We start from the raw sequence: 60,948 nt of genomic DNA on the forward strand, positions 1-60,948 counted from the left end.
AATGACATTAAAAGTAAGGAAGGTGCCCATGTTTATCAAGTCATGGACATTATTATTCAGATGAGAAATAATTGGGAAATGTTGCCAATTGTGAATAAACGGGCTAAATCCAGTTTACCCAGTGTTTTTCTTTTGGACCAGTAAGAATTGATGGTGCAGCTTCATCAAGGTATAAATCTATAGGCAAGGAAATAATCTGGTTTTGATAGTACTAATAGGAAAATTGTGTCACTTCTTTTAATGTTGTCCAATTTTTCATCACTTACCACAACAGATTCTTTGGTTGGATGATTAACTTTTCTTTTCTAAGAAGACAAAAAAGAATTATTACAAAAAAAGAAATGAGCAAATAGGAAAACTATAATTATATAAATGATATAAATCCAACTTCCCTTAGTTAATAGAAAACACATAAATGTATTTGATTGTAATAAAAGCACATATTAAATACAATTTCAGTTTTTGGATTTGGTGAAGCTGAATTCAAATCACAAGATATTGGGAGTTATCAGCAATCTAAATATGGTAATAAGGATTTGATTATTGGGTCAGTAATCTGTAGTGACTGATTTGGTATTAAATGACTAGGGATGGGCGAATTTGACCCGTTTAGTTTCGCCAAAAATTTGCCTCCGGCGAAATGTCACGACTCCCATTACAGTCTATGGGCGTCATTTGTTTTTTTCCCACCATGCAAGTCTATGGGCATAATTTCCGTGGCGAAACAAGGCGAAAAAATTCGCCCATCCCTGTAAATGACATAGTTGGTGCAAACACAAGTATAACGTATTGTATCCCCTATACTAAAGCCAAATCATATAACAAAAATGAATGGAAACAGCACTAGTGACTGTAGCACAATACAGATATATTGAGGAGCAGTCAGTCTGTCTCTATCTCATCATCATGTTATTAGTAGTGATGGGCGAATTTATTTGCCAGGCACGAATTTGAGGCGAATTTGCGCTATTCGCCGCCAGTGAATAATTGAAAAATGCAAAACGCCCGCAAAAATTCGCCGGCGTCAAAAAAAAAAGTTCGCAGCGTCGGGAAAAAACGGAGGCCAGCGTCAAAAAGACGCCGGTGCCGTTTCGCCAATTTTCCGGCGAAGCGAAACGGCGCAAATTCGCTCATCACTAGTTATAGTATTAGCAACTGTCACAAACAGAACAATGTTCAGAGATAATCCAGTAACAGAGTTTGAGGACAAGTTTCTCCCCCATGAAGTTATTCACTAAATGAAATATGTCATGTTATAGTAGAAAAAACAACGTCCTTACCTTGCGAAAACAAAAACATTTGAAAATAGTTTTCCACATTTTGATGTTAGTTGTTTTTTTGTTAGATGTTAGATTTTTTTTTGTTGTTTTGATACGATAAAATATTCTTCTGTGGAGAGAAAAAAAGAAAACCATTTAGTAAAGAAACAGTTTAGTAATCCCAATACTTTGTTCTATGTAATATCCATATATATATATATATATATATATATATATATATATATATGAGGCCCAAACAGCCCCCACCTCCACACTAGTGGTATATATAATCAAATGCCCTTGTGGTTTATTGTACTGTGGCAAGAAGGTGAGGCAGCTAAAGGAAAGGATAGGCATCGAGCGAGTATTAGGGCAGCGTTAGACCCAGAGAGAGTCAAAAATAAGAATAAAGACGACCTGAAACAGGACAAAGCCCAACAGCCGGTGGCCAAGCATTGGGCGGAGGCCAAACATAGTGCCTCCTCCTTTAGATACCTGCCGATAGAGCAGATACAAATGCATCCAGGAGGTGGTGATGTAGGAAAAGCGCTTTTGAAAAGGGAAGCCTTTTGGATTTATGAACTCAATTGCGTCTCACCAAAAGGTATGAATGGGCAGATCAAGTTGTAAGTTGTAGAGTTGATCTAAATGGATAAATAGAGTTTGGTAGTTCTTTTACAAACTTTCTATTTATTCTGTGGCTTTTACAGTGAAAGGAAATGTTTTATAAATTATGGATACAATTTAGCTACAACTTTGTTTCTCTTTTCCTTTTAGGACACTTTAGTAACATATGGATTTTAATTGAGCACTGTAACACGAGCTTATCAAACACACCGGTGACATCTTGTGGACAAAATGAATTTTACAAGTACACAAAATTATACACTGTTTGATATCACAAAATGTTTTGTAAATTTTTTTACACGTTTTTATACACTAATTTATGGTATTTATGATGTATATGCGATGAGTGTTCATGATGATAACACTATCTGGGTAAAAATTATTTTTATGTCACATATATGAAGATGGTCACAAGGGTTAAATCACTTCATTAACAGGTTTGGATAACAAGCACCCATTGGAGAATTTGAATGTGTTAGACTATTTAAGATTGGTCAATGTATTTTTGTATCATCCTTGAGAAAGGTCCTAACAAGGACGTTGGATAATGGTACAACGGAATAAATGATTGAGAATTTTTACATGGGAGTGCCGGTTTTCTTGAATTGAAGGTTATATATATTTTAACCATGCACCCCGGCTATATAGGCCACAATAGAGTTTGCCTTGGAATGAGGATACACACTGGACTGTGATATATATATATATATATATATATATATATATATATATATATATATATATACTGTATATATGTCTGTGAGTGTGTGCGTATATATACATTTACAGCTATGGGATCCATTACCCAGAAACCTGTTTTTGAGAATGCTCCATAATACAGCAAGGCTATCACCCACAGACTCCATTTTAGTCAATTAATTAAAATTCTACCATATTCATGATACCACTAGTAGTCTGAAAGCTCCCACTGTACCAGTAAAACGGTTATTTTTAATAAAGTTTTCTCCCAAATATACAGAGATCTACTCACCTCAGTCTCCTGATCAAGAATGAGAAATCTCTGGGCTGCAGCTGTACACCTTGACTTTGTCCATTATGACATCATAATGACAACTGTTTGTTTGAACAGCTGTGAGATTCAGAGCATTGTGACATCACGCATGCAGCCCAGGCAGGGCAGTTATAACAGCAAGTTAAATCATGGTTGCTGAGTTCAGTTAAATTCAATTAAGTTGAAGAATAAAGTGCAGTGGGTTTTGTTGCCATGATGAGAGCCTGTTTATTCAGTAGCCATTCTCAATATAGGGAATGATACCATTACAACATGTATATTATTGTGTATTATTTGTATAAGAAATGGTACAATTAATATATTACAAAGACTGCCCCATTATTATATATAATGTATATGAGCATAGGGAACGCAGTGTTGTCTTGTACCTGAAATTGCAAAACAGTCCTGTCATTTTTTAGTGTTTAAATGTATTTTATTGAACTGGGGCAGCATAGCGCATCTTGACACAACTGGATATCAGTGCAAAGAGCTTTTTGGCCTTAGATTTAATCATGTTAATAAATTCATGTTATGTATTTAGCAAACAAAAGTCTAAATTTTATTTTTCATACTATGCTTTCATTTAAATGCACTTCTTTCATTTAAATGCACATCACAAGGTTGTTCCTTTTATGTATTTTGCCACACTACCATAACTACAACCTTATTGTAACAGTGTAAGCTGGATTGGTATTCAAATACAGGGTCTGACGGTTTCTTTTTATGCACATGAGCAGGTTTTTTAATGTGCATTTTTTTTTGGTTGCTGATGATCCAGAGAGCGGGTCTGGGCCGACGGGGCCCACAAGAACCGGGGTCCGTCGGGTTTTTTCTCTGTGTCCCAGGCCGACCCTGTTCAATTATTAATTGTGTTTTTTAAATGATTCAAAATATTTAAATATTTATTTATAAAAAATATTAATTTCTGTCTACTATGGAAACATTAGGGATGCACCAAATCTAGGTATCGGCCTCTTTCAGCAGGATTCGGATTCAGCCGAATCCTTCTGCCAGGCCAAACCGAATCTTAATTTGCATATGCAAATTAGGGAATGGGAAGGAAATCGAGTGACTTTTTGTCCCATTCCTAATTTGTAGATGTAAATTAGGATTCGGTTCAGTATTCTGCCAAAGCTTTCTTGAAGGATTCGGGGGTTCAAAATAGTGGATTCGGTGCATCCCTAATTTAAAGCAGTTCATCGAATTACGAATTTTACCTTGATCATTGTCACTAGTCGATCTAGTGCAAAGTGCTCAATTAAAGCTGCGAGTTTCTGAAAGGAAAATAACACAAAAAATGGTGCTTTATTATGAAATAATATTTGTATGTATTATAAATAAAAACAACATTTCAATTCCCTGACATTCATTTTTGCAGTATGAGACAGATCTGCTGTCGTGTGCCAAAAATACAGGAAGAGTCCCCGAAATTATGCCTCAGCCGACCGAGTGGTTTTATACTGGTCATGAAACTTTTGAGCTGTCTTTTAAAAGAAGGTGCCTTGGTGGTGATACATTGTTTATATAGGGAATCATCTACTCCCCTATAGTAAAACGGGATATTTATAAGTCACCAAGGAGTTCAATGACCATATAACGGCACAGGGCTGAAGGCCGATGTCCTTTTGTGCTGGGTGCCATTGGCATGCTGTAGGTGACACAGGTGACAAAATGCAGGGTCACCTACATTACAATAGGTACTGGGCTTTATATATTTATAAGCAGAAACACAAGACAGTAACTGCTTGGGAGTATTTAATGAATTCCTATCCCACAACAATTGAGTGAAGTCTGGCCTTGAATACATACAGAAATAGCACACTATATTTATGGTTTTAATTTCATCAAATGCACATTGACAAAATTTTTTCCTTTTAATTCAGAGGCAAATTTTTCCAGTTGCTCTTGAATTTAGCACATATGGCTGATAGTTGACCATGGAAAAAAATAACAAATTTCTAGGTTAATGCTGCAAAGTGCCTCTCTATAAAACCATCATGAAGCCAGAAAAGCTCATCAAAGGAGTAGTTCACCTTTAAGGTAACTTTTTTTATGTTATAGAACGGCCAATTCGAATTAACTTTTTAATTGGTTTTCATTATTTTTTTTATAGTTATTTGCCTTTTTCTTTAGACACTTTGCAGCTTTCAAATGGGCGTCGCTGACCCCTTCTAAAAAGCAAATGGTCTGTAAGGCTACAAATGTATTGTTATTGCTACTTTTTATTACTAATTCTTCTACTCAGGCCCCTCCTATTCATATTCTAGCCTATTCAAATCAATGCATGGTTGCTAGGGTATTTTGAACCCTAGCAACCAGATTGCTTAAAATGCAAATTGAAGAGCTGTAGAATAAAAAGCTAAATAACTCAAAAACCACAAATAATAAAAAATTAAAACAAATGGCAAATTATCTCAGAATATCACTCTCTACATCATACTAAAAGTTCTCAGAAGGTGAACAACCCCTTTAATTACATTCTCCTTTTTGTGTTTTTCTTTTTCAAATATCTAAAATGAATCTACCCGTGGATTTTTTGCAACATGGTATAGATCTTTGCCCGTTACATATATGCTGTTAGTGATATTTTACGTATAACTACTGTACCAGAAGCTGTGCCAGGAGGAGCCCGCAGAGCCCTGTACTTACCGCTTGCCTCAGAGCAGGCAGTAGGCTCCTCCTCCTCGCGCTTCTTAATTTTCACGTCTGAATGACACACAAGTTAGGAGGTGAGTGTAAGCCTACATGCCACCCCTGCCCTTCCATCTTATATAAAGTGCTGCCCAATGCAGGCAACCCTATATCAAAGGGGAAAGCCATCGGTTTCTGGACTTGGAAATGCAAAGCGCAGTAAGCATAGTCCACAACCGAGGCTTATCACTTCGAAACAAGCAGACTTTTGAATCTGCTCTGAATACAGCAGACCTATCAGTTAAAGGAGAAGGAAAGGTAAAAACTAAATAAGCTTTATCAGACAGGTCTATATAAATACACTAGCAAACCCTTAAATTAATGCTGCTCTGAGTCCTCTGTCAAAAGAAACACTGCATTTCTTTCCTTATATCGTGTTTACATGGGCTTCTGTATCAGACTTCCTGTTTTCAACTTTAAACCTCCAGGGCTTGGGCTTGAGCATGCTCAGTTTGCTCCTCTCCCCCTCCCTCCCTGCTGTAATCTGAACTCAGAGCAAGCAGGGAGAGACTCAGGCAGGAATTGATGTCACACCAAGCTAATATGGCAGCTGCTATCCTAGAGAACCTGAATGAATGTTTTAAAGTTGGTTACATTCAGAATTTGATTATGAGCCAAGTATTAAAATAACGTAACAAACATGTACAGAACAATCAATATTTATTTTGGTCACAAAGCGTGTTGTCAACATAAATTACATGTGCCCTTTGGGCCTCTACAAGAAATGAAATGTACTATAATATTATTATAGTATAATATTTATACTTCTGGTTTCCCCCGGACACACACATTCAAGCTTGGCTCTGCAGAATCCTAGAACAGAAAAAGAAAATGATCATTTTAATTGCATTAATATGTTTGACGTGTGGTTTAACACAATTTCACAAGCACTTTCACACCAATTAAGTTAACCAGGCATTAGATGATTTGCTTTGATTGGTTAGGTTGCCAAACAAGTGGGTGTTTGTGTTGGATCAACCTAATTTGGCCTACTACTTGGGAAGCCAAATCAGTCAAACATCTTACCTCTGGGCCAACAGTCAGATCACAATAAGGGTCCTGGGCAGACCGGTTATGGCTCATACATAGGCCAATAAGCTACCGACTCAATCTGGAGTTGGCAGGTCGGCAGCTAATGGGCAGCTTGATTTCATATCTGGTGAATACATCTGGTACATACAAAGTACAGTAATGCTGCCTTTCTTGCTACAGGCCAGCAAATCAAGACTGGGATTCAGAACATGCCCTGGAATTCCCAGTACAGAGAAGCTCATACAGCTTTCCACCTGCCCAAGAAACAATGACTGTCTCCAGCATCTTACAGCAGCCTGCCAGAACTCACAGATTGGAAGTCTGGCCCTGCAGTCCAGTATATACATCAATTAAATCTCAGCTCAAGCCCCAAGGTAGGTGAACAAGAATAGCCCACCTGCTTCCCCTGTCCTGCTCAAATTAATATATGCAAATCCAATAAAAAAAAAAAGGTACTTCATGTATTCATATGACTTATAAAAAGAACCTGTTCTTTTTAAGTGCTATGAATACATTTTGACTTTTTTAAGGAGTGTTTTTTTGGATTTATTTATAGCAAGTATGGAGGCTTTCAAGTAGCCCCCTGCAGCAAGGACCCCCCTCCTTTTGAACTACGTGCTTTGTGTGTCATCCTAACACATGTGTACTGCAAATTAATACTGTATATGTATCAGGGGCAGTGTTTTTCACATCTTTGTTTGTGACCTATAAATAAAAATGTGTGGCCCAATGCACCACTGTGATCACGTCAAATGCTCTGGACCCCTGCAGTCACTTTCCACTCATTTCAGGTGTGTTTCAGGTTGATCCCAACCAACACACCAGTGGCAGCTATAGGAAACACCTATCCCATTTACATGAATAAGAAGTGCCTGCAGTGCCAGCTGCCCAACAAAAATATGTAACAAAACCCATACCTTATTTAAATATTTCCTTCATTAACCAAGCCGTCAGCATAGTCATCATCATCTTCCTCCTCTTCCTTTGCTCTAAAATGCAGGTTTCTGAACTCTCTTCTGCTCATCGAAGCACAACAAGGCACAGCAGGTGGCAGGTCCTAACAGAAACCACAAACATTTTAATCATATGAATGTGCATGAAATGTGGAAAGAAATAGTGACTACTGGGAAAAATATTAAAAAAATATATATAATAATATATTATTGCATTTAAATGGATATGGAATCCAAAGTAGCCCTTAGTATGTGTACGGATTTTAAAACTTCGCAGGACATGGCAAAAATGGATCCAGTCATGCAGTGTTCTTTCAAGTCCATTTTGGCCAGGCTCATCTTCTAGCTTTTTTTTTTTTGGCTCTGTGCCAACCCCAACTTCACTTGCCATCATAGAACAGAATTTACAGAAGCCGCTAGGACTGCATGCTTTTTTTTTTTTTTTTAATTTAAACAAGGAGTCTTATTGGTTTGCTATTACAGCAACTCATTCATTAACATTATACCTGGTTTTATTGTCAAAAGTGGCAGAACACCAATTATGAGGAATATAGCCTGGCTTGTGTAACAATAAACCAATACATTTGAGCCACCAGTTTCGGGGGATTTTCCAACTTTAAAGGGGTTGTTCATTTTTGAATAGAGAGAGTGATATTCTGAGACAATTTGCATTTGGTTTTGATTTTTTATTATTTGTGGTTTTTGAGTTTTTAGCTTTTTATTCAGCAGCTTTCCAGTTTTCTCTTCCCGGAATCTGGTTGCTAGGGTTTTACTAGGGTCCAAATAACCTTAGCAACCATGCATTGATTTGAATAAGAGACTGGAATATGAACAGGAGAGGCCTGAATAGATAGATGAATAATAAAAATCCATATACAAAAATAGCAATAACAATACAATTGTAGCCTTGCAGAGCATATGTTTTTAGATGTGGTCAGTGACCCCCTTTTGAAAGCTGGAAAGAGTCAGAAGAAAAAGGCAAATAATGAATAAACTATTAAAAATAAATAATGAAGACCAATTGGCCATTCTAGAACATACTAGAACCAGCCCCAGATACAAGGGACAATGACATTTTGTGTTTACTTTCATGTTGGTTCTACAGAAATACCTTTTTAGGTCGGAGATAAAATCTTATTTGGACCTCATTTAAAGTTGGAAAATAATTTACTCTTACTAAAAACGTCCTTCTGTGTTACTTCTAACACCCAACTTTCCTAAGCCACTTCAAACTAAGCCCCTAAACAACTTACACTTAAGGTGTGCATCAAGTCTAAATTCAGGATTAGGACCAAGAGGAGGACTACTCAGAAGTCTCTATCTTATATACCATGGGGCTGTTGGCTGTGGGAAGAACAGCAGCACAATTCGAATGCCTTCCGTTAGCACAGCTTGCAGGAGAACATTAAACACTAATCTAAAATAACTATCGGGAAAGGCAGTGCCCTATGTTATTTAAATAAATTATATAATAACACTTCTCTACATATATTAAAACTGAGTCAGTACATGCATTATGTATGGCTTAGCACACAATGATAGAGCAGATTAGAATCCTCCATAGAGGGTTAGTGTGCATGTGTTCCACCATTATTTGCATGAGCATTGGGATATGTGTACAAGGCTGTTGCTAAGTTACACAAGTGCCTCAGGGCACAGGCCCACATCCATATACATTGCAGGTGTATATAAAATGTGAAGTGCAAAATACTTCTAACCTCTTTTTGTTCCATGCTCTCTGCTTTTGTTTTCTTGTTTCCTTATGTCTTATTTGCTTTTCTCCACTATCCCTTAAGCAGTGAAGTCACAGGACCCATCCGAGTTTTGCAATATAAAAAGCCTTTATTGGAATCCTGGCTCAGATCTCAGATAAAACAGTTTAGTCTGAGATCTGAGCTAGGATTCCAATAAATAGTTTTTATATTACAAAACTCGGATGGTTCTGTGATTTCACTACTTAAAGAGATACGGACATCAGAAAATAACCATTTTTATTATCTATCATAACATTGTCTTTAAATACTATTTATAAATTTGCCCTAAAAGTATTTGCCTGGTGCTTTTACATTACCTTCTTACTACCCTGTTCCTCTATGAGGGGGCTGCTATATTTGTGCCGTAGGAGTCCGTTAGCATTAGAAACTGACAGGTTAAGAAGGGACAGTCAGGTTGGCAAAACAGTCAGGTTTAGAAACTTCAAGTGACAATTAAGCAGAACTATCAGCAAAAAATGATCAACGTGACCTATAGGTAACTATTAATGTAGAACATTTTTAGTGTCAGTATCATTTAAGTATTCAAGCCAGTTGGAGTGGACAACTTTGCACGTGCACCTGCTACTTGAGAGTTCTAAAGGTCTGGGTGAGTACCGACCAATTGTCCTACACTCCACTATCCCTTTGCAATTCCAGCATTTCTATTATGTGCTTCTCTTACATCATTTTTCATCCCAGATATCCTTTCCTTCATGCATGTTTACATTTTCCCCCCATATTTCTATACCTCTTACCTCTTCCTGTGGTTCACCTTGTGGTTCTCTAAATCTCCAGCTTCTGCAGCCTCCTTTTGTTTTAATCATTTTGCTTTTCTTCCCATTTATACATTCTGCTACTCACCATAGTCTCACTTCTGTCACTATATACTTCTTATTACTATCTTCTGGTTTCTTTTTGCAGTGCCACTGATTATCTTGTTCTTCACCTTGAAGTTAACTTTTAGTATGCTATAGGATGGACAATTGGACAACACAATTTATTTCTTATAGTTTTTTTAATTATTTGCCTTTTTCTTCTGACTCTTTCCAGCTTTCAAATGGGGGGGGGGTCACTGACTCCATCCCATCTAAAACAAATGCTCCATAAGGCTACACATTTATTGTTATTGATACTTTTTATTCCTCATCTTTCTATTCAGACCTCCATTCATATTGCAGTCTCTTATTCAAATCAATGCACGGTTGCTAGGGAAATTTGGCCAATAGCAACCAGATTGCTGAAATTGCAAACAGGAGAGCTGCTAAATAAAAAGCTAAATAACTCCAAAGAAACCCACAAATAATAAAACAAGAATACCAATTGCAAATTGTCACAGAATATCACTCTCTACATCATGCTAAAAGTTAAAGGGGAAGGAAACCTAGTCGGCACAAACACCCCACCCCCCCTCCCGTTTGTTGCCCACCCTGACTCCTCCCCCCTGGCCTACCCGTCCCGCTGGGCAAATGCCCCTAACTTGTTACTTACCCTTCTGCGCAGGTCCAGTCCAGGGAGTTCACCGACGACATCTTCTTCCACGCGATCTTCTTCCTGCTGTGAACTGCGTTTTGGCGCATGCGCAGTAGGAGCATTTCGCCGGTACGGATCTACTGCGCATGCGCCAAAAGTCACGCGCATGCGCAGTAGATCGTGCCGGCGAACTGATCCTACTACGCATGCGCTGTTCACAGCAGGAAGAAGATTGGGTGGAAGAACATGTCGTCGGTGAACTCCCTGGACTGGACCTGCGCAGAAGGGTAAGTAACAAGTTAGGGGCATTTGCCCAGCGGGATGGGTAGGCCAGGGAGGGAGGAGGGAGCAACAAACGGGAGGGGGGGTGGGGGGTTTGCGCGACTAGGTTTTCTTCCCCTTTAACTCAAAGGTGAACGACCCCTTTAAAGCATCAGTACTACGCCATACTTGCAGGTGAGCTTCTTTCGGGATAAGATGTGCAAGTGCGTGCGTTTATCAAGTGTGTCAATCTGTGTGTTTATGTAGAACTGCACACGTATGACCCTGTCAATTAGCTTGGTGGTTCATATGACATTTGATAATGCTCAGAACCTCCACAGATAACTACACAAGTGTGCTAATGCAATATTAATATATATTAGGATGGATGATAAAATTAAGTTTGATAGACATCAAGGAAAACTCACCTGCATTAGATCTGCATTTTCAAAAAAGAGCCCCAGAGGCATCAGTTGATTGCTGTCTTCATCTACAAATGGACTGCCATTCAGATAAACCTCTCTTACTTTAGAGGGCTCAGGGGACGTTTTGTGACTAAACCCTACTCCATCCTCACTGTCATCTGTTAAGCCATTACGTGAAACCTCATTCAAATCAGAAAAGGGGGATGCAGAAGGACATGTATTAACGTTTCCAGCATTGCTTTCATTAGACGCTGTGTTGTCGGTTTTGTTTATGAGTTCCTGTTCATCAGATTCCATCAGACCCTTTTCATCATTTTTCCAACTTCTTTGGAGACTTTTTGTCTGTGTTTTTGCTAGAAACTGCCTGCAAATAAAAAGGGTGGAAATTTAGAGTTAGTCATATGCATATGTGTAGGTACATACACACACACAGTTTAAGAGAATGGAGGTCATTTACACAGGTGCAAAATTGTATACATTTACATGTTATTCACAAAGTTACTTGCACTAATACATGTTTCAGTTCAACCTGCAATCAAGTGCATGCAAATCTAACATACCAGGTAATTAATTAAACATAATCTGTTTGTAATACCACTCCATTTGATAACTGCCCTGCAACCAATATTCACAATTACATCTGGCCTTTTCTACTGTAAGGATCAGATGATATTCATTTTTTTATAGAACCAACTTTAGTGAATGGAGGAAATAATTAATCATGTTCAAACCTGAGGCAAGACCAGGAGGTTAAGAACTTTGCAATCCCCACAGCACCCAGTGTATCCATTGTAAATTAGGGGCGGGTAGGGAAATGCACCGAATCCACTTTTTTGGATTCAGCCGAACCCCCGAATCCTTTGTGAAAGATTTGGCCGAATACCGAACCCTAATTTGCATATGCAAATTAGGGGTGGGAAGGGGAAGTTTTTTACTTCCTTGTTTTGTGACAAAAAGTCACGTTATTTCCTTCCCTGCCCCTAATTTACACATGCAAATTAGGATTCCTTTCCTGACTCTGTTCGGTATTCGGCCGAATCTTTCACCAAGGGTTCGGTCAAATCCCAAATAGTGGATTTTGTGCATTCCTAATAGATATATATATACACACACACACACACAGGGGTATTCAGGTTTTATCAAAATGAAGAAGTTTCTCCAATCTTAACATTGTCACGTACAAATAAAGAGAATGAAGATCTTAAAGGACTATCACGAAAATTTAATGTAAGCTTCATCGTACTGAAACTTTGTAAATACAATTAAAAATTCTAGATCGTTTCTGAAATAAAGTTTATCCTCACTATCCCTCTCTCAGCATCTGTTTCTCTTCATTCTCTCTTCATGCAGCAGTTGGGTGTCAGATAATCACTGACAGTTACATCCAATAGATCTTATAGGGGGGGTCCCTTTGTGATCAGATGTATTAGAATTGATTCAAATCACTAATTCCACTTCAAACAAATAGTGTGAGCTGTAACACATGTTCTAGACAAAAGGAGCCTCCTATAAGAGATGTTGGATTGAGATGTCCTTCACACTCACACTCACAACTCCTGCATGAAGAAACAATGAAGAGGCAGATGCTGAGGAGACTGAAAAGGAATTCGAATATTTCAGAAATGGTTTAGAATTTTTAATTGATGACATTTAAAAAAACCATGTTATTTGTGTGATGATGAAGCTTCTATGGAATGTTCATGTACCGCTAGTTCCCCTATCAATGGCCTGTGTGGAAGTGGAGGAGCCCAGTGTTCCGGCAAAGGGAACTGTTCGCTATGTATTAAGGCATGAAAAGTGATGGGCAGCAGCAGCAGCAGCAGGTAACGCCCCACAGCCCCATGGAACCTGCTGGAACCGACATAAAGGCAACTGTGCGCGCCCTCAGCCCAAATCACTTACCCGGACTCTAAAGCCCTTGACGCTACGAGACAGGAAGCGGCGAATGCCGGGAACTCCTTCAGGTCACGCAATAATCCCCCCGGTTCAAGCAGAATTATTCACAGCACAAAACAAACCTCACCGCTCCTAAGGCCTGACGGACTTTCTGTCGCAAGGCCTGAGTTTTAATCGCTGCACAAAATATCAGCAGCCGAGTCCCAGAGGCGATACACAGAACCGACCCCCGTTCCACCGCTCCTTCTCTCCCATCTCCATAACCACCGCTTGACAACAACCCAAGTACTGCGCAAGCGCGAAATGACTTGAAGCAAAGCATTCTGGGAGATGGAGTTCGGCTGCGAACCGGAGCGCTTGGTTATGCGGCAGAGCGCAGGGAAGGAGTGAGCATGCGTGTCAGGAGATAAGAATTGTATAGTAGCTGTACCTCCGCCGAGAAAAAAGATCCGGTGTTAAGAACCAGGACATTACACAGCGAGCAGAAGTACGGGATTGCCTGCAAGAACCTGGCGGAAGTGAAGCAGAAGGCATGCAGGAAACGTCACGTGTGTCTGTGTGTAGATAGAAGATAGAAGGGACTGGGAAATTAGCTCAGCTGCCTGAACACTCGCTCTGAGGGTACAAGTAGCTTTGCCATTGTGCCATGTTACCATAGCGGTTCGTTGATAAGGGACTACTTTGTGCTGCTTATTCTGCTCCAGTTTAGCTGCTTAAAGGGAATCTTACCCCAAAACATTTTTATTGCGCAATGGAAGCAGCATTTATACATTTGTAACTGTATTTGCACTGGAAAGCAGAATGAGTTATTATTTCTTTTCCCTGGTTGTGACTCGTGAAACAATGTAGCACAACATCAGTTTCCTCCACGTTTGTTCATCAGCTGCTATTGTGCTACTTACACTCAGAACAAGCAATGTAGCCAATATAAGCTGCTTTCAGTGACAATTGCATTTAGTTATAACTTTGAAATCTGACATGGGGCTAGGCATATTGTCAATTTCCCAGCTGCCCCCAGTCATGTGACTTGTGCTCTGATGAACTTCAGCCACTCTTTACTGCTGTACTGCAAGTTGGAGTGATATCACCCCCTCGCTTTCCCCCCAGCAGCCTAACAACAGAACAATGGGAAGGTAACCAGATAACAGCTCCCACTGAGACTGCTCCAGTTACATTAAGTAGGAGAAATAACAGCCTGCCAGAAAGTAGTTCTATCCTAAAGTGCAGGCACAAGTCACATGGCTGGGGCAGCTGGGAAACTGACAATATATCTTACCCCATGTCTGATTTCAAAATTGAATATAAAAAAATCTGTTTGCTCTTTTGAGAAATGAATGTCAGTGCAGAATTCTGCTGAAGCAGCACTATTAACTGATGTGTTTTAGAAAAAAAACTTGTTTTTCCATGACAGTATCCCTTTAAGAACTTGAATGGAAAAATATGAATCAGCAAGGTCGGGGGTTGACGACCCAAAAACTCTAATTGATCGAGTTTTTGGCGGAAAAAACCTTGAACTTTCGGGCAATACCCTCTGAAAAAACTCAACATCATGAAAACTATTTAAAACTGATTTAAGGGACCTCTGTCATTTTAGCTATTTTTAGGGTAGGGTTATAATAAATCTCGAAAAATTTGATTTTTTTTATGTTTTTTAAAAACTTGAAAAATTTGTTGTGTTTTTTCACTGGAACAATGGATTTTTGACCAAAAAATTAACCTTGAAAACATGAATTAATGTTGAAAAAAACAACTTGATCCTTCATGAATCTGCCCCTCAGTCACCTGGGAACCTTCATTGGAAAAAAACCCCATAATATCCCCCCCCGTCAGACATATTTATTGGAAGAGAAGCAAAATCCACGTTGGTCATGTCATAACCACACCCACCTTTGTTACATGACATTAAGGGGGTTATTTACTAAACTCCTGGGAGCAGGCACACGGATCGCTTTGTTTTCCGAAGTTGTCCGTAATTGCCTCACGAGGAAACTTTGGGCGACTTCGGAAAACAAAAGCGCTCCATGTGCCTGCCCCCAGGCAATTTACATTTTAGCTGGCGGAAGGCAGATTGAGGAGATTAGTCGCCACGAATAAGAGATTTGTCGCCTGGCGACTAATCTCCCCGAATCTGCCTGTGTGGCCAGACCCTTACACTTCACTCTACTAGATACTGCATAGGCTCCCTACTATTCCTCCTTTTCAACAATACTAAATACTTTCCTTTGATGCAGATGCCTGCACTTCTAAACATTCCATCAATCATTACAGTAATAGAGAAAGCCGAATTATTTCAGTACCTGGAACCTGGACCACATGCAAGTGTCACTTTGTATTGGTGCTTTGTACACAGTGTCTTCAGCCAAACTGTCCCATTACAGCTATAGATCCAAATATATACCTCTCAATCCATAGTTTTGTTTATTTTTATACATAATTTTACACCTTTGCAAAGATCAGGGACCCCAACTCTCACATAAGTGTTCAGTTTTAACTCTCCGCTAACTTATGTTTTGTATTACACAAGGCAAACCATACACTTTTGGTGGCCCCCAGTTCCAAGCCTCCAACAGTGGGGTACTGGCAGGTCTTGTAGCTTACAACAAAGATTCCTGATTCCCCAGCCTCTCCAATTTCTAAGCTTGGTGTCCAGAAGAGAGGTCGGCACCTCTCCAATATGTATAAGAACAAAAGAATCACCAGACACTGGACAGCAGGTGAAGCGGGGCGAACCCCTGCATGTTTAATTCAAGTCTTGTGATGTAATGATTTGAGGGCGGACCCCTTCATCAGACATGCAAAGTAGCGTGCACACGCCTCAGAAATAGCCCTCATAATTAAGAACAATTACAACATGTTAATAATTCAGATTTCCTGATGCAAAGCACCGGCATGTGCCAATTCATTTATGGATTCATTTGTGAACACTAATAATACATTTAAACAAACACAAATCAGTTATCCGCAACCATGTACCCCCCAAAGAGGAGGAAAGAACAGGGTCAGAGGAAAAAAAAGAAAAGAAACTACTCTGGCACGACATTTTCACCAACAGGGACACAGGGTTTGTCAATTGAGATGGCAAATCTTAGAAAAAGTAAGTGGCAGCAACCACAAGGAAAAATAACAGAGACTATTACAAAAGGAGTGCTTCTGTATATGGCTGCTACAGGCAAAACAGCCACAAGGGTTAAACGAGGAGTTTAACTTGAATTGTTACTTATATAGTGAATAAAGTACCCCCTCTTGTAAAATATAAGGATATTATAAGTTACCGAGGAGCTTCATGACCATATAAAAACACGAGGCCGAAGGCCGAGTGTTTTTATACAGGTCATGGAACTCCGAGGTAACTTATAATATCCTCATATTTTACAACTGGGGGTACTTTATTTATTATAATACACACATTTTAGTGAGTCATGTGACAGAAATTACATCACTACTCACCGTTTATAACTGATGACATCACTACTCACCGTTTATAAGGATATAATTTACAAGATATTTATGGCTTTTGTGTATTATAAATCTCTATTTGTATCTATTATGTTCCTGTACCTAATTCGTTGTAGTTACAATGTTTCATTTATCCCCTTCAGTGAATGAGACTAAGACCAGGGAAAGTTTTCACTCAGGGTGAAGTAGTTCCTTTTCCTTTATTGTTAGTATTGTTGTTCTTAAACTTTGTACTCTTTTTGATATGTGTAAATGTTTTTAACTTTATTATCACTGGTTTTTAGGCAATATTGTATCTTGCATTAACATGTTGGATTAACTGATAATGTAAAAGAAGAAAGCACTGGACACTTTCACATATATGCGGATCACAGGATGGTTTTATCCACAGTTTTTTATTCATAATGTCTTTTCACAATTTTTTTATTCATAATGCTATCTTTTATCATATTATGTAATACACAAGTGGTTACTAGTAAATTATTGTTTTTGGCAAGCATGTTGTGCTTTGCATCAGGAAATCTGAATTGTTAACATGTTGTAATTGTTCTTAATTATGAGGGCTATTTATGAGGTGAGTGCACGCTACTTTGCATGTCTGACGAAGGGGTCCACCCCTAAAATGTTACATCACAAGACTTGAATTAAACACGCAGGGGTTCGCCCCACTTCACCTGCTGTCGAGTGTCTGGTGATTCTTTTGTACTTGTACTAGCAGGACTCCCATCCGGAGCCACATTCATGGAGAGTGGGCTAAGCTGCTGCAAAAAGTGGTGGGGTTTTGGCAGCAGTTGGTCGGCTGAGTTTGTTTGTATAGGGAGTGGGGCCAGGTGGGTGTAGATTGCCTAATTTAATAGGGATATTTATCAAATTTCTATCAAATCTATTAGCACCCTTTTAATAACTATGCCAGTGAATATTGAGCGGTTTCCTTTAGAGGAGGTCCCCTAATATCAGAAGATTAACATCCTGTACTTATTTGATATTTAGTATTTTTGTCTGGGATGTCGAGCTACAACTCACAAAGGAAAACTTTACCCCCAAAATGAATATTTAAGCAACAGATAGTTTATATCATATTAAGTGGCATATTAAAGAATCTTACCAAACTGGTATACAGTAGAACCCACATTATACGTTTTTCAGGGGACCAGAAAAAAATTATATAAAATCCAGGAAAATGTAAAATCAGGGAAACGTATTATGCATAAATATAGGTGGGACCACAAAGGGAGATTTTTGTACTTACCGTTAAATCTTTTTCTCTTGTCCTATATTGGGGGACACAGGCACCATGGGGATGAAGATCCTGCAGCTGGAGATTGGACACTAAGTTGTTAAATTTGACTCCTCCTCCTGCTCTGGGCTTCATCCCCTGTCTCCTCCTAACAGCTTCAGTTTCAACCGAAGAAGGAGCAATATAACCCAAAACAGAAGAGGAGTTGGAAACCCCCCGAATAGCTAACCATAAACAATATAACCGTATAAACACAACTAGTAACTACATGAATACCAGTGTCAATACAGGGAGGGAAGGCCTGTGTCCCCCAATATAGGACAAGAGAAAAAGATTTAACGGTAAGTACAAAAATCTCCCTTTCTCTTGCCTAATTGGGGGACACAGGCACCATGGGGATGTCCCAAAGCAACCCAGAGGGCGGGACACTGAGTACCCCAAAAGGTGTTCAACCAATCACGGCCCGCAACACCTTCCTCCCGAAGCTTGCTTCGGCAGAAGCCAGAGTGTGTAGCCTGTAGAATCGCGTGAAAGTGTGAAGGGACGCCCAGGTGGCCGCTCTGCAAACTTGTTCCGCTGAAGCATGGTGTCTGACCGCCCAAGACGTGCTGAGGGAGCGTGTGGAGTGAGCTCTCACCTTGAGAGGAGGAGGTTTCCCCCGCAAGGCATAGGCCCTAATGATAGTACTACGGATCCACTTGGCTATTGTCGTCTTGGCTGCTTTGGACCCGCATTTAGGCCCAGTGGGAATAACAAACAGGGCGTCCGTCTTCCTGACAGCTTCGGTGGCTTGCAGGTAAAAAGTGATAGCGCGAACCACATCCAGAGTGTGCAGTTTACTCTCCGCAGGGTTCTTGGGATCCGGACACAATGAGGGAACGACCATATCTTGGTTGAGGTGGAATTTCCGAAACTACTTTTGGTAGAAAATCCGGAGTAGGTCTGAGCACAACCTTGTCCTTATGGATGATGGTGAACGGTTGTCGGCAGGACAAGGCCGCCAATTCAGAGACTCTCCGAGCAGAAGTGATGGCCAGGAGAAACACCACTTTTTCAGTCAGGGTAGAGAGAGGAATAGAGTCAATGGGTTCGTAAGGGTCTTCCTGAAGAACTGAAAGGACAAGGTTAAGGTCCCAGGGTGGAACTGGACAACGATACGGAGGTACCAACCTCGTAGCTCCTTGCAGAAAGGTTTTGATATTACTCCTGAGGGCCAGCCTCCGCTGGAGGAGGATGGATAATGCAGACACTTGAACCTTCAGTGAACTGACAGCCAGACCCCTCGTCAAACCTTCCTGCAGGAAAGAGAGAACATCATGTTCTTTAGCCTTCTGGGGATCCGAGCCTCTAAGTTCGCACCAAGATATGAACGTCTTCCAGACGCGGTGATATGCCTTTGCCGAAACGGGTTTTCGCGCCCGCAGCATGGTAGGAAGAGCCTCAGCCGGAGCTCCTGCTTTCTTTAGAACTAAGGCCTCAAGAGCCACGCCGTTAAAGCCCACTGATGAGAATTCGGGTGAACGATGGGGCCCTGCCTTAGCAGATCTTTTCTCTGAGGAAGATGGAATGGAGCGTCTGACGCTAGCTGTACTAGATCCGCGAACCACGCTCTCCTGGGCCAGAAGGGTGCTACCAGAATTATCTGGGTTCCCTCTCTCTTGATCTTCTTGATGACCTTTGGCAGAAGTGCCAGGGGTGGAAATATGTACGCCATGGAGAACTGCCATGGGAGCACAAGAGCGTCGACGGCGTGTGCCAGAGGATCGTTGCTTCTTGCCACGAACTTCGTGACCTTTCGATTGGTCCGGGATGCCATCAGCTCGATTTCCGGAATTCCCCATCTGTCCACTATGAGTTGGAAAACCTCTTGATGGAGACTCCACTCTCCGGGATCTAGCGTCTCTCTGCTCAGATAGTCCGCTATCCAGTTGTCGACCCCTGGTATGTGGACCGCCGATATGGCAGGAACATTGTTTTCTGCCCACTGTAGGATGCTGTTTGCTTCCCGAAGGGCCGCTTGACTTCTGGTGCCGCCCTGGTGATTTATATATGCAACTGCCGTCACATTGTCGGACTGGATCCGTACTGCTTGACCCCGAAGTAGGTCGGTCAGGTGTTCCAGAGAGTAACGAATCGCTCTCAATTCCAAGATATTGATGGGAAGACGTCTCTCTTCTCGATCCCAAAGGCCTTGGATCGTCGTTTGATCTAGTACACCTCCCCATCCCCGTAGGCTGGCGTCCGTTGTGAGAACCGTCCAGAGGTGTGGGGGGAAAGGCCGCCCTTCTGCTGTGTGATGTGGTCGGAGCCACCAGTCGAGGGAGAGTTTTACCCTGAGTGGAAGGGTTATCTGTCGGTCGAGAGCTTCCCGATCCCTTCGTTGTTGCAGAAGAATGGCATGTTGGAGGGGTCTGGTGTGGAATTGTGCGTAGGGAATTGCCGGGAAGGCCGCCACCATCGTTCCGAGGGTTTGCATGGCCATGCGCAGTGACACAGTGGGAGCATTCCTGATGGTCCGAACTCTGTTCTGTAGTGTGATGGTTTTGTCTCGAGGAAGAAGAGCTCTCCCCCTGCGAGAGTCCAAGATCAGGCCCAGGTATTCTATTGTCGGAATTAGGGTGGACTTGTTGTAGTTGATCATCCACCCCAAGTCCGTCAGGGTCCTCAGGACTTGGGTTGTATGGAGATGGGCTATGGCTGCGGAGGAGCCCTTGACGAGAAGGTCGTCCAAATAAGGAATGACCGGTATGCCCTTGAGTCTTAAGCCCTCTAGCGCTGCCGCCATGACCTTGGTGAAGGCGCGGGGGGCTGAAGATAGCCCGAATGGAAGAGCCACGAATTGCCAGTGGTGACCGTTGACGAAGAATCTGAGAAACCGGTGGTGAGCCGGGTGGATGGGTATGTGGAGGTAGGCGTCTTTGATGTCGATTACAGACATGAACTCTCCGTCTTCCATGGCTGCCAAAACGGATTGGATGGATTCCATCTTGAAGTGGTATTTGCGAACAAATGGGTTGAGGTCCTTGAGGTCTAGGACTGGGCGTAGGGATCCGTCTTTCTTGGGTACCATGAAGAGGTTGGAGTAGTACCCTCTGCCGGTGTCTGTTGTCGGTACGGGCTGTATTGTACCGGCCGCGGCGAGGTCCTGGATGACAGAGAGGAATTTGATTTTGTTGGGTTGTTGACTGGGCAACCTTGAACAGAAAAATCTGTGGGGTGGTCGTTGCATAAAGTCTATCAATAGTCCTTGAGAAACCACCCGAAGAACCCACAGGTCCTTTACGTGTTGGTGCCACACCTCCCGAAAAGATTTTAGGCGGCCTCCTAGGGGGATCCTTTCGGGGGTGGGCACCCCTTCATGCTGAACTGGACTTGTCCTGGGAGGATTTTGTGGTAGTCTTGTTGGACGACCAGTTGGGTCTTTTTTTGGTTTGGTAGCGGGAGCGGAAATGCGAACTGGATTTATCCGACTGTGTCTTTGTGCGTTGGCCTTGCCTGAAGGGACGAAAAAAGGGCCTTCTCTTGAAGGGAGGTCTTTTGGTTCTCGTCTGTGGGAGTAGGGTGCTTTTCCCACCCGTGGCCTGGGATATAATCTTGTCAAGTTCGGCTCCAAAGAGTAGTTTCCCTTGGAAGGGAAGGCTGACTAGGGAGCGTTTGGATGTTAAGTCGGCCGACCAGGATTTCAGCCACAGGAGCCGACGAGCTGCCACGGATTGAGCCGAGGCCTGTGCCGCCATCTTTGCTGCGTCAATTGCTGCGTCGCCGATATAAGTAGTAGCGTCCGCAATTTGGGACAGAAGGTTGTCTGTAGTGGGATCCTCAGATCCAATAAGTTGTGCTACTTGCTCCACCCAGACCTCCATTGCCTTTGCGACCCAGGCAATAGCGAAGATTGGTCGAAAGGCAGAACCTGACGCTGTAAAGGCTGACTTGCAGAACCCTTCAAGGCGCTTGTCGATAGGGTCCTTGAATGCAGCCGCATCTGCCACAGGTATGGTAGTATTCCTGGACAGTCTTGAAACAGGGGGGTCTACCGCTGGGGGTGATGCCCAAAGATCAGTGCACTCTTGAGGAAATGGATATGTCTGAGAGAATCGTCTAGAAATCTGTACCCTGTGGTCCGGGTGTTTCCACTGGGCCTTAATTAAGTCATCGAGTTGTTCGTATGCTGGAAATACGTGTGAACTCTTCTTATGTCTTTTGAAGATGTTCTTAGCTGGTTCAATTACAGCGACTGAGTCTTCAATATTTAGTGTGGTGAGAACCGCTTGGATGAGGCCTTCGACCTCCTTTGGTGTTCTGGGCATATCCAGATCGGGATCCAGATGCTCCTGGTCAGAGCCCTCCTCAGATAAAACTTGGCCTTCCTCATCGGAGGGAGTGAAAGGATCCCCTGGGGAATCTGGAGGGGAAGGAGCGTGTCTTTTGGTGCCCGGAGGGCGGTCATCCGGCCTGTAAGGGTGTGAAAGTCGCTCAAGAACCTTATCTAAGGTCTCGGGAATGCGGGCCAAATTTTGTATGCCTGCGAGTGAGAGGGACAGGGCCCTAACTAATTCAGAGTCAGAAGTGCCGGCCAATGGGGGTGGCGAGGGTTCTGAAGGTCTGCAGGCTATACACACTGAATCAGCCGAAGCAGAGTTAAACTTTGCCTTGCATAATGTACATGCCAGAAAGGATATCTGAGCATTGGAACGTGAAAGAGCTGAGGATTTGGAGGTCCTGGGCTCTTCTGTTTTGTCTGCCATATTGCTCCTTGCAACGTGAAACCAGAAAATATGTTTTTGTATATTTTCTTTTATTTAGTTTTTTTTTTATGAGACAGGGGTCCCCAGCCTAGCGTGGGGTGGATGGCAGAGAGCTTTCTTGGCGTGGATGGCCTGTGGAGACAGAGAGGGGCATATGGGGTAAGTGACCCTGAAACCTAATGCCTAAGTATAGGAAACGAAAAGGTACTTGCCTTAGGGAAGGAGTAGCTGTAACTCCGTTGCAGTCCCCTAGCAGAACGCAGGCTGTACCAGGCAGAGACCTGGGATCCTGCTGTAGAGAGCCTGAGGAAGCTGCGCAGTAGGTCAGAGAAGGGCGCCGGTAGCAAACAAGTGCGGCGCGGAGAGAAAATGGCGCGATGTACAGTGAACGCTGGGCGGAAGCGGAAGTGCGTTCCAGCGTGGAACGCAAGAAGACGCGCCAGAACCAAAAGGGACGGAAGATACCGGAGGAGAGGCAGTAGGCCCTAACCGGATGGAGGGAAGGGTAAGGAGAGCCTGGGAAGCCTGTATTCACTAGAGGCCACATAGTTGAGGGGGTAAATAGAATCATACTCACGTAGTATGCCAGCTGGTCCATGCCCAGTAGTAAGATCTCCCTAAATATATGACAAATAAAAATATACATGAATAAACACATATATCATCATTTGTAGCATACTGTACAACACCCAGAGGGAGTGCACGGCGCTGCTGCAGACCTCCGAAGAGCGGGAAGCAGCGCAGGGAGATAGGAGCAAGCCTGCAGACCTCCGTAGAGCGGGAAGGCTATAGGGCATCTAATCAATAGCTGGAGGGGCTCTTGAATGGATCAATGGCCCCTTAGAGTGGCAAGATCGTAACACGTAGTTCTGATCAGTTGCTCCAGCCACAAGGTATATGTCTTCTCCTTCTGAGGACACTAAATGAAACTGAAGCTGTTAGGAGGAGACAGGGGATGAAGCCCAGAGCAGGAGGAGGAGTCAAATTTAACAACTTAGTGTCCAATCTCCAGCTGCAGGATCTTCATCCCCATGGTGCCTGTGTCCCCCAATTAGGCAAGAGAAAACAACAATGTAAAATGAGGGGAAACTTAAAATCAGGGGATGTAAAAAGGGGGTTCTACTGTATATATTAAAGTAAATATTGCCCTTTTACATCTCGTACCTTGAACCCCCATTTTATGATGGTCTCTGTGCTGCCTCAGAGATCACCAGACAAGAAATACCGCAGCTCTAAGTGTAAGAGAAAGAAGTGTGGGAAGCAAAAGACTGAACTCTGTTTTTTAATTGGCTCATGTGACCGAACATATATGGGTTGTTTGCTTTGTTTGTGTGCACCGTGAATCCTATGATCCCAGGGGGCGGCCCTTATTTTTTAAAATGGCAATTTTCTATTTATGGTTACCCAATGGCACATACTACTAAAAAAGTATATTATTATGAAAATGGTTTATTTACATGAAGCAGGTTTTTACATATGGGCTGTTTTATGCAATATCTTTTTATAGAGACCTACATTGTCTGGGGGGTATAGTTAGTTAAGTTAGAGTTTCCTAACAGGATAAAATCCAACCTAATGAAAACAACCTAATGAGAGTATTGGGCTCAGCCTGCCCCTTCTTATGGACTGACAACTTAAATGTTTGCTCACTTAAGGTATCATGTCCAGATTACAGACATTTCTGATAACTCTCCAAATGTTTTTATGCCCCCCCCCCCCCCGGCATACCGATAAATCTGTAGTCCCTTTTATGGTGTCATCATTGTACAGTTGTAGTATGCAGTAATATGGACACTTAAACCTTATATTAGATTTTTTTCCCCTACTATGTGAAAAGTTGCACTGCACTGGTTTTGTGCAAGTGATTGGGACTCGGTTGTATAATCCACAGGGGAAGAGGAGGAGGCATATGGATTTAACACAACTTACATTTTTCACATATGAATGATGAGGGATATCCCTATAGTCAGCACCAACCATCTGTTTTTTTGGTGTGCTATCACCGTTAATGTGGATATGATCTTAAAAGTTCTTGTGGTAATGTGGGTGTGGTTTACAGTGGATGTGCTTTAAAAGGGGGAGTGGTCAACACTGACTTCCATTATCGACTCTTTACCACGTAGGCCAGAACAATTTCGGCCCTCGGTACCACAGAAGTTGGTCAGCACTGACCTGCAGCAATTAACCAAACCAGGCTCCCTGTATACTTCTGCACGGTCTAAAATACTGGATTTTCTCTCTCTATTTTCATGCACTGGGCCTGCTTATAGCTCATAGTGATCTGATTTGTAGTTATGGAGGAAATGTAACAGCTAATATAGTAATTCATGTAGCTAAAATAACTGGAAACAGTATATGCTATTCAATGTACAGTATCTAAACGACTCTTTGGCTAGATGAATACATTTTTGGACCAAGAAGCTTTGTATTTAAATACGGTATGCCCCAAGCGGTAAATCATAACTGGATTAAGATTTTAAAGTGGACAGTTCTAAAGGGCAACTAGTACATCATCACATACAATAGTTATTTATTAGAAACTTATCAGGACTGCACCAGGTTCAAAATACCAACATGCCTAGATATAGACTAAGAGATCATATGGAATTCCTTTGATTCTACACTCCAATAATTCAGCCCTAATTTATACTCTGCCTCTTTGACCCACATTATCTTGTACCTTATCTGCAGATCCCCTCGTAAATGACTGACACCTTACACATAGATTGATATTCCTTTTTGTTGGTCCTTTGACCTATGAGCTGAATGTTGTATATATACCAAAAGGGTTGCCCTGTAACAGGGGTTGAAAGTGAAATCTCTGATTAATCATGGACTTATTCCAGGTCATAATTTCTCATTGCATTTGAATATTAAAAGGCCCATTAATGGCTATTAATACCAGAATAGTATAAACAAGTGCAAGAAATAATTTGACTGAAATTACTCATAAATTTAGTAACCGCAAATACCCATCTAAAGTTAGCATAGGGAATGTGCTGTCATTTATGTAAATAATGGAATTTCTGCCATTATAGCATGCATATTAAATCTGCAAAGACAAAGCTCCACTATTACATGTATAAAATACCAGCATGGGGAATGTCACAATTATGACATGAACAACTAAGTACAACAAATTCCAGTATATTCTTTTCATACAGTTGAACTGGAGATATTAAAGATATTCTCTAAGAAATTTGTATCAGGTTATAAAACGATTTGGTCCAGCCAATCAATTGACAGTTTATTTTTAAAGGAATCAATGGGAAAACAGGAGTAGAAGGGAAAAAAAGACCGTCAGATGTAGAAACTCAATAGCCAAATTGGAAAAACCACAACGGTCATAAGAAACAGTTTAGTAAAAGCTGCCAGCCATCCTATTATTGTTTTTCATCTAATAACTTTAGATATAAATAATCACTTTTACTAGGAGGTATAATACGGACAACCTGGCAATCCTATCATAGTGCCATGCCATAGTTTCAGAAGTAATAGGCATTCAAAGCAAACAGGGGTGTAACAACAGGATCTCCAACTGCTGGGTGGCCCAGGAATGTAGTAGGACTGTTAGAGATCCTGAGTCCATCCTCACATTTCAAGGATTTCTTGCTTCAATTAGGACACTGGCACAATTATATTTCCTTAAAATAACTCATACCGTACTAGCCACAGAGAACCAAAGGCCACTCCAATATATCCTTTCCACAGAGACCATTGACAATATGCCAGCTTGCTGATAAATCACATGAAGTAATTGATACAACTATCCCCACTTGTGTGCCCAGGACCCTAATATGTTACAGGAGCAATAAAATCAGGTCAGTATAATTTGATCCACCATCTGGCCAATAATATGCTTGAACATTCAGTAACATTTAACTAAGGTAAGTTAATGTATCAAATTTATTGTATGCAGCTTTAAGTACAGACAGATCACTGATTGGCATTTGCTGGTCACTTCTTCCCACAATAATCTTACATTCTTGGCCAAGGATTCTGGTCTGACTATCTAACAAAAGGCCATGCTTGAGTATGAAAAGCAATTTTATTGTCTACAGCAACTAGTAACTTCCTTTATACACGTACTGTAACAACCATTTGTCTAACTTTTTTTTACATTTGCATGTATATTTATTAAAAAAAAATGTTAACATACTGAAAGATCCAGTTGTTTAGTCAGGTGGTCAAATGTATCTATGGCCCTTTGGTGTGCAAAAATTGGGCTGTTCTTATTCCTTGACCGAATCTCATCCAAGGGCCTTCAATTTATAGGACCCCATTTATTAAACCTCAAATTTATCTGGTTGGATTTTCGAAGGGGAAAATTTACCGAATTTTTAAAGATTTATTATATCCCAAAGCTGCTAAATACTTCATCTCAAACCAGTTGAGGTCATGAAGAAGTCCATGGCAGATGCCCTTTAAGTTGTTTCTTCACATCGTGATCTGCACTGGGATTTTTGTCCCATAATCCAATAAACTCGAGTTTTCAGACCTTCAAACACAATTCGAATTGACGCTCAATTTTATCCCAACATGATTTTGCTCCAACTTTTTCAAGAACAATTATTTATAAATGAGTTAAATTCGTGAATGAGTTAGGTCGACTTCATTTTAATAGAAAATTTGATTAATTTGAGTTTTAATAAATAACCCCCAGCGTTTTGTCTTTTAGAGTTTCCTTAGCCATTTGCTGCCTTTGCAAGTATCATATATAGAAGCTAAAGTATCTGGTTCCCAACTCTTGATTTTGTCATGTCTTTTTATTGCAAAATTATTTCTCATTTTCTATTTAAAAAAGCTAAATTGATAAGTGGTATAGAGGCAGGGTGATAGATCATTGATGCATTTATTCTAATTATGGAACTACAGGGCCTGTGCTAACCTGGGAATATTGATTGTAACCCAATACCCCAATCCCGTATATAACCTTATGGATCCGGGAGAACATTCGATCCATGGACTTGCATCTAACATTCCGTGTGTCGCTTGTTCCATATGATAACAATGCTTTGTTACAGTATTGGTGTTACGAATCTCCTGCAGAGAACATTGAGTTGCATCACTGTCTATTGTAATATACATATATATTGTAATATATATATATATATATATATATATATATATTATATATATATATATATATATATATATATATATATATAATTGCTGTTCAGGAACAAGTGTCTATTTACTGTTATATTTTGATGAATGTGTATTTATCTAATAATGGGATGCTCAGGGGCTCTCACACACCTTTATTGTATATTACATAGTAAGTTTGGTGCTCAATGATGGACAATACGGCAACCTCCTAATATATATGTAAAAGAAGCACACTGGCACACAAGACATGTAGATGCAGGGAAACCCTTGCAAAGTTTTAAACGCAGAAGTGCAACTTTCAGGGCTCACCTTCCAGGTTTACAGTGCTTCATGTGGTCTGGATCCCTACAATAGACGTTGAACAGGGATAGAAAAACACCCTGTTTCCCTTGTCAGTACTTGGTACCTTCACTACAAGCAAGCAGAGCCTACGGGAGACCTACTCCCATCTATCCTACTTGGTAAAGCTTGAAGCTGCTCTTGATAACTAAACTCACTGACTCACTGCTTCTAGAGAGTGCTACAACAGTGGCTATCCTGCACACTAGCTAACCTTGTTCTCAGGGTCCCTGTTCCCTGACTTCTTTAAAGGGGTTGTCCCTTCAGGGCCTAACACTTCTGGGGCCTTGTTGACTCCAGGCTCAATGGAAGGGCCACCCCTTGCAAATCACCATGTTACAGTAATGCAAGAAATGGTCATCAACCTAAGGGCCAATGAACTTGGTATGCAAAATAAGTAGAAATGGTACATGGGTTTTAATTAATTGAAGCCATGGGGGCCATTAAACCTATGGGGCCCTACACCATTTTTAAAGAACAACCATTTTAACCCCTCAGGGTTCAAAAAGAGGCAATCCTCTATGACTTGATAAGCATGAGAACATCTATTTGAATTAGGAGGTTTCATCTTAGCTGCAAAAAATATTTTTATTACAGGAAGAGTTGTGGATTTTTCTCCCTGAATCCGTTCTACCGGCAGATACATTAGAAAGCTTCAAGAAAGGGTTGGGTGGGAAAGTGAGAAAATAAGTTCCTAAAATGAACTCTTAGTACAAAATTGATCCAGAGACTGGGCTTACTTTCCATCAAGGTATATTGGAGAGGTTCAATTGGTTTTTTTTTTATAAAAGGTTGAATTCAATGTACTTTTGTCAACCTTATCTATTATGTTACTATTTCTTACTATTATTATTTCTTATTATTATGATTTCTTATTATTATGATTTATTATTATTAAGATCTACATAGAAATGAACAGCTCTTCTGGAGCGCTAGAGGGAATACAATATTGCAGAGATTTACCCTGGCACACTGCACCATGTTAAAAATGGCACTAGCCATCTCACTTGCTGCAAGAAAAGATATTGATGGAACCCATTAATAGAACACAGGAATTACCAGCAGGACCAGGGTGGATAAAACAAGCACATAAGACTGTTTATGGGATTTTGTCCAGATCATTAGAACTAATATTAAAAGGAAGATGGATATGAGGGGGCTTGGAGGTTATTAACAATGTCTCCCAATTAAAAAAATACAATAGGGGCCAATGTATTTTTAAGATGTTTATTATTTAAAATATCATATTGATGTCAATCTTGTGAATCGCTGTTGTCAATCTTCTAGCTGCCATCGGGACCAAGTTTTTCTGCGGGGCCCAAAGATGACATAGGGCCCCTGCACATGTGCCCCCGTCCCTCCCCCGATGGCTGCCATGATGTTTTCTTACTTCAGTGCTTCATTTCTAAGGAGAGATTGCTCAGTGTTAGCCATGGAGACGGTATGTGTATAATTCTAAAATTTGTTAATTTTTTTAAATATTTATTTACTATTATTTATATCTCATTCCCTTTGCTTCTAATTTAAAGGTCAACTATAACTACTACAACTAATAACATTTTCTCCCATCTCATCATATTTATCTCTCTCATAGATTTGGCCTAGTTTAGTGACCTCTGCCCTAATACAATCTCACCCTTTATTATGGGCGCTTTAGTTACAGAATTATAGTATATTTATGAAAGCCAGAGAATATTGTATGAATAAGATCAGTAGGTGGATATGGTCTATACATCAAGTGAACTATAATGAGAATCAACAGTTTCCTTACCTCTCTGTAGATGCCACTTGATATTACTTTTCACACCCCTTTCATTCCAGATGTTACGAACGAAGGGGTGTGATAGTAGCTGCTCTGCAGATGGCCTCCAATCCGGATTTTTCTGGAGGCATTTCTTTATAAAATCATGGAAGTTGTCACTCCTGGAAAAAAGAAACCGATGCAAAATTATAATTGTTCATGTTGTATAATAACTAAATTCCCAGAGCTCATGCATTTAAAAGACTGGAAATAGAACCAGCACAGCCATGTGCCCTATATACCCCATAAGCTTCTATTTTATGGAAAGTCCTTTTGTTAAACATTGGGATCTTGATCATGTTACTCTGTGCCTAATTAACAACACAGACAAAGCATAACAAGACAAAAGCTGTTCAAGAAGGTAATAGACAGTAAAATCCTTCCCTTCTAATGGTTCAACTGATCTGCTTGATTAGGGGGGTCTTTTTTGCTTACTTACTAACCCTAAATTATTAGAGTACATTTACCTTCTACCATAATATGATGTCTCTGGTTTTGCCAACATCTTGGCCTAGCTTTTATTGGCTGCCAGATAATAACCCCAAGATCTTAAGCTAAGCATGAGCTCCTGCACCTGAGCATTTACACATATAACACTTTATCTTCCCCCTTACTTCTTTCCCATTTATCTCTTCCCTATCCTTACTTCACCCCAATGTCCCCCTTGCCATAACTTCTCCCTTGCCTATTTCCCCATATGTTTCCTTGACTCTCTCATTTGTACACCCCTTTACCACATTATCAATATCCCTACATTCTCCTCATTTCCTTTTCATTCCCCACCCTCTCCACCTCACCCTCTCTTCCTGTTTCAGTGGAAATCACTCACCATGAGTCCCATAGCAATACTGGAGCAGGACCATGCATTATTCTTTTGATGCGTGCATGGCTGGGAAATCTGCTGAATGCTAGGTTGGAAGAAAATACAAGATGAGAATATGATTGACAATCACAACATTTCTTAAAAAACAACAAATCTTGAAAAAAAATCTAATTAACTTAATTGTATACTTGTTACTTTATTGCCAGCATACTGACAAAATAACGGTATTGTAACTGGCAAATTCAAATTTTAGTAAATCAGCCCCTTACTAACCAGCCCCATAGTTTTCAATATTTAATAATATCCCATGTTTAAGCGTGACACCTAAATGTCCTCTAACATTTTTACAAACAGTTCTTTATGCACTATAGCACACACACTGGGGTTTACTTACGGTAGTATCCTTCTGCCATTTCAAGGGCGGAGATTCCCAGTGACCATACATCAGCCTACATATTGAAATATGGAAGAAAAGGCAACTATTAGAAAAGAATATACACAGGGCACATGAAAAAAATTACAATCATTCAGATTCTTTTATCTATGCATCTGCAACCTCACAATAATTCTATTTTGTAAGAAAATATAGTAGAACCCCCATATTATGTGTTGGAAAATCAGGAAAATTCATTAAGCATTATATATTGGTGGGACCAATTGTAAAGCAATTGTAAAGTATTGAAGTGATGCGATCTTTAAAAAATGACCCCAAACACCCCAGGCTGAGTGTGTCACACAGAGTTGGAAAATCCCATAAAGAGTCAAGTGGAGTTGGTTTCTAACATTCCTGTGCCCTGCAGTTCTCTCCTTCACTTCAGATTCCCCCTCTCATATCACAGAAACCATATTACAGCTTTGTATTCACTGTTATGAGAGGGGTATGTGAAGTGAGTGAAAAAGTCCACACAGTGCACCTTGTACAAGTTACATACATTATATATAAAACGAGAGAGAAGACATCACAATACCTTAGAGGTGTATTCTATGACCTTATAGTTAGTGTTGACCAGTACTTCTGGTGCCATGTATGGAAGAGCACCTGCAGTACTATGACTGTTTTCACCAATGGTGGCATAGCTGACATCACCTGAAATTGTATAACAAAAGCAGGAATTTTAATTTTCATTTATAAATGCAACCCACCATGACGATAGAAATAAATATCCGTTTGTTCAGGTTTTTGGTATCACTTACTGATCTTCACTTCTGCATCAGATGTTATCATGATGTTGTTTGGCCTTAAGTCATGATGAATCACCTTGTGCTTATCAAGGTGGCACAGGCCCTGAATAAAGGAAAAGTGAAAATATAAATATTTTTCTTGACGTTTAATGAAATAGATTTATCCAGAACAGTACCAAGGAGTTTCACTTGAGACATACCTTTAATACCTCCTTGCAGGTATAAGCAATCCAGCCCTCTTTCAAGGAGTGGGATATGTTGCTGTTAAAGAGCTGTTTTATCGATGTCCCACTGTAACGCTCCATTGAAATCCAAAGTCCCTCATATTCTGGCATTTTCACAGAGGCAGGTTGGAAATATGCCCCGTAATAGCCAATGATGTTTCCATGGCCAGAAATGGTTTCTAGAACCTGCAGTTCATTGAGGACTTCTTTCTGCTTCTAGTTTAAAAAAAAAAAGTAAAGTCAATACAATAAAATGACAATTTCAAATACTCCGACCTAACTTGTAGTTCTAAAAAACGTCAACATTGTAATATCCCTACATGAGAATTGCATAATATGATTAACTCTCAGTTATTTTATTTTTTTAATCCCATACATGTCTCAAATGGTATTCACTTATTTTTACAGTTACATAGTGATTAGCTTAGCAAATTACCCTACTACTACAAATCATAATGTAGGTGTTACAAAAAAGCTTATTAGTCCTTAATTATAGTAATCGTATCAAGACACATTACCTCTTCATCTTTCATGATGGTAACTGCCACCTCCTTTTGTTCTTTACGGTGCCATCCCTACAACAAAAGAAGGAAAGAATCTCTGTGATCATTACTGTTTGGAACATTATGGAAAAGTAAACGCATATATTGTGTGGATATGGAAGGTTTATTGGCAGCTTCAGAAGCACAAGAAAACAAAGAAGGGACAAAACTCTAGAGGGTACAACTAATTGGCTGTATTTACAGAATCACCCAAAATATGACAAAAATTACCCACTAACTGAAATATCTTACATTATAAATGACACCGTAGCTGTCCTCTCCGATGGGCTCCAGGACTTGTACATAACTCCGTGGCTTCTAAAAAAATAGCATTGTATAAAAAAAACATGATAAATACAAAACTGAATTTAAGGCAGTTGGACAAATAACCTTTCCAACATGAAAGAAGCACAGGGGGTGTAGGGGGAACTGGGAACTAGTGTATTAGGGGAGAAGGCTGAGGACTGGAATATTTAAGTCAAACCATTAAAGTAGAGCTTTTGCGTCACTTAGTGTTCCAAAATACAGTTCTACAGCTGCTTACCGGGTATTTAGTTGCAAGTAGATGTTGATATGCCTGGAGAAGACAAAAAACATATTTTTAGATCAACTATTCTTGGGGAGCTGCTAAAATTATAATTTGAAGGAAAAGGAAAGGTTTATTTACTGGAGAGGGGTTGTCAATATGTTCGGTAACATAGCTAGGCTCACACATATAAAGTATACTATGGTTTATATTTACTGGTACATCTTGGTTCAAAGAGAGAACTTTTTTTGTTAGACAAACTGAACCCTGGAGTGCAGGTGCTTCAACAGACATTATGGGGGTACATTATTAAAGATCGAGTTGTGTTTTTCCCAAAAAAATTGAGTTTTCAAGGGTAGCTTTCAGTAAAAACTTGAGAAAGATTTTGAAAAAAAGAAAACTGCACATTTTTCTGGTCTCTAATTTTTTCGAGATCATTTCATTAATCAGGGTTCGTGCTGAACTATACTTAGCTTTGAGAAGAGCTTTGTTTTTTTTTTAAAAATAGAAGACTTCTCAGTCAACTGGTGATTGGTTTTGAGAAGCCATTTAGACATGTCTAAATTCAAATTACAAGCAGCTATATCAGTCTCTGAGCAGCAGCTCATTATACAGGAGAGCAGACCATTTAAATATAAACTAATGAAAAGTTTTAATTAAATAATTCTTCTCAAACCCTTTTAAAGGCTTTACGACTTACCTGCAGGGGTGTAACTATAGAGGAAGCAGACCCTGCGGTTGCAGGGGGGCCCAGGAGTGTAGGGGGCCCAGTGAGACCCTAATTAATTAGCAATTTGAATATATCTTGGTAAAATAGGCCAACTTATAAATATTTTGGGGCCCTAAATTGATTTTGCTATGGGGCCCAGTAACAACTAGTTACGCCACTGTTTACCTGGTTGTTGTTGTCGCCCACTTGCTCCTCAGAGATTTTGGAGATTTCAGGCTGGCAGGTGTTGGTGCCCGATTCCTCTGCTATCTCCTATTTAGGACAAAGAAAATGTATTTTTAGATGACTGATCTGAACCCTTGATATTGAAAAAGAACTGCAACACCCAAACTTCATGTCCATAAATAAGTAAAGAAAGCAGAGTTGTGGTGCAGGGTGAATGATTGTTATGTTTGGCTGTGTCCTTTTTTAAAAAACATAATTGTATCAATTCAGCTTAATGAATAAATACATATTCTGAAACAAACCTTATATATGAGATGTATGTATGTATGTATATTTTTATTTGTATACCACTCCTTGAGGGCAAAGCACTGTACAGCAAAACAATAAATTAGTAGTAACAAACAAGTGGTCACTGCAATAATAAGTGACAGTAAGTGCATTATTAGAAATACAATTCACATAAATATAAAATATAATTACAATACAAATGAAATGCTCAGTGACAAGGAGACAAAAGGATGGAGGACCCTACCCCGTAGGGGTGAGATAAAGTTAATGCATTGTTTAATACATGCCCTGTGTTTTTATTTTGAATGTGGGATTTTTATCCTACAAGTCTTGGTGTGAAAATATTGCTTTATCCGATTCACAAGGCACAAGTCCATATGTGTTTCGGGAGATATCATTAATAAATTAATATAAAGGTTTAATTAGATCTTTCTGCTCATACCTCATTGATGACTTCCTCGTTTGTTTCAGCGTTCTCTTGCTGGTTTTCCTTGTTTACTTCAGTCCTCTCTTGCTGGTTTTCCTGGTTTATTTCAGCACTCTCTTGCTGGTTTTCCTTGTTTACTTCAGCACTCTCTTGCTGGTTTTCCTTGTTTACTTCAGCACTCTCTTGCTGGTTTTCCTGGTTTACTTCAGCACTCTCTTGCTGGTTTTCCTGGTTTATTTCAGCACTCTCTTGCTGGTTTTCCTTGTTTACTTCAGCACTCTCTTGCTGGTTTTCCTGGTTTACTTCAGCACTCTCTTGCTGGTTTTCCTGGTTTACTTCAGCACTCTCTTGCTGGTTTTCCTCGTTTATTTCAGCACTCTCTTGCTGGTTTTCCTGGTTAACTTCAGCACTCTCTTGCTGGTTTTCCTCGCTTACTTCAGCACTCTCTTGCTGGTTTTCGAGTTCAGGCTGGCAGGTGTCATTGCCTGATTTCTGCGTTGTCTCCTGTTTAGAGGAGATAGAATTTGTAGATATGTGAACTGAACCCACTTGAATAAAGAAGAACTGCAACACCCAAACCCCTCTATATGAGGCCATAAGCAAATTGCACTTGCAGGCAATTCAGAATGGGAGGTGGGACAGGCTCACCAGCAGATCCGGACTGAGAATTAAAATAAGCCCTGGCATTTCAGTTAAACAGAGGCCCAAACAGCCCCCACCAGCCACTAAATACTGACTTGCTATGGTAACTTATAGCAGCCCCTCTGGCATTTGCCAGAACCCACAGATTGCTAGTCCGGGCCTGCTCACCAGTGCCAAAGTTGGTGGTGCCTAACAAATTTGCTCCCCAGAGTGAATATGGGTTTAATATTTCTTTAAAATATTTTTTATATTACAACCATATCATTTTTTCTTACCTGACAGATGTCAATATCAGGGGTTTCTGGAGCCACCTGGCAGATGGTTGTGGCCGGCTCCAGTTCTTCCTCTGGTTTTAATTCCTAAAAGGAATAAAGTTAGTTAGTTGATGAACTTCTTATAATGCTGTAGTTCAATATCTAGCATGTTCTTTGCATAAAGCATTCACTCAACTTCATAAAATCAATCAATTTTATGTTTCTGTACAACTTACTTGACAAGTGGCATTGCCAACAGGTTGTACATGATTAAGAGAGGAAAGTAGATTAGAGCCACACATCTCTGGTATGTGTTGGGGGGCAAGGGTATAAGGGGGTTATTTATCAAAGTCCGCTCAGGTTTTTTTATGCTTATTTATTTTTACATTTACCCGAAAATTTGCTTTGCGGTAAAAAGTCAGATTTTCACTAATTTTAAGATTTTTCTGAAATTTTCTCCTGAAAACTCTGTAAACTTTGGGGTATTGCATTCGGAGTTTAGTAAATAACCCCCAAAGTATTAATGATCCAAACATAGATGCAAGTCTTATTTATATCACATATTTGGAGTTCATTAGTTATAGTTAGCTGTTCAAAAAACCTCATATTAAATGGTAAATTCTTCTGTTTCCATTAATAGTAACCATTTTGCCCAATCAACTATGCCGAGGTCAGCCCCATGGCTTTATACCACTTCTTTTCTGCTTTCCTGCAGAGTATCACCAGGTTATCCTGGTTAAGAGCAATGATATGAGACTGTTAGATCAGTGTTCTCCTCTAGGAATATTGTGATGTTCCAATGGGGAGCACTGAGCTAACAGCTCTCATGTCAAAATGTGGTTAAACTTTTGGAGCTGGGCCCACTAGAAAAGGCTTGGAACTTGGCTGGGGAGGGGGCAGACCCAGGAATCTAATCAGAAAAATGAACTTTGGTAATGATACTAATAATAGTAATCACCACATATAAAAACAGTTGAGCGAAAAAATGGTGGTGTTACTTTATGCAATTAAAGGCCTATCATATATGCTTAGTTATGACTAAAGGAGTGTGGCTTGTTTTGGAAAAATATGCTTTTAATTAGATATAACTAATATGAGTAAATATGATATAATAATAATGTCTAAATAAATGCACGGTCAGTATAGGGATTTATTTTGATAATATAAAATCAATGTATTTTCCTTTTGACAGGAGAGAATGAGTTTTCATCAACAAAGAAAACGGTTTTAACAATAAAGTCCATGCCATTATGAAATGTGCCATCTATGGAAATGGTAATGGATTATTCTGTAGCTGAATGTCACTATTAAATGACATTAAAAGTAAGGAAGGTGCCCATGTTTATCAAGTCATGGACATTATTATTCAGATGAGAAATAATTGGGAAATGTTGCCAATTGTGAATAAACGGGCTAAATCCAGTTTACCCAGTGTTTTTCTTTTGGACCAGTAAGAATTGATGGTGCAGCTTCATCAAGGTATAAATCTATAGGCAAGGAAATAATCTGGTTTTGATAGTACTAATAGGAAAATTGTGTCACTTCTTTTAATGTTGTCCAATTCTTCATCACTTACCACAACAGATTCTTTGGTTGGATGATTAACTTTTCTTTTCTAAGAAGACAAAAAAGAATTATTACAAAAAAAGAAATGAGCAAATAGGAAAACTATAATTATATAAATGATATAAATCCAACTTCCCTTAGTTAATAGAAAACACATAAATGTATTTGATTGTAATAAAATCACATATTAAATACAATTTCAGTTTTTGGATTTGGTGAAGCTGAATTCAAATCACAAGATATTGGGAGTTATCAGCAATCTAAATATGGTAATAAGGATTTGATTATTGGGTCAGTAATCTGTAGTGACTGATTTGGTATTAAATGACTAGGGATGGGCGAATTTGACCCGTTTAGTTTCGCCAAAAATTTGCCGCCGGCGAAATGTCACGACTCCCATTAAAGTCTATGGGCGTCATTTGTTTTTTTCCCACCATGCAAGTCTATGGGCGTAATTTCCGTGGCGAAACAAGGCGAAAAAATTCGCCCATCCCTATAAATGACATAGTTGGTGCAAACACAAGTAGAACGTATTGTATCCCCTATACTAAAGCCAAATCATATAACAAAAATGAATGGAAACAGCACTAGTGACTGTAGCACAATACAGATATATTGAGGAGCAGTCAGTCTGTCTCTATCTCATCATCATGTTATTAGTAGTGATGGGTAAATTTATTTGCCAGGCACGAATTTGAGGCGAATTTGCGCTATTCGCCGCCAGTGAATAATTGAAAAATGCAAAACGCCCGCAAAAATTCGCCGGCGTCAAAAAAAAAATTTCGCAGCGTCGGGAAAAAACGGACGCCGGCGTCAAGAAGACGCCGGTGCCGTTTCGCCAATTTTTCGCCGTTTCGCAAATTTTCTCATCGCAAATTCGCTCATCACTAGTTATAGTATTAGCAACTGTCACAAACAGAACAATGTTCAGAGATAATCCAGTAACAGAGTTTGAGGACAAGTAGAAAAAACAACATCCTTACCTTGCGAAAACAAAAACATTTGAAAATAGTTTTCCACATTTTGATGTTAGTTGTGTTTTTTGTTAGATGTTAGATTTTTTTTTGTTGTTTTGATACGATAAAATATTCTTCTGTGGAGAGAAAAAAAGAAAACCATTTAGTAAAGAAACAGTTTAGTAATCCCAATACTTTGTTCTATGTAATATCCCGATATATATATATATATATATATATATATATATATATATATATATATATATATATATATATATATATATATATATATATGAGGCCCAAACAGCCCCCACCTCCACACTAGTGGTTTATATAATCAAATGCCCTTGTGGTTTATTGTACTGTGGCAAGACGGTGAGGCAGCTAAAGGAAAGGATAGGCATCGAGCGAGTATTAGGGCAGCGTTAGACCCAGAGAGAGTCAAAAATAAGAATAAAGACGACCTGAAACAGGACAAAGCCCAACAGCCGGTGGCCAAGCATTGGGCGGAGGCCAAACATAGTGCCTCCTCCTTTAGATACCTGCCGATAGAGCACATACAAATGCATCCAGGAGGTGGTGATGTAGGAAAAGCGCTTTTGAAAAGGGAAGCCTTTTGGATTTATGAACTCAATTGCGTCTCACCAAAAGGTATGAATGGGCAGATCAAGTTGTAAGTTGTAGAGTTGATCTAAATGGATAAATAGAGTTTGGTAGTTCCTTTACAAACTTTCTATTTATTCTGTGGCTTTTACAGTGAAAGGAAATGTTGTATAAATTATGGATACAATTTAGCTACAACTTTGTTTCTCTTTTCCTTTTAGGACACTTTAGTAACATATGGAATTTAATTGAGCACTGTAACACGAGCTTATGAAACACACCGGTGACATCTTGTGGACAAAATGAATTTTACAAGTACACAAAATTATACACTGTTTGATATCACAAAATGTTTTGTAAATTTTTTTACACGTTTTTATACACTAATTTAAGATATTTATGGTATTTATGATGTATATGCGATGAGTGTTCATGATGATAACACTATCTGGGTAGTGATGGGCGAATTTATTCGCCAGGCGCGAATTCGCGGCGAATTTGCGTGATTCGCCGGCAGCGAATAAATTTGCGAAACGCCCGCGAAAATTCGCAGCAAAAATTCGGCGGCGTCAAAAAAATTTCCGAAAAAAACGGACGCCGGCGTCAAAAACGGGACGAGACGCCGGCGCAGTTTCGCAAATTTTTCGCAGTTTCGCACGAAATTCGCACATTTTTCGGCGAAGCTAAACGCGCAAATTCGCCCATCACTATATCTGGGTAAAAAATATTTTTATGTCACATATATGAAGATGTAGACAAATACAAGATTCCTCTGCACTCAACCCATTATCAATATATTTAAGACAGCGACATTTTGTGCATACTGCTACTGAAAAATGCCTTACCCTTTAAACAAAACAGGGATTGTTTGTCCATATATTGCAATATATTTAAGCTGGCCAACTACGTCAAAGTCATCCCATATCTGGCCAGTCCTATGCTAAATTTTCATCTGATTCATTAAGAATTCTATGGTTTAATTATACATTTTATAAAAGGGACGAATACGTTTTTCCTGCAACTTACTAGCTGCTTTCAAAGTAAAACTCCCAAACTTGGCTGCCCTTTTATTAGACACCAGTGGGATCACCTGACTATAGTTGGAGGGGTTATAAAATTTGTTATAAAATGTATAATTAAACCATAGAATTCTTAATGAATCAGATGAAAATTTAGCATAGGACTGGTCAGATATGGGATGACTTTGACGTAGTTGGCCAGTTTAAATATATTGCAATATATGGACAAACAATCCCTGTTTTGTTTAAAGGGTAAGGCATTTTTCAGTAGCAGTATGCACAAAATGTCGCTGTCTTAAATATATTGATAATGGGTTGAGTGCAGAGGACTCTTGTATTTGTCTATATGTATTTTGTGGTCACACCCTCATTGCACCCCCGCCTAATGATTTTAAAAACTAGTGGTGAGCACAACTTTCCCCTGTTTGTTACATATATGAAGATGGTCACAAGAGTTAAATCACTTCATTAACAGGTTTGGATAACAAGCACCCATTGGAGAATAGAGTTTGCCATGGAGTGAGGATACTCACTGGACTGTGATATATATATATATACTGTATGTATATATGTGTGTGTGAGTGTGTGCGTATAGATACATTTACAGCTATGGGATCCATTACCAAGAAACCTGTTTTTGAGAATGCTCCATAATACAGGAAGGCTATCACCCACAGACTCCATTTTAGTCAATGAATTAAAATTCTACCATATTCATGATACCACTAGTGGTCTCAAAGCTCAAACTGTACCAGTAAAACGGTTATTTTTAATAAAGTTTTCTCCCAAATATACAGAGATCTACTCACCTCAGTCTCCTGATCAAGAATGAGAAATCTCTGGGCTGCAGCTGTACACCTTGACTTTGTCCATTATGACATCATAATGACAACTGTTTGTTTGAACAGCTGTGAGATTCAGAGCATTGTGACATCACGCATGCAGCCCAGGCAGGGCAGTTATAACAGCAAGTTAAATCATGGTTGCTGAGTTCAGTTAAATTCAATTAAGTTGAAGAATAAAGTGCAGTGGGTTTTGTTGCCATGATGAGAGCGTGTTTATTCAGTAGCCATTCTCAATATAGGGAATGATACCATTACAACATGTATATTATTGTGTATTATTTGTATAAGAAATGGTACAATTAATATATTACAAAGACTGCCCCATTATTATATATAATGAGTATAGGGAACGCAGTGTTGTCTTGTACCTGAAATTGCAAAACAGTCCTGTGCTTTTTTTAGTGTTTAAATGTATTTTATTGAACTGGGGCAGCATAGCGCATCTTGACACAACTGGATATCAGTGCAAAGAGCTTTTTGGCCTTAGATTTAATCATGTTAATAAATTCATGTTATGTATTTAGCAAACAAAGTCTAAATTTTATTTTTCATACTATGCTTTCATTTAAATGCACTTCTTTCATTTAAATGCACATCACAAGGTTGTTCCTTTATGTATTTTGCCACACTACCATAACTACAACCTTATTTTAACAGTGTCAGCTGGAATGGTATTTAAATACAGGGTCTGACTGTTTCTTTTTATGCACATGAGCAGGTTTTTTAACATGCGTTTTTTTTGCTGATGATCCAGAGAGCCGGTCTGGGCCGACGGGGCCGACAAGAACTGGGGTCCGTCGGGTTTTTTCTCCGTGTCCCAGGCCGACCCTGTTCAATTATTAATTGTTTTTTTTTTTTTTAATTATTCAAAATATTTAAATATTTATTTATAAAAATTATTAATTTCTGTCTACTATGGAAACATTAGGGATGCACCGAATCTAGGGTTCGGCCTTTTTCAGCAGGATTTGGATTCAGCCGAATCCTTCTGCCAGGCCGAACCAAATCTAAATTTGCATATGCAAATTAGGGAATGGGAAGGAAATCGTGTGACTTTTTGTCACAAAACAAGGAAGTAAAAAATGTTTTCCCCTTCCCATCCCGAATTTGTAGATGCAAATTAGGATTCGGATCGGTATTCGGCCAAAGCTTTCTTGAAGGATTCGGGGGTTCGGCCGAATCCAAAATAATGGATTCGGTGCATCCCTAATTTAAAGTAGTTTGTCGAATTACGAATTGTACCTTGATCATTGTCACTAGTTGATCTAGTGCAAAGTGCTCAATTACAGCTGGGAGTTTCTGAAAGGGAAATAACACAAAAAATGGTGCTTTATTATGAAATAATATTTGTATGTATTATAAAAATAAACAACATTTCAATTCCCTGACATTCATTTTTGCAGTATGAGACAGATCTGCTGTCGTGTGTCAAAAATACAGGAAGAGTCCCCGAAATTATGCCTCAGCCGACCGAGTGGTTTTATACTGGTCATGAAACTTTTGAGCTGTCTTTTAAAAGAAGGTGCCTTGGTGGTGATACATTGTTTATATAGGGAATCATCTACTCCCTATTGTAAAAAGGGATATTATAAGTCACCAAGGAGTTCAATGACCATATAACGGCACAGGGCTGAAGGCCGAGGTCTTCCTTTTGTGCTGGGTGCCATTGGCATGCTGTAGGTGACACAGGTGACAAAATGCAGGGTCACCTATATTCCAATAGGTACTGGGCTTTATATATTTATAAGCAGTTACACAGACAGTAACTGCTTGGGAGTATTTTATGAATTCCTATCCCACATCAATTGAGTCTGAAGTCTGGCCTTGAATACATACTGAAATAGCACACTATATTTATTGTTTTAATTTTATCAAATGCACATTGACAATATTTTTATCTTTTAATTCAGAGGCAAATTTTTCCAGTTGCTCTTGAACGGAGCACATATGGCTGATAGTTGACCATGGAAAAAAACGAATTTTCAAAAGCTCATCAAAAGTTCTCAGAATAGAGAAGTGAGAGGCTGCGGTGAATGGAGAATAGCCAGGAGCAAAGTGCAAAGGGAAAAGTCACTTTGATCAAATCAATGGCACTCTAAGATAATTTAAAGGGGTGGTTCACCTTTAATGTAACTTTTATTATGTTATAGAACAGCCAATTTGAATTAACTTTTTAATTGGTTTTTATTAATTTTTTTACAGTTATTTGCCTTTTTCTTTAGACACTTTGCAGCTTTCAAATGGGCGTCGCTGACCCCTTCTAAAAAGCAAAAGCTCTGTAAGCTACAAATGTATTGTTATTGCTACTTTTTATTACTAATTCTTCAAGCCAGGCCTCTCCTATTCATATTCTAGCCTCCTATTCAAATCAATGCATGGTTGCCAGGGTAATTTGAACCCTAGTTACCAGATTGCTTAAAATGCAAATTGAAGAGCTGTTGAATAAAAAGCTAAATAACTCAAAAACCACAAATAATAAAAAATTTAAACATATGGCAAATTGTCTCAGAATATCACAACCCCTTTAATTACATTCTCCTTTTTGTGTTTCTTTTTCAAATATCTAAAATGAATCTACCCGTGAAGTTTTTTGTGTTACCTATATGCTGTTGAGATATTTTACGTATAGTTACTGTACCAGAAGCTGTGCCAGGAGGAGCCCGCAGAGCCCTGTACTTACCGCTTGCCTCAGAGCAGGCAGTAGGCTGCTCCTCCTCGCGCTTCTTAATTTTCACGTCTGAATGACACACAAGTTAGGAGGTGAGTGTATGCCTACATGCCACCCCTGCCCTTCCATCTTATATAAAGTGCTGCCCAATGCAGGCAACCCTATATCGAAGGGAAAAGCCATCGGTTTCTGGACTTGGAAATGCAAAATGCAGTGAGCATAGTCCAAAACCGAGGCTTATCACTTCGAAACAAGCAGACTTTTGAATCTGCTCTAAATACAGCAGACCTATCAGTTAAAGGAGAAGGAAAGGTAAAAACTAAGTAAGCTTTATCAGAAAGGTCTATATAAATACACTAGCAAACTCTTAAAGTAATGCTGCTCTGAGTCCTCTGTCAAAAGAAACACTGCATTTCTTTCCTTATATCGTGTTTACATGGACTTCTGTATCAGACTTCCTGTTTTCAACTTAAACCTCCAGGGCTTGAGCATGCTCAGTTTGCTCCTCTCCCCCTCCCTCCCTGCTGTAATCTGAACTCAGAGCAAGCAGGGAGAGACTCAGGCAGGAAGTGATGTCACACCAAGCTAATTTGGCAGCTGCTATCCTAGAGAACAGAGTGTCTAGAGCTGTTTACTCAGGTATGGAAAATCATTCTAAAGAATAAAAATGGTGTTCTAGCTTGCACTGTTGTGGCTAATCTATTGGTAATAAACTGCCTTTGTAGCTTTCCTTCTCCTTTAATCCATGTGGCTATGCAGTACTGCGCGCACACAAACACAAACACACACACTCCTGAATGAATGTTTTAAAGTCGGTTACATTCAGAATTTGATTATGAGCCAAGTATCAAAATAACGTAAGAAACATGTACAGAACAATCAATATTTATTTTGGTCATAAAGCGTGTTGTCAACATAAATTACATGTGCCCTTTGGGCCTCTACAAGAAATGAAATGTACCAGAAATGCAGGACAAGCCCAAATCACTAGTACAGTCTTTAACAAAAAACACCCTTATATACCAATTACAAGTTACCTGACGTTATTTGTCAATACACAGGACGGATCCTTAACAGATTTTGTGCATATTTATAATTCTGATCAGCAAATAAACTCAACATTAAAGATTTGTTATAAATCTTTCTAATCGCTTCCCTTATATTCCAGTGTATCTCAAGACTGGGAAAGGAGTCCCCCATTCTGTTTGCATTAATCAGAATATTCTAATTGTGTAAGTAGATAATAGAATAGTTTATATTATTACAGAAAGCAAAACTGGAGGCCTAAGTTGAAAAGGACCTGTATATAAACTGGTTTATGAACCAAGCATGTAAATAAATGTGTGTAAAATATCCCATTAAAAAGAAAAATGGAAATATGAATGGAATATGAATGTCATTTCATTAGGTAAGGACCCTACCTATTGTGCCCTACCTGTTTCCAAACGACAGAGGAATACAGCAGGGGTTGTTGGCTCCATCTTGCATCACTCAATCTTCTCTTCAAATGATTGCCTACACCCTCAACCCCTGCTGTGCTACTCTGCTATTTGGGAACAGGTAGAGCAAACAGGACTGTACTGGAGACAGCAGTGACGTTTGGGAGGGGTCTTAACTTAAAGGTGAATTATCTTTAAATCATATTTTAGTATTGTATAGAATGGTGAATTCTAAGCAACATTTGAATTGGCCTTCATTTTTTCTGGGTTATTTTTCTGTATTTTTTTGATTATGGCCTCTTCCTCTAACTCTTTACAATTTTCAAATGGGGGTCACTGACCCCATGTAAAAATCAAATGCTCTGTAAGGCTACACATTTATTGTCATTGCTACTTTTATTACTCATCTTTCTATGCAGGCCTTCTCCAATTCATACTGCAGTCTCATGTTCAAATCAATGAATGGTTGTTAGGGTAATTGAGACAATAGCAACCAGATTGCTGAAACAGAAAAATAGAGAACTGCTGAATAAAAAGCTAAATAACTTAAAAATTATAAACATAATAAAAAAAAAAGTAAACCAAGAGTAAATTGTATCAGAATATCATCATACTAGAAGTAAATTTAAAGGTGAACAACCCCTTTAAGTAATTGATTTTTGTCAGGGCCAGTGACATACAAATGATTTTCAGGCACTTTCAAACTATTACAAATTAACACATTCATTTCTGGCGTTATAATATTTGACATTTTAGATATTAAGAACTGTCTTGAGTTCCTGGATTTTGTCATTGCCATTTTTTTTAGAAGTGTACGATTTCTTTTAGAAATGCTGAAGTTTTGGGAAATTCAAATTTTATCTCTTATTCCTTGCTTAACAGTTTGTATATCTTTGGTTATGATACAAGTAAGAATAATTGCACTTATATTTTCTGGTGTTTTATAAACATACTCAGAAGAAAAGAGATTCTATACAAACATTGTCCATGCAGCTGCTACGTTACTTGTGAGTCCAGGGGAACGTGAGAGTTCATGTTTGATGCACTAATAAACCGTTTAGATGTAACCTCATTTGGCACCAGTGTTTCTACAGTGCTGTCTTAAAATTTAATTTTACATCTATGCCTTACCGTTTTATTTGGTGTCAGTTCAGAATAAAGCTTTTTAAAATTCAAATTATTTAATAAAAACAATTTACACAAGCAATCGAAGGAGAGAAAAAAAGCTGCACTAAGATATGTTTAGGATCTACTGCATATGAACCACTTGTAGAAGATCTAGATGTATCCTATTAAATGTAAATTACTATATATCAAAATACCACAAATCCATTCCCAGCTCCAGAAACTTTTTTTTGATTTGTACAACTTACATTTACAGCTAAATACCTTGTGGAAACAAACCATTGCAAGTTGTCAGGTTTAGCTAGGGAGTGTATTGAGTCTAAGGGGGGGGTGGAATAGGCTTAAACAGCCTACTTCATTTTGAGTTTAATATAAAATATTACGTTAATAAAGACTCTAATGAATCAACATTGTTCTTCATGTCTTATTACATGATGCTGAAGTTAAAACATTTAGATTGGGACAAATATTTATACTTCTGGATTCCCCCGGACACACACATTCAAGCTTGGCTCTGCAGAATCCTAGAACAGAAAAAGAAAATGATCATTTTAATTGCCTTAATATGTTTGATGTATGGTTAAACACAATTACACAAGCACTTTCACACCAATTAAGTTAACCAGGCACTAGATGATTTGCTTTGATTGGTTAGGTTGCCAAACAAGTGGGTGTTTGTGTTGGATCAACCTAATTTGGCCTACTAATTGGGAGGCCAAATCAATCAAACATCTTACCTCTGGGCCCTTAGTCAGATCACAATAAGGGTCCTGGGCAGATCGGTTATGGCCCATACATAGGTCAATAAGCTACCAACTCAATCTGGAGTGGCCAGGTCGTCAGCCAATGGCCAGCTTGATTTCATGTCTGGTGAATACATCTGATACATACAAAGTACAGTAATGCTGTCTTTCTTGCTACAGGCCAGCAAATCCAGACTGGGATTCAGAACAGGCCCTGGAATTCCCAGTACAGAGAAGCCCATACAGCATCCCACCTGCACCTGTCTCCAGCATCTTACAGCAGCCTGCCAGAACTCACAGATTGGAAGTCTGGTCCTGCAGTCCAGTATATACATCAATTAAATCTCAGCTCAAGCCTCAAGGTAGGTGAACAAGAATAGTCCACCTGTTTCCCCTGTCCTGCTCAAATTAATATATGCAAATCCAAAAAAAAAAAAAAAAATATATATATATATATATATATATATATATATATTTTTTTTGGATATATATATATATATAATATATATATATATATATATATATATATATATATATATATATATATATATATATATATATATATATATATATATATATATAGAAAAAATGGGCACTTCATGTATTCATTTTTACTTTTTTAAGGAGTGTTTTTTTGGATTCATTTATAGCAAATATGGAGGCTTTCAAGTAGCCCCCTGCAGCAAGGACCCCCCTCCTTTTGAACTTAGTGCTTTGTGTGTCATCCTAACACATGTGTACTGCAAATTAATACTGTATATGTATCAGGAGCACAGTGTTTTTCACATCTTTGTTTGTGACCTATAAATAAAAATGTGTGGCCCAATGCACCACTGTGATCACGTCAAATGCTCTGGACTCCTGCAGTCACTTTCCACTCATTTCAGGTGTGTTTCAGGTTGATCCCAACCAACACACCAGTGGCAGCTATAGGAAACACCTTTCCCATTTACATGAATAAGAAGTGCCTGCAGTGCCAGCTGCTCAACAAAAATATGTAACAAAACCCATACCTTATTTAAATATTTCCTTCATTAACCAAGCCGTCAGCATAGTCATCATCATCTTCCTCCTCTTCCTTTGCTCTTAAATGCAGGTTTCTGAACTCTCTTCTGCTCATCGAAGCACAACAAGGCACAGCAGGTGGCAGGTCCTAACAGAAACCACAAACATTTTAATCATATGAATGTGCATGAAATGTGAAAAGAAATAGTGACTACAGGCAAAAATAATATATAATAATATATAATAATAGATTATTGCATTTAAATAGATATGAATCCAAAGTAGCCCTTAGTATGTGTACGAATTTTAAAACTTCACAGGACATGGCAAAAATGGATCCAGTCATGCAGTGTTCTTTCAAGTCCATTTTGGCCAGGCTCATCTTGTAGCTTTTTTTATTGGCTCTGTGCCAACCCCAACCTCACTTGCCATCATAGAACACAATTTACAGAAGCCGCTAGGACTGCATGCTACTTTTAGTATGATATAGAGAGTGATATTCTGAGAAAATTTGGTTTTGATTTTTTATTATTTGTGGTTTTTGAGTTATTTAGCTTTTTATTCAGCAGCTTTCCTGGTTGCTAGGGTTATGCTAGGGTCCAAATAACCTTAGCAACAATGCATTGATTTGAATAAGAGACTGGAATATGAACAGGAGAGGCCTGAATAGATAGAATAATAATAAAAATCCATATACCCTGTTCTTCTATGAGGGGGCTGCTATATTTGTGCAGTAGGAGTCCGTTAGCATTAGAAACTGACAGGTTAAAGGACATGTCAACCATTTTTATACTTTTTGTATGAATGCAAACGTTACCTCTGCCCAACCCGAACCGCATTGTTAGCGCACGGAAATTCTGCTCCTGTTCCCTGCACCATCGCGTTCTATCTTCATAGATCTAAGCTTTTACCCCGCGGCCATTTTGTCCATGCTATTCACTTCCTTGATTTATTGCGCATGCGCATGCGTTTCTGTACACCAATAGATGTTTTATCCCTCTGAAGATCAGTGATCTTTTATCCCTCTGAAGCAGTGAAGTAGTTAAAGACTTTGGCTCTCTTCCAAGCTCCCTGCAGTCAGCAGCAGAAATATGAGCAAGGAGCTGGGGGAACAGAGTTAACGCTGACAATTCTAAAGTTGCCATAGCAACCACCAATGCTATTGCGAGATTGGTGGATAGCATGGATAGGCGTGTCATCAGAGCTCAGTGTTGCTCCGCGGCACAAAGTTTTTTTCCGACGCTGATTCCCCTGCACTGCGCATGTGCTAGATTGTGAATGAGGAACTGCGCATGTTCAGAATGCCAAGCAAGAGCGCTGATTCTGAAGGAAGGGGGGAGAGTGGCAGATCGTGGAGGAAACCTGCAGGACACTTAAATCAACAAAGCTCCTTTGTTGTTAACGTAAAGAGGACTGGAATGCTAGGTATGTGACTAATTCAATTAGGCTTTTTACTGAATAAAATCTCGTTTTAAGGGTTGACATGTCCTTTAAGAAGGGACAGTCAGGTTGCCAAAACAGTCAGGTTTAGAAACTTCAAGTGACAATTAAGGAGAACTATCAGCAAAAAATGATCAACGTGACCTATAGGTAACTATTAATGTAGAACATTTTTAGTGTCAGTATCACTTTATTCAAGCCAGTTGGAGTGGACAACTTTGCACGTGCACCTGCTACTTGAGAGTTCTAAAGGTCTGGGTGAGTACCGACCAATTGTCCTACACTCCACTATCCATTTGCAATTCCAGCATTTCTATTATGTGCTTCTCTTACATCATTTTTCATCCCAGATATCCTTTCCTTCATGTATTTTTACATTTTCCCCCATATTTCTATACCTCTTACCTCTTCCTGTGGTTCACCTTGTGGTTCTCTAAATCCCCAGCTTCTGCAGCCTCCTTTTGTTTTAATCATTTTGCTTTTCTTCCCATTTATACATTCTGCTACTCACCATAGTCTGACTTCTGTCCCTATATACTTCTTATTACTATCTTCTGGTTTCTTTTTGCAGTGCCACTGATTATCTTGTTGTTCACCTTGAAGCTAACTTTTAGTATGCTATAGGATGGACAATTGGACAACACAATTTGTCTTTATTATTTATTTCTTATAGTTTTTTAATTATTTGCCTTTTTCTTCTGACTCTTTCCAGCTTTCAAATGGGGGGACATTGACCCCATCCCATCTACACATTTATTGCTATTGCTACTTTTTATTCCTCATCTTTCTGTTCAGACCTCTATTCATATTCCAGTCTCTTATTCAAATCAATGCATGGTTGCTAGGGTAATTTGGACCATAGCAACCAGATTGCTGAAATTGCAAACAGGAGAGCTGCTAAATAACTCCAAGGAAACCCACAAATAATAAAACATGAAAACCAATTGCAAATTGTCTCAGAATATCACTCTCTACATCATGCTAAAAGTTAACTCAAAGGTGAACGACCCCTTTAAAGCATCAGCACTACGCCATATCTGCAGGTGAGCTTCTTTCTGGATAAGATGTGCAAGTGCGTGCGTTTTTCAAGTGTGTCAGTCTGTGTGTTTATGTAGAACTGCACACGTATGACCCAGTCATTTAGCTTGGTGGTTCATAGGACATTTGATAATGCTCAGAACCTCCACAGATAACTACACAAGTGTGCTAATGCAATATTAATATATATTAGGATGGATGATAAAATTATGTTTGATAGACATCAAGGAAAACTCACCTGCATTAGATCTGCATTTTCAAAAAAGAGCCCCAGAGGCATCGGTTGATTGCTGTCTTCATCTACAAATGGACTGCCATTCAGATAAACCTCTCTTACTTTAGAGGGCTCAGAGGACGTTTTGTGACTAAACCCTACTCCACCCTCACGGTCATCTGTTAAGCCATTACGTGAAACCTCATTCAAATCAGAAAAGGGGGATGCAGAAGGACATGTATTAACGTGTTCAGCATTGCTTTCATTAGACGCTATGTTGTCGGTTTTGTTTATGAGTTCCTGTTCATCAGATTCCATCAGACCCTTTTCATCATTTTCCAACTTCTTTGGAGACTTTTTGTCTGTGTTTTTGCTAGAAACTGCCTGCAAAGAAAAAGGGTGGAAATTTAGAGTTAGTCATATGCATATGTGTATGTACATACACACACACAGTTAAAGAGAATAGAGGTCATTTACACAGGTGCAAAATTGTGTACATTTACATGTTAGTCACAAAGTTACTTGCACTAATACATGTTTCGGTTCAACCTGCAATCAAGTGCATGCAAATCTAACATACCAGGTAATTAATTAAACATAATCTGTTTGTAATACCACTCCATTTGATAACTGCCCTGCAACCAATATTCACAATTACATCTGGCCTTTTCGGCTGTAAGGATCAGATGATATTCATTTTTATAGAACCAACTTTAGTGAATGGAGGAAATAATTAATCAGGTTCAAACCTGAGGCAAGACCAGGAGGTTAAGAACTTTGCAATCCCCACAGCACCCAGTGTATCCATTGTTATTCTACTACAGCTATAGGGTGACATGAGCATCACTGTAATGAATAATTCATCAGAATTTGAGCATAGATGTCTAAGAGGTACTTTTATATCAGTGTGTAAAATAGAACACAAAATAAAAACACTAGCGCTGAAAATGATGCCATTTCATTGTACCTCTCAACACACCTGTCATAACAGGACAAATTCCAGGGGGAAAAGAATTTATGGTATAGGTATGGGACCTATTATCCAGAATACTAAGGATATGGGGTTTTCTGGATAACAGATCTTTCCGTAATTTGGAACTTTATACCTTAAGTCTACTATAAAATCATGTAAACATTGAATAAACCCAATAGGTTGATTTTGCTTCCAATAAGGATCTTCGTTTGGATCAAGTACAAGGTACTGTATTATTATTACAGAGAAAAAGGAAATCATTTTTAAAAACTTGGATTATTTGGATAAAATGGAGTCTATGGGAGACAGCCTTTTTTCGTAATTAGGAGCATTCTGGATAATGGGTTTTGTGATAACGAATCCTATACCGCTACTAAAAGCAGTGTAAAAGATTATATGAAAAGCTGCACTGCTAAGCTTTTTTTTTCGTCTGCAAAATAATAACTTGTTTCACATTAGAATTCTATCCTCTGCTATACATTCATATAACTCATTACATAGATTGATAAATACATGTGATTTTACACTGAGTATGATGGCATTAAAGTGGTGATGGCTGATGTTTTTTCACCTTTATACATATGCCCCAAAGTGTTCACATTTATGTATCAACATTCATTAGGGGAGGGTGAAAGGAAGGAAAATAGGTGTTTCTGAGTTTCAATATTTTTTGAGGAGAAGCTGGAGAACTGTCCCCTGTGAAGTATTTTTCTCCAGAATTACGTGCAACGTTTCGGGGTGACCCCCTTTATCAAGCATACATACTGACCATAGTGCAAACAATATAAAGAGTGGACTTTTTCACAGAATTTTTGCTGTTTTAAACAACATGTTTTTATGTAATATTGTGTGATGTTTTTTAAAGTTTTTTTTAAAAAACAACTTTGTCACATGCTATAAGGTCGAGAGCTTTGCCTTTCAAACTGAATGTTGGTAATTGTGTATGCTAATTAATTTAATTGGTCACTCTTTATATTGTTTGCACTATGGTCAGTATGTATGCTTGAAGGGGGGTCACCCCGAAACGTTGCACGTCTGCACAAGAAATAAAAGCAAGAGAAAACCCTGCATTTCACTTGCCTTGAGTGCCAGAGTTTTTCTTATTCTACTATATTGGGGGTTGCCGTACCTCTACCCTGTGCACCAGGCGTTCTCTGTGAAGATATTAGAGTGTGCTCTGCTTCACCTTGTTCCTCATAAACATTTATCACATTGCTGCATGGAAGATCTGTTTATTGATAAGCAATGAAAACAAGAGATAAGGAGAACTCAACCCCCCTTTAGCCAAAAGTCCCCACTGGCCCCCGTTCGCTGGCCCCCCTCCCTGCCTGCCCCTTACACAGTCTTACCCGAATTGTGTCCCCTCTAGAAATACTGACAGCACATGCAGAGTCAGAGCAGCGGAGCTCACGGGCAACATCTTTGGCTCTTCTGCACTATTCATAATGTCAGTGCCATAGTGGCGCATGCGCAAATGGAGCAATCTTCCGGTTCTCGACAACTGTGCATGCGCCGACAGTAACGGAAATTGCTGAAGGGAAGAAACCCGAAGACTCTGCATGTGCGGTCAGTATTTCTAGAGGGGACACAATTCGGGGGTAAGACTGTGCAGAGGGTAGGCAGGGAGGGGAGCCAGTGGGGACTTTTGGCTAAAGGGGGGTTTAGTTCTCCTTTAAAGATGGAATGAGGCGAACACCAGAGGAAGCATTTTCTACAGTGGCAGAAAAACAATGATAATACTTAATGCAATTCCTGTCACTCTTAGCTTGGATATGAATGGCATCTGTCACTGTGCACATGGGTGGATTTCAACTTAAAGGGGTTGTTCACCTTTGAGTTAACTTTTAGTATGATGTAGAGAGTGATATTCAGAGACAATTTGCAATTGGTTTTCATTTTTTATTATTTGTAGTTTTTGAGTTATTTAGCTTTTTTACTTAGCAGCTCTTCATTCTCCATCATTCTCATTCTTATAAATAATCTGGTAACTAGGATCCAAATTTCTGTAGCAACCATGCATTTATTTGAATAAGAAAGGGGAATGTTAATAGGAGAGGACCCAGTGCCGGGCCACGCTGGGAAGACGCCCTAGGCAGGCTCGGCACCTGTGTAGTGTGCGCGCGCATGTGCGAATCTACGCTCGCGTGCGCACAAAGCGCGAAAAAGGCATAGAGTCGGGCAAGTAAGGGAAACGGACTTAGTCAACAGAGGAGGTACGTGCCTGGCGCCCTCCCAGCTTTGCGCTCTAGGCACGTGCCTACTCTACCTACCCCTAGTTCCAGCCCTGAGGGGACCTTACTAGAAAATATGAGAAATTTGCTTTATAGATGGGGTCAGCGGCGCCCATTTGAAAGCTGGAAAGAGAAGGAGAAAAAGGCAAATAATTATGAAAGTATAAAAAATAAAGAATGAAACCCAATGGAAAAGTTGCTTAGAATTGGTCATTCTATTACATACTAAAAGTTTACTAAAAGGTGAACCACCCCTTTAAGCTAACTTTTAGCAAGTTATAGAATGGCTAATTCTAGGCATCTTTTATCTCTTTTATTATTTGCCTTCTTCTTCTGACTCTATTTAGTTTTCAAATGGGGGTCACTGACCCCATCAAAAAAAACAAATGCCCTGTAAGGCTACAAATGTATTGTTATTGCTACTTTTTATTACTCCTCTTTCTATTGAGGCCTCTTCTATTCCAGTCTCTTATTCAAATCAGTGCATGGTTGCTAGGGTAATTTGGACCCTAACAACCAGATGGCAAAAATTGCAAAATAAAAAGCTAAATAACTCAAAAACCACCAATAATAAAAAATGAAAACCAATTGCAAATTGTCTCTGAATATCACTCTCTACATCATACTAAAAGTTAACTCAAAGGTGAACAACCCCTTTAAGTTGAAATCCACCCATGTGCACAGTGACAGATGCCATTCATATCCAAGCTAAGAGTGACAGGAATTGCATTAAGTATTATCATTGTTTTTCTGCCACTGTAGAAAATACTGCGATTGGATTATCAACCCTTCCAGTACCAATAGTCAGGACACATTAAATGCTACAAAACAGAAGAGTAGGCAAAGCAAGCAGAAAAAGGAGGAGCCCTGTATGGAACAATAGCAGACAGTATGAACCTGGCCATGTCAATGTTACTCGCCAGAGCCCTCATTATGCAGATGGTTGGCACAAGTGCAGGCAGCAAGGACAGTGCTGGACAAATGCAGGTCCTTACTAGGCACCCTTAGTCACATGGTCTGCTGTACTCTTATTAAACCACAGTTTCCCATTATGCTTTACTAAAGGGGTCGTTCACCTTTAAATTTATTTTCAGTATGGTATAGAATGGCTAATTCTAAGCAACTTTTTAATTGGTCTTCACAGTTTATTTTTTTTTTATAGTTTTTGAATTATTTGCCTTTTCTTCTGTCTCTTTCCAGTTTTCAAATGGGGTAACTGATGTTATCTAAAAAGAAATGTTCTCAATTCAGGCCCTCTCCTTTTCATATGCCTGTCTCCTATTCAAATCAATGCATGGTTGCTAGGGTTATTTGGACCCTAGCAACCAGTTTGCTGAAATTACAATGTGGAAGCTGCCGAACAAAAAGCTAAATGACTGAAAAACAACAACTAATAGAAAATGAAAAACAATTGCAAATTGTCTCAGAATATCAATCTCTACATCATACCATGAGTTAACTTAAAGGTCAACAACCCCTTTAATGCGATTTACAGAATCACATTAATATCTGCTCGATAAGATAGGTGCCTGCTGTGACAGAGTAAAGAGAGAACCAATACCCCCATGAGCACCATCAGCTGCCAATCCAACTATTCAAGTCACAGCTATATAGTTAAAGGACAAGTCAACCCAAAATAAATATTTGCCTAATAAAAGAAAACATGATTCTAAGCAACTTTCCGATTGTCTTACATTGTATCAACAGGCTGAGCCATCAGGGCAGAGAATAGAAAGGGACAAACACTGCTTTCAGTAGCAATACATATACAAAGAACTTAAAAACCATAGAAAAAATGTCAAGAATGTATATTGCAAAGTTGCTTAGAATTATGTTTTCTTTTAGTATGCAAAATAATTGTTTTGGTTGACATTCCCTTTAAATCTCCTTGGGTGATGTGGCTAACCACAGATTTTACTTGCAGTTAGTCCTCTTGAAATATATATAGATACATATGGCCTTGAAGCAGCTATATGAAGGGCATAACCATTTATTAGAAGAAATAGGAGACATCTAGACAGATCTGATCATGTGTATTTGGGGGGGGGGTGCAAGGTCATCCAGTTAACCAATGGAATCATCTCACAACAGAATTAATACATTTTGATGACACTCTGTATCAGATGAGGTTAATCCATACGTAATTCTGTTTTCAGATTGATGCTGCCTAAGCAACTATAAGTAGATTTTCAATGTACCCTAGTACAATGGGATGTTTGCCTCAGTTTCAGCCACACTGTACAATATGCAAACAGATATATGTGTGTGAGCAGAAGTCAGGACTATAATCATTTATAAATTTGCATTCATTTGAACTGATTGCAACTAAACTATGAATGGCGCTGCAAGGAATGTTTTTCCAGATACTTATACAGAATAAGCAAGTAAAACAAGGTGCTGAAGAGCACTTACAGATATGCTAAGGGTAGAGGGAAATAAGTGTTTTTCTGGAAGCTAAAAATTAGGGATGCACTGAATCTACTACTTTGGGATTCGGCCAAACCCCCTGAATCCTTTGTGATAGATTCGGCTGAATACAGAACCAAATCCTAATTTGCATATAAAAATCAGGATCGGCGAGTTCACTTAAAAATGTTTTTACTTCCTTGTTTTGTGACGAAAAGTCACATGATTTTAAAGGAAACATATTATGTAAAAAAACAAGAATGTACCAGTGTATTAAACTCTTTTAGATATAGAAGGAATGTTCTTTAAAAAGTTGTGTTTTTGGTTACTTTATTGAAAAATTCTGCAATAACCCTCCTAGTCCTGCCCATCTGTTCCACTTCCTGCTGCCTCCTTTCCCAGGCTGTGCAGGGGAGCTTGTGGCACTCTGTACACTGCACTGTAGGATAGGAACCAATCAGCAGCTAGGCTGACCTGATAGGGAACTGAAGCATGCCTTTGCTTGTGTGACTGCAGGGCTGTGATTGGTTATCCCACTCCTACTTTTACTGTGCCTCTGGCAGGGACCTTTAGGACACAGACACACCCACCCTTTATTTGAAAAAGGAGAACATCTATGGGGATTTCAAATAAAGGGGCTAATTTTGAAGACAATATTAATTTACAACTAAAAGTAAAACCAGCCCCATATATAGGGATGCACCAAAGTCCCTATTGTGAAAGAATCGGCCGAATACCGAACCGAACCCTAATTTGCATATGCAAATTAAGGGTGGAAAGAATTTACTTCCTTGTTTTGTGACAAAAAGTCACGTGATTTCCCTCCCCACTCCTAATTTGCAGCAAATTAAGGTCCGGATTCAGTTCGGCCGGGCAGAAGGATTCAGCAGAATCCGAATCCTGCTGAAAAAGGCAAATCCTGGACGAATCCCGAACCGAATCCTGGATTCGGTGCATCCTTACCCATATAGTATACATTATTGCCTACAAAATTAGAGGGGTTTCATATATCGCATGTCTCCTTTAAGGATTTGGTTCATCCAGGCACGAGGATTTGGGCAAATCCTGGTGAAAAAGGAAATATCCGGGCCGAAAACCGAACAAATCCTGGATTCAGCGCATCCCTACTAAAAATAGGATACAGAAAAGAGTTCCTGCAAAAACGACATGACTGTACCTTGGAGATCTCCAGCCACTGACAGTGGGAGCATGGACCATCAACTCTTTGGCACTAAATCCATCTTCATGCCCAGATGAACTTACAACAACAAATCCAAGCTTGTGGGGCATTATGCAGGTCTATAGGTAAAACAATCACATGTCACTCAAAGCACAGCATTTAAACCATCTCAGCTAAAGCTTGAAAACAGATAAATCTAGAAATGTACTATATGCCTATGGTTTACTGTGTTACCTCAGTAGAGCAGTAGCCATATAATGGGCTCATTAATATCACTGCCCTCAAACATGACCTTAACGGCTCCATATCTTTTCTTATCTTAATTGTCTTTCACTGGTCAGCAAAAAACAGAGGGAACTGTACCATTAGTCTATCATAATCTTTGTTGGGGTATTAGGGCAATAAAACAGAAGGGATTTAGGTCTGTTTGGTGATGCAACTTTTATTAGTTCAGAAGGTTGTCCCAAAAGCACCTGTCATGCTAGTGCTTAAAGGCAGAGGTGGGTAAATGCAGTAGCAGTGCCAGATATAGAAACGACTGCACTTTACACTGATGCGCCAAACCAGATATGTATTAAAATGTGCAATGGAGATGGTACACTGGTATTTATCACTTACTACAGGGCCGCTGTCTGTGTATAAATGAAAATGTAACCGACGAATCGAAGCATATGAAATTGTCCTATGGATTAAACTACTCAAGTGACTAGGAGTTAAACTATTAGCTATATTGTAGGGCTGCTGAAAGAGGAGAGGCATAGACAGTCACTACTTAAAGGAGAAGTAAAGTCATTTTACCTTGTGGGTGCCAGAGGTTAGGCATCCCCTAGTGGTTATATTTACTTACCTGACACCCCGGGCAGAAATCTGCACTGACCCAGGATCCTATTTTATTAGGGGTGGCATCACTAAACAATTTCTATGCCAATAATTTACTCCGCTACTGCAAAATATTAGGGTACTGGAAGTCACAGAATAATTCCACCACTTTACAAAAGTATGAGGCTGAAGGCAGAATTATTTCTTAAAAAACAAGTTATGGAGAGTCACTTGATGCAAATGACTTCACTTAGCATGACTGATGACATCACACAGCTCACTTATAAATTCAAAGTTTACAGGACATTGATGACGAGTGTTATAGATATATATATATATATATATATATATATATATATATATATATATATATATATATATATATATATATATATATATATATAGTTATATATATATTAGGGATGCACCGAATCCAGGATTTGGATAGTGAGTCAGCCTTTTTCAGCAGGATTTGGATTCGGCGGAATCCTGAAGCCTGGCCGAACCGAATCCTATTTTCATATGTAAATTAGGGGCAGATAGCGAAATAACGTTACTTTTTGTCACAAAAGAAGATTTTTTTTCCCACTTTTTCCTTTCCTGATTCGGTATTCGGCCAAATCTTTCACCAAGGATTCAATATATATATATATATATATATATATATATATATATATATATATATATATATATATATATATATATATGTATATATATGCAGGGGTATTCAGGTTTTATCAAAATGAAGACGTTTCTCCAATCATAACATTGTCACGTACAAATAAAGAGAAAAATGAAAATTTAATACAAACTTCTTCGTACTGAAACTTTGTAAATACAATCAATTAAAAATTCTATATTGTTTCTGAAATAAAGTTTATCCTCACTATCCCTCTCTCAGCATCTGTTCTCTTCATTCTCTCTTCATGCAGCAGTTGGGTGTCAGATAATCACTGACAGTTACATCCAATAGATCTTATAGGGGGGGTCCCTTTGTGATCAGATGTATTAGAATTGATTCAAATCACTAATTCCACTTCAAACAAATAGTGTGAGCTGTAACACATGTTCTAGACAAAAGGAGCCTCCTATAAGATATGTTGGATTGAGATGTCCTTCACACTCACACTCACACTCACAACTCCTGCATGAAGAAACAATGAAGAGGCAGATGCTGAGAGGAGGAGACTGAACAGGAATTCGAATATTTCAGAAATGGTTTAGAATTTTTAATTGATGACATTTAAAAAAAAACCATCTTATTTGTGTGATGATGAAGCTTCTATGAAATGTTCATGTACCGCTAGTTCCCCTATCAATGGCCTGTGTGGAAGTGGAGGAGCCCAGTGTTCCGGCAAAGGGAACTGTTCGCTATGTATTAAGGCATGAAAAGTGATGGGCAGCAGCAGCAGCAGCAGGTAACGCCCCACAGCCCCATGGAACCTGCTGGAACCGACATAAAGGCAACTGTGCGCGCCCTCAGCCCAAATCACTTACCCGGACTCTAAAGCCCTTGACGCTACGAGACAGGAAGCGGCGAATGCCGGGAACCCCTTCAGGTCACGCAATAATCCCCCCGGTTCAAGCAGAATTATTCACAGCACAAAACAAACTTCACCGCTCCTAAGGCCTGACGAACTTTCTGTCGCAAGGCCTGAGTTTTAATCGCTGCACAAAATATCAGCGGCCGAGTCCCAGAGGCGATACCCAGAACCGGCCCCCGTTCCACCGCTCCTTCTCTCCCATCTCCATAACCACCGCTTGACAACAACCCAAGTACTGCGCAAGCGCGAAATGACTTGAAACAAAGCATTCTGGGAGATGGAGTTCGGCTGCGAACCGGAGCGCTTGGTTATGCGGCAGAGCGCAGGGAAGGAGTGAGCATGCGTGTCAGGAGATAAGAATTGTATAGTAGCTGTACCTCCGCCGAGAAAAAAGGTCCGGGTACAAGTAGCTTTGCCATAGTGCCATGTTACCATAGCGGTTCGTTGTTAAGGGACTACTTTTGCTGTGCTACTTATTCTGCTCCAGTTTAGCTGCTTAAAGGGATTTTTTGCAGAATCAGATTATTTTGCCTTTCTTTTCTCTGGTTGTGACTGGTGAAACAATGTAGCACACATCAGTTTCCTCCACGTTTGTTCATCAGCTGCTATTGTGCTACTTACACTCAGAACAAGCAATGTAGACAATATAAACTGCTTTCAGTGACAATTGCATTTAGTTATAACTTTAAAAACCACAATAACACTGTAAGTAATTTATATGCCAAACTTGCTAAGAATGGTGTCAGTTTCCTCCATGTCTGTTGCTCTGCTGGTTTCTGCTACTTCTTTCAGAAGTCAGAACAAGCAATGTAGACAGAGTAAGCTGCTTTAAGTGGCAATAAGATTTAATAATAACTTTAAAAGCGCAATTACACTGTAAATAGACGTAGAGATCTGCTCATTGGAATGGGAGGGAAATCACTTGACTATTTGTCACAAAACAATTAAGTAAAAATTTTTTTCCTCTTCCCACCCCTAATTTGCATATGCAAATTAGAATTCAAATTTGGTTTGGTATTCGGCTGAATTCAGTATCTAAAATAGTGGATTCGGTGTATCCCTAGTAAACATTATCTAACAGCCAAATTTAGAGCGACTAATTGCTGATAAATCACATGAAATAATTGATACAACTATCCCCACTTGTGTGTCCAGGACCCTAATATTTTACAGGGGGCAATAAAATCAGGTCAGTATAATTTGATTCACCATCTGGCCAATAATATGCTTGAACATTCAGTAACAATTAACTAAGGTAAGT

General features: G+C 39.3%; 3 protein-coding genes across 4 annotated transcripts; all 3 read right to left on the reverse strand.

Moving 5' to 3' along the window:
- Positions 1-6,235: 6,235 nt before the first annotated feature.
- On the reverse strand, positions 6,236-14,397 carry LOC121395588 (UPF0688 protein C1orf174 homolog). Of its 2 annotated transcripts, none has more exons than XM_041569403.1 (4): positions 13,814-14,397; positions 11,491-11,851; positions 7,542-7,681; positions 6,236-6,405 (listed from the first exon to the last, which is right to left on the reverse strand). In XM_041569403.1, the coding sequence occupies exons 1-3, from the start codon at positions 13,915-13,917 to the stop codon at positions 7,547-7,549; spliced, it is 600 nt and encodes a 199-aa protein (XP_041425337.1). In that variant the 5' UTR covers positions 13,918-14,397; the 3' UTR covers positions 6,236-6,405; positions 7,542-7,546. The 2 variants fall into 2 exon arrangements, with proteins under 2 accessions (XP_041425337.1, XP_041425338.1); XM_041569404.1 differs by lacking the exon at positions 13,814-14,397 and adding an exon at positions 12,219-12,339.
- A 15,085-nt stretch (positions 14,398-29,482) lies between these two features.
- LOC108697013 (traf2 and NCK-interacting protein kinase-like) lies at positions 29,483-36,175 on the reverse strand. The gene is made up of 15 exons (XM_041569058.1): positions 36,110-36,175; positions 35,895-35,978; positions 35,429-35,481; positions 34,993-35,098; positions 34,263-34,349; positions 33,386-33,418; positions 33,094-33,159; positions 32,818-32,874; positions 32,276-32,515; positions 32,088-32,178; positions 31,862-31,980; positions 31,288-31,342; positions 30,900-30,978; positions 30,041-30,192; positions 29,483-29,674 (listed from the first exon to the last, which is right to left on the reverse strand). The coding sequence occupies exons 1-15, from the start codon at positions 36,173-36,175 to the stop codon at positions 29,661-29,663; spliced, it is 1,302 nt and encodes a 433-aa protein (XP_041424992.1). The 3' UTR covers positions 29,483-29,660.
- An 8,224-nt stretch (positions 36,176-44,399) lies between these two features.
- LOC121395490 (UPF0688 protein C1orf174 homolog) lies at positions 44,400-57,434 on the reverse strand. The gene is made up of 5 exons (XM_041569059.1): positions 57,322-57,434; positions 51,115-51,211; positions 50,559-50,918; positions 47,851-47,990; positions 44,400-46,618 (listed from the first exon to the last, which is right to left on the reverse strand). Exons 1-4 carry the CDS (start codon positions 57,432-57,434, stop codon positions 47,856-47,858), a joined length of 705 nt encoding a protein of 234 aa, XP_041424993.1. The 3' UTR covers positions 44,400-46,618; positions 47,851-47,855.
- Between the last annotated feature and the right edge of the window lie 3,514 nt (positions 57,435-60,948).

This window comes from Xenopus laevis, chromosome 7L (genome assembly GCF_017654675.1).
Source record: "Xenopus laevis strain J_2021 chromosome 7L, Xenopus_laevis_v10.1, whole genome shotgun sequence".
Taxonomy (NCBI): domain Eukaryota; kingdom Metazoa; phylum Chordata; class Amphibia; order Anura; family Pipidae; genus Xenopus; species Xenopus laevis.

Coding starts and splice junctions, on each gene's coding strand:
- LOC121395588 (XM_041569403.1), bottom strand. CDS start 13,917: ATGCCTTCTGCTTCACTTCCGCCAGGTTCTTGCAGGCAATCCCGTACT. Junction 11,852..13,813: donor GATCTTTTTTCTCGGCGGAG/GTACAGCTACTA, acceptor TTTTATTTGCAG/GCAGTTTCTAGCAAAAACAC. Junction 7,682..11,490: donor AAAATGCAGATCTAATGCAG/GTGAGTTTTCCT, acceptor GGTTTCTGTTAG/GACCTGCCACCTGCTGTGCC.
- LOC121395490 (XM_041569059.1), bottom strand. CDS start 57,434: ATGCCCCACAAGCTTGGATTTGTTGTTGTAAGTTCATCTGGGCATGAA. Junction 51,212..57,321: donor AGTGGCTGGAGATCTCCAAG/GTACAGTCATGT, acceptor CATCTGATCCTT/ACAGCCGAAAAGGCCAGATG. Junction 47,991..50,558: donor AAAATGCAGATCTAATGCAG/GTGAGTTTTCCT, acceptor GGTTTCTGTTAG/GACCTGCCACCTGCTGTGCC.
- LOC108697013 (XM_041569058.1), bottom strand. CDS start 36,175: ATGTGTGGCTCTAATCTACTTTCCTCTCTTAATCATGTACAACCTGTT. Junction 30,979..31,287: donor AATGGCAGAAGGATACTACC/GTAAGTAAACCC, acceptor CTTCCAACCTAG/CATTCAGCAGATTTCCCAGC. Junction 30,193..30,899: donor GTATTGCTATGGGACTCATG/GTGAGTGATTTC, acceptor TCTTTTTTCCAG/GAGTGACAACTTCCATGATT.